A 72089-nucleotide genomic window follows, 5' to 3' on the forward strand; every position below is an offset into this window, starting at 1 on the left:
TCAAACCCTTTAGCTTGTCCAATCTACTTTAAATGTACATACCAAACCCTTTAAAGCTATTCCTTTTCTTCCTTCTTTCTCCTTTGCCTGTCTTTATCTTTTATATATCAAACTCCCAATATCCACTATTTAGGCTAGTTAGAAATCTTAAGAAAAGTTAACTCTTCCCTGCCAAGCTACAAGGCTTTTATCAGCTCAGAGCAGGAAGGAATAACAGGAAATCCTGTTAATGATGCACCAACCACCATGTTACTCTGGAGTACTTGCAAGTTCCCCAGGGGGAAAGGGGATATGTTTCCATAGATCAGCTTGATATCATCTCCATCTGGTCTAAATTGCAGCTTCAGTGTTAAGAAGAAGGCACTGAGCCTGACGTCAGATTGCACTCCGGTCATTGCTTTGATGAAAAGAAATTGACAAGGCTCATTCTGAAAAGACTGTAACCACTTGCTAGATGAGTATTTTATAATGCCCTATAGACTTGATTGAATGAAGAGAGATTGAATCAAACTAGCTTTAAAAAATGGAATTTTATTTTAAATTCTATAGAGGAAAAACAATTTACAGAAAATATGTACCTTGTTAAGCCAATTTCCAGCTAAGGTTATATTTGGCCTAATTCTCTTAGTATGTAGGGAATTTACATAACCTTAAAAATAGCTAAGTGCATTTATCTATTCATCTGTTTGAAAACTGAATGTTAGCCCTGCCTGTATATTTAAGCAGAGAGATATGTGCGGCTGCTTTAATGCCTCCTTAATATGATGGTATGCTGTCTAAGCAAATGGTAGAAGCCAGAGAGGCTGGGATTTTCCAAGCCACTGAATAGGATTGCATAACCAACTTCCTTAATTTTAATGAAACTGGGTATTCTGAATCCCCTGGGTGTCTTTGAAACATCTCATCCATAATAACTAGTACTTAGTGAATAAGCCAAAAAATAAATAAATTTGAGGGTTTTTTGGCAGGGTTACACCAAACCAGATGTTTTTGGACTAATGATAATACCCCTTATCCTATCTCCAATTTGTTTTCGTGATTACATTAAATGATCCTGGGATGATTATGCCTGACAAAAAAATTGCTGTCTAATACCCTATAAAGTATAAGAGAGCTTACACTCATTCAAATGAATCCCAAATCCCTAAGTTCCTAGACAGAACCTGAAAAAGGAATTACGATCATATTGAGAATAATGAGAATACTTGTGAATACTCCTCTTTCAGTATAAATTTGCTAGATATGTTCACGTCCCTGGTTTCTTTTTTCATTAACATCATAGAGAAGTCATTAAACAGGAGGTGTGTTTAAAATTTTAATGTTTCCCATGGTTATAAAATGTTATAATTTGATGTTGTGACTATTGTCATGTGGAATACGTGTTTAAGCTTTTGACTACATTTGTTGAATCTAAAGGCATTTCTACTGAGACTTGGAATCCAATTCATTTCTATTTCCCCTATTCACTGTGTATGACTCTGACATGCTATCCTGGATGGCCTAATGCCAATTCAAGCTTAACACAGCTAAATCCAAGCTTTATTATTTTTCTCTTTCTCTCTGATTATCTGCACTACTGTAAAGACCACCTCCCACAGTCACTCTGTAATTCATAATCTAGAAAGCACCTTCAATTCTTCTTTCTCCTTATACAGTCTTAAAATCCAATTCTTTGTCTTCACCTTAGTAATCATAACTTGTTAACAGTGACCTCCCAGTCTATGATGTTCACATCAATTACCTTCTTTCTTTCCACCGTGCTGCTGAAAAAAATTATCCTATGTATTACTCTATGGAGTCTGTGGACTGGCACATTGATCCTGTGTTTTCAAAGCCTGGCCCTATTTTTTCCCAGATTAATTAGGTTTCCAACTGTATCTCTTATTATGTCTTCTTTACTCTCCAGTGATATCAAACTGAACGCTATTACATCTCTGTTTTTCTCCTATCCACATCCTCATCTTGACTACCACACTATTAGTGCATACATTTAGGCATACACTTAAGTCATTGCAAAATTATTATTATTAGTCTTCTCATATTATTTTAGTAATCTGTTTTGCATGTAACATTTGAATTTAAAAGGCTTCCTCACCATGTAAGTCAAGCACATGTGTAGGTGTATACCAGCACTAAGACTAATGACTTCCAAGTAACCTTTTTTTTTTCCTTTTCCTTGGCAGGAAGAGGTAGATAAATAGATTGATGATCCCACCAACCCTCTTTTTCACATTGTTTCCTTAATTTTAGTTATTGACTCATTCACCACAACTCATCAACATTTCAACATAGTGCTGTCAATAAACCTAGTAATTTAGAACCAAATCTGGAAAGTCTTCTATATACATAGTCCCCACTGTTTTACAAAATCAGGCTTTCATCTATCCTGGGATATTCATTCCCTGTCCTGCACTCAAGCAGGCATCATGATACTAGATGATGCTTCATCATGGTCATCATACTTATATGTTGGTAGAAGTACCCTGTTTTCTCTGTCCAAGACATTCTTCTGAAAAGGATACTGTCAATCTTTATTTCACTGCAATACAGGCTAGTTTCTGCATGTGTGCAGCAATGTTTTAAGTTAAACTTTCAACTAACTTGGTGAACATGTTGTTACTCTCATTATTATATGTGTACAAATTAAACAAATAATGAATGCTATTAGAGCAGGTATTGAACTTTGATTAGGGTAGAAAGGGTATATTTAGTTGGGTAATTAATCAAATTAAAAAATTTACACAAGAATGAAAGAGTAATTGAAGCCTTATTGATGCATTACAATTTTATGAAATATAATGGGTATTTAACAAGATGGCTATGACAAGATAGAAGGAAATCAATTAACTTACTAATCAAAGGCCTGATCCTGTATCTGCTTAGTAGCCTGATCCTGTATATACTTAGTAACTGAGTCATTCAATTGAAGTCAAACCTCAGTTCAAGTGAATTTGATGCCATAAATCAAGTGATGTATCCCAAGTGATTTTTATTGCAACTTTCAAATGCACATATTAGAAACTGATCATTTATAAAAATTCTGAAATGTTAATCTACATTAAATAAATTATGTGCCTGAAATTAAATGTCTTATGCTACCAGAATGTAAATAATTATACATGCATGACAATTTAGTGGTGAACATGCTAAAAAAGTCTTGACGGCTGGGTAAACCAGAAGTCCTATATTCCATGGGTTCAGGAATGTATTTGGCAGCTGTGTTGGTCTGAGACAAAAGGAAATGCAAAATTTTAGAACTCTTGGTTTATAGATGATACCTTTTATTAGACCAACTAAGAAATTGCAAAATATATATATCTCTTTCTGCAAGCTTTCGGACACACACGCCCTTCCTCAGGTTCAGGGAAAATTAACGATGGTAAAAAGTCCATGGGAAAAGTTCATGAGAAAAGCCTTTTTTTTTTTTTTTTGGTTATTGCTTATTTTTGATTCATTATTGAAAACTATCATTTTTGCACAGGGTTTGCACTGGAAACCCAGAGTTTTTGGTGCTGCTACACCATTGTGGATCTTCCATGCATCAAATGAGAACCATGCCTTAGGCTACTACTTAGCCAGCAGGTGGTGCCAAAGCAATAAGTATTGTGGCTACATTATCAAAGTACTGGGACCTGGCGGGGGTTCATGGCATCGCTATCACAGTCCCCAGATTTTGGTCTGTGCTACATTTTTAGCATGCCTTATATGTGTTTTACTGTTTAATATTTATATAGAATTCCAACAACTGGAAACCCTTTTGTTTCAGCTGACATTTTGACAAATTCTGCTGCTGCAGTTCATTCAGAAATTGCTATAGCACTGTCAGGACACCTAAAGTGTCTACAGATATTACGTGCATTTCAGCATATTCCAGTATTATTGTTTCAACATATTCTGTGGTCTTATGAAAGTACTCACTTTAATAAATAGTATGAAAAAAGAAGGAATGGCTGCTATAGATTAGTGAATTATATAAAATTAAAGAGCAAGTGGATTCTTCTTAATGTATTTACAAGTTTTAGAATATCTCATTCACAATAGCCAGGAAGGATGATCCTGAAGGGAAAGGCTGATTCTGGAACTCAGAGAGTGTGGTTTCTGTTCCTATCTGAAGGGAGCATCTACATGTTGCCCTATAGTAATGTTGTTACTGCGCCATGCTTTAGTACTTCCTTTGGGAAGTACCCTAGAGCATGGCACAGTAATTTCCCATGCTGCACTGTACGTGTGTTGCATGACTATTTGTAGCAGCTACTTTCCCCAAGCGGGACACTGTGGGGAGTGCGCCACTACAGCAAAGTAGCTGCTGGTTACGTGTAGACACCTGTGGTTGCTACATCACCATAGCATAGCATTATGGTGACATAGCGTCATGTGTAGACATGCCCAAAATGTACTATCTGTGTTACTTTCAGTAAGTTATGTTACCTCTGTAAGTCTCAATTTCTCTAGCTATATCTTTCTCACCAGTATCTTTAACATCATCTTTGTTAGAGGGATGTTCTGAGGCTTGTTCATAAAGTGCTTTTATATTCTCAGGTCTTTTAGCACTCAGGAAAAGGGAATTTTAGTCCCAGGAGTCCTTATTTAGGTCCAGGTAGAGGTTCTGTCTTGGTTGTCAAAGAGATTGTAAGGTCTTATTTAATTCCTATTCACACTGCCCATCTCATAGGTGAGAGTGAATGGGAAGATGCCTCCTACTCCAAAATAAGAGAAAAGGGAGAAGCAGTGGCAGAGTGGGTATATAGATGGAGCTGATGATGTATGCCCTCTGCTTATGAAAGCTTATATTATACATCTCTGACTTAGTCAATAAAGGTGCAAATCTACCTTGACTTCAGTATAGATGGATCCTTGCTTCTGTTCCTCACAATGCATCAGGGGGCACAACAGGTATGATACTATGGGGAAAGTATGTTGTGCCAGGTGAAGGCTTGGCATATGGTGCTTTTCCTTCACAGAAAGGGGAACTAGGAATCAGAGTGTCTCTCTGAGGCATAACTTGCTTTCCAACTGCCACTTGGTCAGGATAAAGACACAAGCAAATTCTAAAGAGTGAAGTATTCCAAGTGTAAACCAGAGATACTATGAAAGGCAGTTCTTCAAAATAAAAGCATTTAAAAGAAAATGACCCAGGAATTTCAGAAAAATACTACTTCCAAAATAAAACCCTCTATTTTCTCTGGTTGCAGCAGAGATTTTCAAAACTTGAAAACAAGACTTGGAGCCCAAAGGTTCAAAGAAATTTTCAAAGTTGATTCTATGTGATAGATTTCTTTTGACAATTCTGTCTTTTCAAAACAACCGATTCAAAATGTTCTTATTAAAATTGCCTTTCTTGTCTATTCTAGCCAGTGTCATATCCTTGCTTGAGAACAAACTCACCTTCCCTCTACTCTGGTTCACCTGACCTTGTCACTTATTCTAAGTGCAGACTGCCAAAAAGCCTGAGGCTTAATTGATTCAGTGTTTGCAGGTTAGTCTAAGCTACAGAGATTGAACTGATAAGCAAATGAAGACACATTCACTTTTGATTCAGGAAATGCAGCCACATCCCTGCAGTGGCTCAAGCCAGAAGCTGGGGGGTGCTAGAGCACACCTTCCAGTCACTCCCAAAGTGGGCGGGGAAGACAGAAAGCCCTCCAAGACTTTTCCCCTCTCCCTGATGGAGTGGAGGGGGTATGGCCAGGCCCCAGCCCATGCTCTGCCTGGGCAGAGGGCAGGGTAGGGGGGAGAAGGTAGTGGCACTGAATTCATAAAAGCTTGAAGTTCTTTCTCTGAAAAACTACAAATTCAAGAACTATAAAGACAGCATGGGCTGTGTGTTCACTTACTTTTCCTGCTGCCCCTGAGGTCTCTGGAATTTGCAGTCCAGAATCAGAGCAGCAGGACTCTGTAGGGTTTCACATCAATTCCTCTTCCTGCTTCCAGGTGCCTCTGGGATTTGTAGTCCACAGTTGCAGCCAGCACTAAGTAAGCCTATAAGGGCAGCTCCATACTTGGGGTAAGGTGAGTTTAACCCCACCACTCCTTCCCTGGCCCCAGGTTTGCTTGGTGGGGCCAGTGAGCCAACCCTCACTGCTCTAGCTAGGGAGCAGAGGGGTGGGGCCAGCCCTGCTCTCTGGAGCAGATGGCACAGCACAGCCCAAGGGCTGAAAAGCATGCTGGGATGCTAGGGGACTCTGATTTAATTTGAACCAGGAAGGGGTCTTGGACAGAAGCGTCATAAACTGGTTTGACCTAAATCAGTTAAGTCAGGAACTACATTCTACCAGTTTTATCATAAACCAGATTCATCCATTTTGAAACTGGTTTATGTGCATTGAACTTCTGTTCTGTTACAGGTTTAAACCAGTTTTTGATCACTTAAATTGGTTTATGTGCAACTTCTGTCCCTATCCTTACACTGTTCCTCTCTCCACTTCCACTATTTCCATTTCCTCAGCAATACCAGGACATCCCTTGGCCTCCTCTCACCTATTTCTTTGCACCAATAATGTATTGCTTTTCTCTGTATAGAATGTCTTCTCAGTGTCTATTCACAAAGCCATTATCCTGTTCTCATCCAGATTCAATCGAAGTAATGCTGCTTTAATATAATCACACTTGAAATTGAATCAAAAGTATGTGCTGTTAAGCAAAGCCAAGGCTCAACTTCCAAAACATTTGCCATTACACTAGCTACAATTTTATCATTATAAGCAACCAAATAGAAATCAGGTGTCTGAACTGTATGTACCTAGAGCTTGTAATACTGGCATTTCTAGACAGCACATTTAAAACTATAGGCAATCTTACTGAAGAATTCTTACTGAATTCTGACAGAAGTTGTATAACTGGCTTCAGCGGGGAAAAGAATAGTCCCATGGAGTCTAATTTAAAAATAGAACAAAAACCCTTCTCATTTTATTTAAAACATAAAAGAAATATATTTCTACGCATAAGCTGGAAAAAGGCACTAAAACAGTATGAGTGTAAGACACCAAAGCTTGATACCCACCAGATTCATACTTCAATATCAGTAAATATTTTCTTGCTTTTTGACTTCATCTCTGGTATCAGAGTCAGCATCTTAAAACAATTAAGAGGCCCAGCTCAATCACATCTTGTAGCTTCTCAGCACTTATTTCTTGGACTTTTGATGCATTGCTGCTGTTTGTCTCTTAGTGCTTTATTGTTTAATAATCCTTCTTCACAGATGGTGACACACAAATTATATTTGTCCAATCTAAATAGCGCTTGGAATGCAAATTTAAAAGTGAATTAATCAGATTTATGGAAGGTGGCAATGAGAGCATATGTAAAGGACACATGGAAGTGCCAAAGAAGCTCCTAAACTCAACCCACCCCTTCTGGCTTTTTAATTCTAAAGCAGGTGGGGAATCATCCAAGCAGATTGCATCTCAATGTTAACTCAATCTCATCTACTGCCCTTATTCGATTAGGAATGGGTCCTGTCAGTCTACGTAATTATTCTAAAGAAAACCCAAGTGTGCATTTTGGTTATTTGGGAAGTAGAAACTTGCAGAAAGAGTAGAGATAAAGCAGGAAATGTTCTCCTTAATACACTTACATTCAATGCTTTGTCTTCTGGTCATTACCTTTCCCCGCATACTCATGATTAATTCAGAGCAAAGAAAGTATTCATACTCACACACACACATTTGAACATCAAAAAGAAAATTTGTTTACATTGTCTAAGTATGTCTAGCCTTAAGTTGTTATTTATAAATATGTATGAGATAGATATGTGCTTAAAACATGAAAGGTTCAGTTCACTAGTCTTCTATCCAATTATTTAGGTATTTACATGCTTGGTTTCTACTAATACAGTATCTGATAAAAAAAAAATGACACAGAGAATTTGTTACTATTTCCTTGTTTTCCTACCCAACTTGCAAGAGAATTGACTCGATTAGTTTTCAGTTTGCATGAATGGAGTGATAGATGATGAGGAAAAGGCTGAAGTACTCAATGCCTTTTTTACCTTGGTCTTCACAAGCAAGGCCAGCTCTCAGACTACTGCACTGGGCAGCACAGTTCGGGAAACAGGCCAGCAGCCCTCAGTGGTGAAAGAATATGTTAGGGACTATTTAGAAAAGTTGGATATGTACAAATCCATAGGGCCAGATGCAATGCATCCACAGATGCTAAAGGAGTTGGCTGGAGTGAGTGCAGGGCTGCTGGCCATTATCTTTGAAAATTCATGCCAATTGGGGGAAGTTCCAGACAATTGGAAAATGGCAAATATAGTTCCCATATTTAAGAAAGGGAAGAAGGAGGATCCAGAGAAATACAGACCAGGCAGCATCACCTCAACCCCTGGAAAAATCATGGAGAAAGTCTTCAAAGAATCCATTTGGAAGACAAGAAGGTGATTAAAAACATTTAGCAGGGATTCACCAAGGGTGGGTCGTGCCTGACCAACCTGATGGAATCAAAACTTGTGGAAAAGATGATATCTTTTATTAGGCCAACTAGATATTTGCAAGCAAATTATTGTGTTCATTTGCAAGCTTTCAGGCTTACTCACCCTTCATCAGGCATAGGAGAGAGTAGAGATTGTAAAAGTTCTCCTAGGTAGAAATGAAAATTCATATTTCAAAAAAGTGCTGAAGGTGTGGTAAAGTCTTCTGTTTGCAATAGTTAATTTTGTCCAGATTAGGCACAGAGAAAGGTTGAAAAGTCTCTTTACCTCCAAGTTGTCTAGTGGCAAGCTGGATGTAGAAGTATATTACCTTCAGGTTATGATGTTTCATATTTCACAGAAGAGTGGAAAGATGGAAAGCTCTTCTGGGCAGGAATTTCTTTTATAGTCAGGTATATGTGTGTATCTGTGCTCTGTGAAATGTAAATTTACTCCAATAATGGCAGAAGCCTGGTATTTGCCTCTAGACCAATATGGCTACCACCTGGATACCTGACTAACCTGATTGCTTTCTATGATGAGATAACTGGCTTTGTGGATGCAGGGAAAGAAGTGGACATACTATACCTTGACTTTAGCAAGGCTTCTGATACCATCTCCCACAGCATTCTTGCAAGTAAACTGAGGAATTATGGGTTGGATGAATGGACTGTGAGGTGGATAGAAAGCTCACTGTATTGTAGGGCAGTAATCAACTGGAAGTAATCAATGGCTCAATGTCTAGCTGGCAGCAAGTGGAGTGCCCCAGGGACTGGTTCTGGGGCTGGTTTTGTTCAGTATCTTCATTAGCAATCTGGAAGATGGGATGGATTGCACCCTTAGCAAGTTCATGGATAACACCAAGCTGGGGGGGTATAGTAGATGTACTGGAGGGTAGAGCTAGGATTCAGAGTGACCTAGAAAAACTGGAGGATTAGGCCAAAAGAAATCTTCTGAAGTTCAACAAGGTCCTGTGCAAAGTCTTGCACATAGGCCAGTACAATCCTCTGTACTGGTACAGGCTGGGGGCTGACTGGCTGGGCAGCAGCTCTGCAGAAAAGGACCTAGAGGTTACAGTGGACAATAAGCTGAATATGAGTCAGAAGTGAGCCCTTGTTGTCAAGAAGGCTAACAGCATACTGGGCTATATTAGTAGAACCGTTGTCAGCAGATTGAAGGAAGTAATTATTCCACTCTATTCTGCACTGGTGAGGCCACATCTGGACTACTGTGTCCAGTTTTGGGGGTCCCCCCCCACTATGGAAAGGATATGAACAAGTTGAAGAGAGTACAGTGGACAGCAACAAAGATGGTTCAGGGCCTGGGGCACATGATTTATGAGGAAAGGCTGAGGGAATTGGATTTATTTAGTTTAGAGAAGAGAAGACTGAGAGGGGATGTGATAGCAGCCTTCAACTACCTGAAGGGTGGTTCCAAAGAGGATGGAGCTAGACTGTTCTCAGTGGTGACAGATGACAGAACAAGGAACAATGGTCTCAAGTTGCAGCAAGGGAGGTTTAGGTTGGATATCAGGAAAAAAAACTTTCTCACTAGGAGGGTGGTGAAGCAGTGGAACAAGTTACCTACAGAGATGGTAATCTCTCCAGCCATGAAGGTTTTTAAGGCCTGACTTGACAAAGCTCTGGCTGGAATGATCTAGTTGTGGATGGTTCTGCTTTGAGCAGGGGGTTGGACTAGATGATGTCCTGAGGTCCCTTCCAACCCTAATTTTCCATGAATCTATGATTCTATGTACCCTTGTATATGCCAGACTTATAAAAACTAAGTAAAGATACAAGATTTACATCAAGTTGTAAATACAGTATGTTTTCTGGTCATTTTTACAGCTTAAAAGATTGATTCCTATATTCTTGTTCCAACTCTAATACAAGTCCTTAGCTTGTATTTTTTCCTTGATTGTTCAACAGTTTAATGGTTCCAATGCAACATCTGTTTCACCATCAATGGGAATTCTTGTGACACAAGACATATGGTTTAAGGCCTTTAGGATTTTAGTTGTGGCTGTTTGTAAGCACAGCATACAAGTCAGTTGAAGCTAAGCCACTCTGCCTTTGGAAAATACTCCCTTAAGAAACGATGCTCAGTGATGCACTGCCAATGTGGGACGTCCACAATATGTTGCTTCCATAGCCAAAATCCAGAGATCCTGCAGGTTGGTATAACTTTGCAAAGGAGACTGTGTGAAACTCAGTGAATCTATTCTTTTTATTTTTCCCCCTTTAACCTACATGCTTTCTTGGGCACATAAATCAAGGCACAACTGGACAAACAAATGCACATTGTACATATTTGATTAGAAACATTCCAATAGTATTCCTGAAAATGACTGCCCATTTTGCTGGGGTAGAAAAGGGTTTAATTTGCTGAAGCAGAGAAGGGTCAGGGGTAGAATGAAGAACTTGTATATGAGGAGGGGAGGTGGCATTAATATTTGGAAAGAGGGAAAATGAAAATTACATCATCCCCTGTGAAAACTTTAAAAAAACGCCTGACACCTAATGCAACTGGATCCATTTAAAAAAGAAAAGACTGCTTTTCAAAAGCATTTTTATGAGCCTGAGCCCCAGGGATAAGTCAGTGTTGGCACGTATGATTTAGCAGCATCTCAAGAGGGATCAAGCTGGTAGAATTTTAATAAGAAACACTAGAGAGCTCCCTCCAGCATGTTACTGGAGCTGCAGGAGGTTGCAAGTGGGAGAGAGCTGACAGGGTCTTTCTTGAACAGAAATACTGACACTGCTTCTAAAGGGGGGGGGGGGGCATTAAGGCACATTATGGATAAAAACCCATAAAAAACCTGATGATCTACTGTGATCTCTGATACAAAGCCAAATCTTTGAATTCTTCTCCCCCGACCCCACCTTATTTAATAGGCTGCAATGCATCAATATAACAACTTTCAAGATTATATCTCCATGGAAGTGAATCATGGAAGTTTTCAATCAAGTATAACCTCTGGTCACAGAAGAGTTAGAAACAGTATATGAGATTTAAAAATATGTATATATTACTAAAATTGTATAAATAGTATGACTATTTCACATCCCACAGATTTCCAGTGGGCCTGGTGCACCTAAATTCTTTTATGCAATTTTGAAAATCTCATCAAAAATCTGGTTCGGGGACTGTAAAAGCCAAGGGTATAATAATAAAAAAGGGAAGGTTCCTATCCACTGAACACCTTTGGCATACAGAATGCATGCCTAGACAATACGAAAGCTTTCAAATATAACAAAAAAAGTGTTTCATTGTCAGTCAAGGGGTTTTTCTTTAAACACTATAGAGAGTTTCTAGAATCACTGCCACAATTTGTAAATAACAGAGGAAAGGAAAATTGCTGCCTACCCACTGATCAGACAGAGCAGGATTTGTGCCATGTAATCATTACTGTGCGGCTTTAATCTGGGCAATATCAAGTGTAACAGTTTGCCTAGAAGAGTTGTCCTGGGGATATCAACTCTATGATATCATCTGATGCTAAGATTTCCCAGCTGCCTGCACAGTTGATCTTGGAGGCAAAGGGTAATGGGCTCCACTGGATGTCACCAGAAGCAAAGCAACAGCACACACTCCTGCCATTGTGTTTTTCCCAATAGCAGCCTGAGCATCAAATCTAGATGCTTCATCACACAACACCTGCTGCCGCCTCCATGAATGTCCAAATGGGTGGAACAAGAGGATGACAGGAGGGTATACCTATATACTCAATTCTTCCTGTTTGCTTCAAACAAGACAAGAGAAAGTGTGGCCATCACAATAACTTAGATTAGGATAGAAATGCTCCAACAATGGGGATCCTTTTACTGAAAGGAGTAATGAAATAACCTCTTCCCCAAGTTACAGTGCCAGTATCAATACTGTTTCTAGGAAGAAACATTCTCTAATAGACTCCAGTGCTGGGAGTCACTGTGGTCAATAGCATGCAAATGGTCAATAGCATGCAGAGTGAGCTATAGGCTTGAGGGAAGCACCCAATGCACAAGATCACATTGTGCTGTATAGATGATGTTGCCAGCAGGGAAGGCTTTGGCTTCTCCAGCCATGAGATGCTGTTTCAAAAAGAAAGACTATTGGGAAGAACTGCACCCACCTGAGGAAGACAGGGAAACGTATTTTTGCTTACAGCTTGCTAACCTACCAAGGAAAGCTTTAAACTAGGTTCACCAAGGGTTCACAAAAGTTCAGAGGTAAGTAAAGATCTAGGGGACCTAGATAAAATCTTTTATAAGGGGAAGCAATAGCAGGAGCTTTACCAATGTTCTCAGGGAGAGGACACTCAGTTACCTAAAATGTTTACACGCTAATGTGAGAAGCATGGAAAATAAAGAGGAGGAACTGGAGGTCTTAGTACAATCAAGGAATGATGACATAATTGGGATTACAGAGATGTGGTGCCATACTTTACATGACTGGAGTGCTGTTTTGGATGGGTATAGTTTATTCAGGAAGAATAGGCAGGGGAGGAAAGGAGGTATTTGCTATATACGAGGGTGATGTACATGCATTCTGAGGCACAGTATGAAGTGGAAGGTGAAGCCATTGAAAGCTTCTGGGTAAAGGTCAGAGGGGAGAGTAGCAAGGAGGATGTCATGGGCAACTTTAATTCTTAGGACATCTGCTGGGAGGGAAACACAGCAGCAAGAAATCAATGCACCAAAATCCTGAAGTGTTAGGGATAACTTTATTATACACCTGGTAAAGACTACCAAATAGCTCTTCTTCACCTCTTGCTCACAAACAGGTAAGAATTGGTTGAGAATACAAGGGTAGAAAGTAACTTTTGGGTAACAGTGACCATGAAATGATAGAGCTCCAGATCCAAAGGGGGGGAAGGAAGGAGATCATAAAGAATAAAGATTAGAATAAAGACACTGAACTTCAGAAAGGCAGGGAACAAGTGGACAGGATCCCTTAGAAGGCAGGTCTGAGGGGGAAAGGAGTCCAAGAGTGCTGGTTGTACTCAAAGAAGGCTGTATTAAAGGTATAGGAGCAAGCTTCCCTGATGTGACAGAAGAATGGGAAGTGAAACAGGACCAGCCTGTCTAGACAGTAATCTCTTCAGTGATTTGAAACGCAAAAAGAATCCTAAAAAAATGGAAACTTGGTCATAGTACTAGGGAAGAGTATGTGTATCACATTAGTGTGCAAGGAAAAAAATCAGGAGGGCCAAGTCATGATTTTAAATGCAACTGTCCAGGAACATAAGAGCCAATAAAAAGGGATCCTACAAGTATGTCAAGAGTAAGAGGGCCAAAAAAACCATAGGTCCCTTATGGAATTTAGAAGGCAAACTACTTATGGCTGATGCAGAAAAAGCTGAAGTATTTAATTTTTCTTTTTTACTTTAGTTGACAAATAGAGGCAGCTAGTGGATGACGAGCACAATTGGCAGCAAAGACAAGGTGAGTCAAACAGCCTAGGGTAATAACAGAACAGGTTAGAGATTACTAGACATTACTTAGAGAAGCTATATGCTTTTAAATTGGCAGGGTGGATGGGATGTAGCCTGGGGTACGGAGGTAGTTTCAAAGCCATTGCCTATCTTTCTTGAGAACTCATGGGGTGCATCCAGATGAGCATAATGTGCCTCTTACAGTGTTCCAAACCAGTTTGAGATGCTGCAAGAGACACACTACAAATGAAAAAATGTTCCCTGTGCTGCATATTTGCAGTGCGGGCTCAAAATTTGATACCTGGAAATCCATATGTGGAGGGATTGGTTGGGGGGCATAGCTCCCCTGCAGGGTTCACAGTACCCCCCCCACCACACACACAGCAGAAGTGGCTGTCGGTGCTTAGGGCCTGCTGCTGCTAGAGGCCCCCGCAGCACATCATGGCCTCAGCCACCTCTGAGCAGGTGCCACCTGTGCCGCTTGTCACCGGTGTAGCCCTGCTTAGCTTTGTGTGGCCCGGGGTCATGTGCCTTTCTGCAGCTCTAGGCTGCTCAGGTTGTCACCCAGGGGCCAACATCACTTACAGGGACTGTGTGTTGTGCTGGGAGGTCCTGCATCCACAGAGCCTGCCTGGTCCAAAGGAACACGGGGCCTGTGGAGGCAGATCCAGCAGCAGGAAAGAGAGGAGCCAGGCACACGTGTGTCCCGCATGTACGTGTGCCCCCTTAACCAACTGACTGACCAGAGGCGGCGGCGGCGGCAGCAGCAGCAGCAGCAGAGGAATCGGCAGCGGGGGCAGCAACAGCTGATCCCCCAAAGGTAAGTGGGGCGGAGGGACACGGCGCAGCTGAGCTGGATCCGGAGGGGAAGCCCCCCGGGTCCCATATAGCTGAGCCGGTAAGGAGCCGCACTCCCGAGCCGCGCAGCGTGAACAGAGCGTGCAAACAGGGAGGGCTAGGGAGGGGACTGTCCCCCCAGGCCAGGGAGCACCCCCGGGGCTAATCTTTGGGGAGCAGGCTCCAGCGGCAGCGGATCCCCCCAGCAGGGGAGCGTAGGAGGCGGAACTGCCGACAGGCACTTCCAGGTAGACCGGGGCGCCTGATTGGCCGTTGGAGCAGGGGCGGGTAATTCAAACCGCGGGCTTTAAAGCCATGGGGTGACGTAGTTCCCAGAACTCGGGAACCAGCAGAGGGAAAGAGAGGAGCCAGGCACATGTGTGTCCCGCACGCATGTGTTCCCCCTTAACCAACTGACTGACCAGAGGCGGTGGCGGCGGCAGCAGCAGCAGCAGCAGCAGAGGAATCGGCAGCGGGGGCAGCAACAGCTGATCCCCCGAAGGTAAGTGGGGCAGAGGGACCCGGCGCAGCTGAGCCGGATCCGGAGGGGAAGCCCCCCGGGTCCCATATAGCTGAGCTGGTAGGGAGCCGCGCTCCCAAGCCGTGCAGCGCGAACAGAGCACGTAAACAGGCACGCTCTGTGAGAGCGCGCCGGCATTTGCGCAGGCGTTCGTGCCGGCAGGTGGGCCGGGAGGGCCAGGAGTGAGACTCCTGTAGGGGTAGGGAGTAGACACCACACAGGTCTACAAACAGCAGGTCAGAATGGTGTCTACGAGGAGTGCTGCTAGGGCCTCTGCCCAGGGGGACATGGCTAACTGGGGCTGGTCTGAGGTCTCCACCCAGACTGAGCCCATGGGGGAGCTGATGTCCCCCTACCTCCTGGCCTGTGGGGGATCCCCAGCAGGGCCGGGGGGGACAGAGATTGGGGGCCCCCACACCTGTCCGGCAGGTGCCTGTCTTAGGGCTCTGGAGGCGCAGGTGAGGGAGCTCCGGGAGGAGGTTAGCAGGCTGAGGGGGATCAGGGAGGTGGAGGATGAAATTGACAGATATTTCCTTTCCCTGCAGGACCAGGCACCGAAGGAAGAAGCAGCCTGGGGAATGCCCTCCACAGCAGAGTGGCAGACGGTCACAGCCAGGACCAGAGCAGCTCGCAGAGAATTGGTACCAGCTTCTCCAGTTCGACTGGAGAACAGGTACGAGGCCCTGGTGACCCTGCAGGAGATGGAAGGAGAGGAGGAAACCCTTGGGCAGGAAGAAACACCACATTCTTCACACTCCAAACAGATCAAGAGACCCAAGAGGACCCAGAGGAGGAGGTGAAGAGTGCTCGTCATAGGCGACTCCATCCTGAGAGGTATGGAAGGGCCCATCTGTCGCCAGGACCCCTCAGCATGAGAGGTATGCTGCCTCCCTGGAGCAAAGATTCGGGATGTGACGGAGGTAAACCAGGCCAGGATCAAGCCCACCGATTACTACTCCATGGTCCTAGTCCATGTGGGTACTAATGATGCGGCCAGGAGAACCCCTGATCACCTGATGGCAGACTACAGTGCTCTGGGCGGCGTGCTGAGGGAGTTCGGTGCACAGGTGGTATTCTCTTCCATCCTACCAGTGAATGGACGCGGAAGACGGCATGAGAACTGCATCCAAGAGACCAACTGGCGGCTTCGGCAGTGGTGTCTCGAGGCAGGCTTCGGCTTCCCGGACAACGACCCGCACATCACGACGAGGGACATGCTCAGCTGGGATGGGCTTCACCTGTCCCCCAAAGGTAAGCGTGTGTTTTCTTCTAGGTTGGCGGATCTCCTCCGGCGGGCTTTAAACTAGGCTCATCGGGGGGAGGGGAAGATGAGGGCAGGGGAAGCTGTGGAACACCAAACCATGTGGCACCCACAAGGACAGCCCAGCCTGAAGAAAGAGAGCATTGGGAACCTGAAAGACATGGGGAGGCCAGCACTACGGCACAGGTAAGAAATGAGAAGGTAAGAATCAAAGGGCCCCTTGGGACTCGGAGCAGGGGGGCAGCAAAGGCACCAGTCGCAGGGCTCAAGTGCCTATATACTAATGCTAGGAGCACGGGAAACAAGCAGGATGAACTAGCGCTCCTGCTTGCACTAAACACCTATGACTTAGTGGGGCTAACGGAAACCTGGTGGGATTCATCCCATGACTGGGCGGTACATATTGAGGGCTATAGATTGTACAGAAAGGACAGGGTGGGGAAGAAAGGGGGAGGGGTTGCGCTCTATGTCAGTGAGCAGTATACATCAACCCTCATCAAGACGGAATCCAAGGATGAGGAAGTAGAAGGATTGTGGATTAGGCTACATGGGGGGCAAGGAGAAAGGGATTTGGTGGTAGGGGTCTGCTACAGACCCCCACATGAAGGGGAAGAAAGAGATTCGGGGCTCCTGAGGCAACTCTCGGAGACCATAAAAGCTAAAGAGGCGGTAGTCATGGGGGACCTAAACTACCCGAGCATCTGCTGGGAGTCACAGACAGCAAAGTCCCACCGCTCACGCAGGTTTCTAACCTGTGTACAGGACCTCCACCTGACACAGGAGGTACATGGTCCCACTAGGGGGAATGCCATACTGGATCTGGTATTGGCAACGGGATATGACATGGTAGTGGACCTTCAGATCGGTAGCCATCTGGGGGACAGTGATCACCTAATAATAGAATTCACCATAAGATGGCGAGTGGGTAAGGTAACTAGTAGGGTGAAAGTGCTAGACTTTAGGAAAGCTGATTTCAATTAACTCAGGGGATTAGTCAAGGACGCACAGCAGAGTAGGAGATTTGAAGAAATGGAAGCCCAAGAAGGGTGGCTGTGCCTTAAGGAAACGATCCTTCGGGCACAAAGCAAGACGATCCCAAAGCGAGGCAAAAGAGGGAAAGGGGCCAGGAGGCTTCCCTGGCTGACCAGAGAAATCCAGGGCAGCCTAAGGGCCAAAAGGGGAGCACATAAAAAGTGGAAACATGGAGAGATCACCAAAGACGAATATACCTCCTCTGCTCGTGCTTGTAGGGAGGCAGTTAGACGGGCCAAAGCTACCATGGAGCTGAGGATGGCAACCCAAGTAAAGGACAACAAGAAATTGTTTTTTAGATATATAGGGAGTAAAAGGAAGGCCCAGGGAGGAATAGGACCCCTGCTAAATGGGCAGAAACAATTGGTGACGGACAGGGGGGACAAGGCTGAACTCCTCAACGAGTTCTTTGCCTCAGTGTTCCTAAGTGAGGGGTACGACAAGTCTCTCACTGGGGTTGTAGAGAGGCAGCAGCAAGGCGCCAGACTTCCATGCGTAGACCCTGAGATGGTGCAGAGTCTCTTGGAAGAACTGGATGCCTTTAAGTTGGCAGGCCCGGATGAGCTCCATCCGAGGGTGCTGAAGGCACTGGCTGACATCATTGCAGAGCCACTGGCGGGAATATTTCAACGTTCGTGGCGCACGGGCCAAGTCCCAGAGGACTGGAAAAGGGCCAACGTGGTCCCCGTTTTCAAAATAGAGAGGAAGGAGGACCCGGGCAACTATAGGCCAGTCAGTCTCACCTCCATCCTTGGCAAAGTCTTTGAAAAAATTATCAAGGCTCACATTTGTGAGAGCCCGGCAGGACAAATTATGCTGAGGGGAAATCAGCACGGGTTCGTGGCAGGCAGATCGTGCCTGACCAATCTAGTTTCTTTTTATGACCAGGTTACGAAACGCCTGGACACAGGAGGAGGGGTGCATGTCGTATACTTAGACTTCAGGAAGGCCTTCGATACGGTATCCCACCCCATACCGGTGAACAAGTTAAGAGGCTGTGACTTGGATGACTACACAGTCCAGTGGGTGGCGAATTGGCTGGAGAGTTGCACCCAGAGAGTCGTGGTGGATGGGTCGGTTTCGACCTGGAAGGGTGTGGGCAGTGGGGTCCCGCAGGGTTCGGTCCTGGGACCGATAATCTTTAATGTCTTCATCAGTGACTTGGACGAGGGAGTGAAATGTACTCTGTCCAAGTTTGCAGATGACACAAAGCTATGGGGAGATGTGGACACGCCAGAGGGCAGGGAACAGCTGCAAGCAGGTCTGGACAGGTTGGACAAGTGGGCAGAAAACAACAGAATGCAGTTCAACAAGGAGAAATGCAAAGTGCTGCACCTAGGGAGGAAAAGTGTCCGGCACACCTACAGCCTAGGGAATGACCTGCTGGGTGGCACAGAGGTGGAAAGGGATCTTGGAGTCCTAGTGGACTCCAAGATGAACATGAGTCGGCAGTGTGACGAAGCCATCAAAAAAGCCAATGGCACTTTATCGTTCATCAGCAGATGCATGATGAATAGGTCCAAGGAGGTGATACTTCCCCTCTATCGGGCGCTGGTCAGACCACAGTTGGAGTACTGCGTGCAATTCTGGGCGCTGCACTTCAAGAGGGATGCGGATAACCTGGAGAGGGTCCAGAGAAGGGCCACTCGTATGGTTAAGGGCCTACAGACCAAGCCCTACGAGGAGAGACTAGAGAAACTGGATCTTTTCAGCCTCCGGAAGAGAAGGTTGAGAGTCGACCTTGTGGCCGCCTATAAGTTCATCATGGGGGCACAGAAGGGAATTGGTGAGTATTTATTCACCAAGGCGCCCCCAGGGGTTACAAGAAATAACGGCCACAAGCTAGCAGAGAGCAGATTTAGATTGGACATTAGGAAGAACTTCTTCACAGTTCGAGTGGCCAAGGTCTGGAACGGGCTCCCAGGGGAGGTGGTGCTCTCCCCTACCCTGGGGGTCTTCAAGAGGAGGTTAGATGAGCATCTAGCTGGGGTCATCTAGACCCAGCACTCTTTCCTGCTTATGCAGGGGGTCGGACTTGATGATCTATTGAGGTCCCTTCCGACCCTAACATCTATGAATCTATGAATCTATGAATCCTGGCCTGGCATGACATGTGGTCCCTAAGAGCGGGTCCTGGGTGACAGCAGAAGGGCTCATGGCCCATCGCCACACTGTGTTGAGCCGGGCCAAGCCAGTCCTGCTTGCAACAAGCAACATGGGCAGCACCGGCTCTGTGATGGTCAGAACTGTGTCATGCCACGAGGTGGCTCTGACAGCAGTGGGCCCTGAGAGCCAACAGCTGGTGCTGCTGCTGCAGAGGGGGCTGTGACCCTGAGGTGGGGAGGGCTGTGGGAGAGAGCTGTGGGCCCTGTGGGGGGGTTGGCCTTGTGGGGGAGGGGAGCAATGCATGTGCTATGTGGGTAAGCTGTGCCCTGTGGCGGGGCAGGTGGCATACCCCTCCTGAGCAGCCACCCCCCCTGCCCCCCCCCCCCGAGCAGGTGGGCTAGACTACATGCCCTTTTCAGCCCTACTTTTCTATGATCCTATGAACATAAGGCTCAGTGAGTTCTAACCCCCAAATAGCTTCCTCAAACAGTCCAAATCTAGTGAATCACTATAGCTACTAGTATAAAGTTCAATTCCTTTATGTGTCACTGCTTTATGTTACAGACCAAAGATGAACCCACAGTTTGCATCACAGTTGCTAGCTCAGCCATAAGCATAATGCAGTCCAGCTTCTCCATCTTCACACATGAAGACCCATTTCAAGCCACTCCTGTCCCAGAAAAATCACATGGTGGCCTGCAGGTTTCTTGGCCAGAGTTCGGTCATTTTATTTGGCATCCATATTCTCATTCAGGCTTATCCACATAGGGCCTTGCTTATTATACATACCAGCTATACGTACTACTAGTCCCTTGACACCAAGGTTCTAACATCTTAGCTTTTCCTCTGAAAACCACCTAAGAGAGTGCCCACTGACTCTGAAAAGACTTCCTTTTCCTGTGCTGGAGGATTTGTAGAGTGCTCACTTCACTGAATATTAAATAGGCTAGCAAAGTAACTGTAAGGAAGCAGTTTAATTAAAATTTGGTGAAAACAATCTAGCCACCTCTGGTGGCTGCAAGCCAGTGGGCCAACACTAATGTAAAATGAAATATAAACTTACAAAATAAAATTTAGATTTGCAATCATGTAGTCCCCTTTATTGGCAAAGAATCGAATGCACATAGAGATAAAACTACTCATCATTGCTGAAGTTTGTTATTCAAAACTGTGAACACATTTCTTTATATGTGTGTTTACTCATGTGAATAGTGTATAAGTACTGTTTGGCAAAAATTCTAAATATCTGCTGGTTTTTCTGACTACATGATGTTGCATGGTATTGTCAGTGTTTTTTAATATGACTTCTCTAACTACAAATTAAAGAATAGAGTACATCTGTGAGGGACCAGCAGGGGGGAGGATGCTTAAGGGCTACCAGCATGGGTTAATTAAGGACAGATCCTGTCAGACCAACCTGAAAGCCTTCTATGATCAGGTCACAAAATCATTGGACACAGGTGTCACGGTGAACGTAGTCTTTCTGGACTTCAGGAGGGCCTTTGACACTGTTTACCACCCCATTCTTGTTAAAATGCTAGGCAACTGTGGCATGATGCCTACACAGTCAGATGGGTCACAAATTGGCTAAGGGGCTGCACCCAAAGAGTGGTGGTGGATGGGTCATATTTGACCTGGAGGGATGTGGGCAGTGGGGTCCCCCAGGGCTCGGGCCTCAGGTCCGTACTGTTCAATTTCTTTATTAGTGACCTGGACGAGGGGGTGAAAAGCACCCTGTTCAAATATGCTGACAACACCAAGATTTGGGGTGAGGTTGGCATACTAGAAGGGAGGGATAGGATACAACTGGACCTGGACAGGTTTCAAGAGTGGGCAAATGTGAATATGATGGGATTCAATACTGACAAGTGTAGGGTACTGCACTTGGGCAGAAAGAACCGTCAGCATACCTGTAGGCTGGGGAACTCCTTTCTCGAAAGCACAGTGGCAGAAAGAGATCTTGGAATCATCACTGATTCTAAAATGAACATGGGCCACCAACGTGAGGACATGGTCAGCAAGGTTAACTGCACCTTGTCATGCATCCACAGATGCATCATGAGCAGGTCCAAGGAGGTGATCCTCCTCCTCTATGTGACATTGGTCAGGCTGTAGTTGGAGTACTGCATCCAGTTCTGGGCATCGTACTTCAGGAGGCATGTGGCCAGCATTGAGAGGGTCCAGAGGAGAGCCACTCGCATGATCTGGGGACAGCAGGGCAGGCCCTAAAGGAGAGGCTACGGGACCTGAACCTCTAGCAGAAAGCCCCCTTTTCCTCTTGCCTGCATTTGCTCTCCCCTCTTTGGATATGTTTCTCTTTTTCTACCTTTTCTTCCTTCCTCTTTCTTTCACTTTAAGATAAGGAATTGTGTTTTAAAATTTGTATGTGTGCATTTTGTATCTCCCCTTGTAGTTTGGTATTTTTATCTATTTGTATGCCGTGGCATTTGTAGCTTATATTTTATACTCCTCACCTTTCAACTTTCAACTGAATGTGTTTAGTTTCATAAGTAAGTTATACATTGTAACAATGTTAACAAGGGCAGGAATCAAACTGCTCTTCTCTGTATCAGGCTGGCCCCTGAAAGAGCGAGTGAATCAGTGATTGAATGTGTAACGTGATTGAATGTGTAACACAGTAGCAGCAGACAGCAATTATCACCTGAAAGCTGCAGATCAACCAACAGAAGAACTCAATAGAAGACAATGTAACAACCAGGAGTTCTCTAAAAGTTACTGTTCAAGGGCTAGAAGCCCTGGCCTGAGTTAATCAACACAGGGGACCAACTTTTGGGCTGAATATCTCCAGATTGACCGCTCCCAGAGCCCTATTCTAAATTCATCAACAGACTCCCAAACCTGCACGTACATGCGGACGACCCCTTGGGCTGACAGATGCCGTCCAGTAGCCACCGGGGGGGGGGGGGGGAGAAGTCCCACGAGGGTCAATGACCCCTGGATTGGGCAAACCTGAAAACTGGGGAGTCACCAAAGTCTGCCAGGGACAGAGAAAAGGCAGTGAAAAGTAACCCTCAGTGGCGCCCTCTTGATCTCCAACTCAATCAGACCTGTCCAGCCAGAAGGACTAGCTGGCGACCCCCTTCTGGAAGATAACACCACGCTGAAAGAAGCCTCAACGACAGACTCCAGCGCTTGTAGGATAGGTATACCTGACTCTGTAGCCTGCTACTGTGTATGTGTATGTGTGTGCATGTGTGTGTGTGTGTGGGGACCAGCCCCAAGGTTTATGATTTAACTCATTACAGTGTTTCAATCTGCCTAATAAACTATAATTTTAAGGATCCCAAGTTGGACATTTGTAGCCAACAAACCTGCTCAGCCTTCACAAGAGAAGGCTAGGAGGGGATCTAGTGGCCATCTATAAATGTACCGGGGGGACCAGAGAGGAATAGCAGGTAATAACGGCCACAAATTGATTGAGATTAGGTTCAGGCTAGACATCAGGAGGCACTACTTCACAGTCAGGGCAGCCTGGATCTGGAACCAACTTCCAAGAGAAGTGGTGCTGGCTCCTACCTTGGGGGTCTTTAAAAGGAGGCTTGAAAACTACCTAGTTGGGGTATATTATCTTAAACTTACCAGGGGTCATATGAACCCAGTATTCATTCCTGCCCAGGGCAGGGGGTTGGACTTGATGATCTGCTCAGGTCCCTTCCGACCCTACATCTATGAGCCTATGAGCACAAATTACAAATGTGTTCATTTCATTGGAAGTCTATTATAAAATTTTCTTTCTGTGAATGTCAAAGCTTATTGGAGAACAATATGATCACAGCTATGGTTGAATCAAAAATTGCTATTGACTTTGAATTAGTATTCCTGGAACATTTTTTCTAGCATTTTCTCAGGCCTACATGACACCCACTTGTGGATAAGTTCCCTGTTTTCTGGCATGTGTTCTCTGGATTACATATAAAAGTCCAGATCTAGAAAACTCATCCTTCATGGGGAACATGAAAGTCATTTAAAATTAAAATGTTATCAAATATAAAGAAAAAATACTTGCCAAGATCCATATCTGTTGTATATTGATGTAATTATATCAGTTGTTGGAGTTATGCAGATTTACTTCAGATACATATCTGATAAATATTTACTGACATTGATTGGGGAAGGGGTCATTGTTCAAATTCTGCTTCACTTAGTTCTCTACAAAAGGATTTGAATTTGCATGCTTGATTTGAGCCCAACTTCTGATGTAAATGCTACTTATTTCCTGTTTGCTTAGGGTTACCATATTTCCAGGTCCAAAAAAGAGGACACCTGTCATGGGCGGAAAGGCGAGGCGGGGTGGGTGGCAGGGGAAATATGATGGTGGGACAGAGGCAATGACATGCCCTGCCCCTGCCCATTCTGTTACCCCTCATGGACAAGCTGCAGCCCCCACCCCAGGCCTGTCAGTGCCCCTCACTCCCAAACAGCATTACCCTGCCCTCCTACTCCCTGCTGCTGTCCCTCACTCCCAACCTGCAGCCACCTGGCACTGCCATTGTGCTGCACACCCATATCCATCCATCCTGTGCCCCATATCCATCCTGTGCCCCATATCCCTCGCTCCACATCCACAGCCCCCTGCCCCCTAGCCCTGCTAGTGCCCCTCACTTCAGACCCGCAGTCCCCTGGCACTGCCATTGTGCTGCACACCCAACCCGCAGTTACCCATTGCATCCCCTATGCCCCTCACACCTGATCTGCAGCCCCCTGCTCCACCCCACAACACTGGCAGTGCCCCACACACCCTACCCGCAGACCCCTACCCCCCCCTGCCCTGCTGCCCAAGCAGCTCCCGCATGGTGCATGCAAAGGATCACTCTCTCTCTCTCTCTTACCTGGGAGCTTGCTGGAGCCCACACAGGGAGCACGTGACCCCTGACAGTCAATCACGTTGCCCACTGCTCCCAGCCCCAGGCAGCCAGCCCAGGAGAGCAGGAAAGCCGGACATTTGCTCTTATTTTAAAAGCCCACCCAGACACAGCACAGGGGGCCAAAAAAGAGGACATGTCAAGGAAAACCTGGACATATGGTAACCCTATGTTTGCCCAAAAGTCCTTTTTATTCCTATTGGAAATCAACTTACACATTTTTTCTTTGAAGTCAAGTCTATGTTCAGCAGTCATGTAAAACAAGGGCTCCTGTCATTTGTAATTCTATTAATTGTTTTCAGGGGAAAAAACAAATGTCTTTAGTTAATTATTCTTAAATCAAATGAGTTTCCCACAAGAAAAACATATGTGAAGCCAGTGAGCACTCACTAACTCTCTCTCTCCTTTCAAAGTCATAAAGATAGAGAGAAAGACTGCTTATAAATTTTTGTCTGCTACAAGAAACATAAGAAAAGAAATAGGATGAGCGAAATCCTTAGCCTAAATATAATTCCATATAAAGCAAAAAAACAATACAACTTTTAAAATCAGTTGACACAGTCTCTTGTGGGTTTTTTGCATCAGACTCAAAGAGATAAATAAATGCATCCATCTGAAGGCATAAGTTGTCCCAAAGTGATTGTAAAGTTCAGAGTAAAATATCAGACCTCAAACCAAAGCAGAACAGCACATTTGTGTAAAAACACTAATATTTAATTTGTACTGAAATGTGCAAGGAAGCATTTCTGTGCCCTCCACCTTACAATGAATATGTGTGCATCCACTATGTTAGTTGAAATATTCAGGCTTACAGATTCCCCAATGTGAACAAATTATGTCTCTGTAAGTTAAAGGAAGAGTATAAAACTGCCTTGCATAAACAAGATGATGTATAATTATGATTTATACACACCTACCAACATTACTAGAATAAAATGCCCGTCTTTTTGTACTGAAGGACCATAGATGTGAAGCTAAAATCTCGTTCTTAACAATCCTGGCCTTTGAAGAATTTGGGATTGGAATCTGGATCTACTCATTGCAGGTGGAACTTACTTGTATAATGAAATTATGTAAAACCCTAGCTGCCACCAAGCCACACTTTGAGAAGTTTTCCATGCAAATCTGAAAATTGCACAACAGGAACGACAGACATTGCAGAAGAAAAAAGCAGAACAGGCACAGGCACCCCATGTTTCATCCGGTGATACGGTTGTACAATAAACCAGTATGTGATGTGCACATAAATCTCCTCAATACATTTCACATAATGGGTCTTGGATCTAGAATGCAGGACAGCAAAAGTAAAGGACTGCCCTTTCCAGCTGAGCTAAGGAGAGAATTTCATTACCTGGAAGAAAGTGCAGCTATAATAAATGAGGTGATACTACAGTAAACTAGTCTTATGTTTTCACATGTTTCACAACATAATAAAATGAGTGGACTCTAGATGTCTAACACTAAATGAGATCCTTTAAAAAGAAAACTAGTCATGAGGTGCTGCCATTGCAGTTAACAGTCTAGCAACATACAAACTAACTTCCTAGTGGTTCCTCTGAGTTCCTCCTTTCTGAAACCTGTGCCTCCTCCCTATCCCACATAGTCTATTAAAAGAGCTACAGCACACATTTAAGCACTAGCCAATATATTGACCTTTTCTGAAGTACCCTGTCAGAGTGCTTTCTGGAGAAGGCAGTGTTATGAAAGACCTTTAATAAAGACACTTTTATGTAAGACATATGCACTTAAAGATAGGGAACCCTGCTTTTGCCTTCTCCAGGACTATTTCATATCCTCACCAAACTGTAGTTATATACAAGTTTATCCCTCCCCAAGGCAGAATTGGTGCAGTTCTCTTGTCCTATTACTGCCTGACAAGGAAAATGGGATTTTCTAACCCCCAAATTCAAAACATAACTGCTTTTTAAACAAAATGTCCCAGGTCAACAGATAGATGTAATGTGAAAGAAACAAGCCCTATGCAGTAGTTTTTCCTTGCTCACTAACTGATGCCAGCAGAGACCTCCCTCTCCAATGAAGCCTCAGGGCATAAGGCATTCTCATGCAATTCCAGACTGCTTTTTTCCCCTGTCACCCAGAAGTGTCAATAGCAAGCTCCAAGCCACAGGACTTGATTAGCAGTCATAAAAGTTACAGTATTACAGTATTGCATTACTTAGATTTAAAACATATACATGCTGGGTGATTACTAGGGGTGTGCGAAATGGGCCATATTCAATTCAGATTCAGCCCCAAGCGGGGACAGTGATTCAATTTGTTGATTCGGATCACTGTCCCCAATTCGATTCAGTGAAATCCAAATCTAAAGCTTTGATGCTGATTCAGAGAATCAGCAATTTGGCCGTAGACACAGCTTTAAATGTCTTTTCTACAGACCTCAAGGTACCAGGCAGGGCTCGTGAATACTGCGATGCTGTGACAGATAGAGCACCCCACAGGAGCGCAGGAGAGCCCCCTGCATGCTCGGCAGCAAACCCAGAAGTGGACTGAAAGTACTTCCAGTCCACTGGCTCAGCAATCACCCATGGGGGCACCCCGAGTGCCCCACCAGAACCAGGAGGCACCAGTCGCTGATCCAGGGAGGCGCGGGGGGGGAGGGCCCAGCATGCTCCCTGGAAGACCCTGAAGTGGACCAGAAGTGCTTCTGGTCTACTTCTGGGTCTGCTGCTGAGTGTGCTGGGGAGACCCCTGCACTCCTATGGGATGCTCCATCTGCCCCAGCATTGAAGCATTAATAAGCCACTTGGTATCTTGAGGTATGTAGAAGAAAAAACATTTAAAGCTGTGTCTAAGTCCGAATTGCCGAAACTTTCCGAATTGATTCAGAGGGTTCCAATTCAATTTGGAGAGATTAAAGGGTCTCCTGATTTGATTCAGTTTTGGAGATTTGCTCACCAAATTCGGCCAAATCTCTGCTCAATTGAATCAGGGACTGAAGCTTCGCACAGGCCTAGTGATTACATCAAAGGAATCCATTTTCTGAAACCTAAACTTCCTGTTTAGTAAAAGAACTATTTGCAGATGTGCTAGGTTACAGCTAGCATTCCAAACCCATACCTACAGATCAGCTTCCTGATGCCTCCTTCGAAGATTTTCCTCTTGCAGCTTATGCTATTTTTGCCTCCCAAGTTGCATACAGATAGCTACCTGACACTAGCCTGTATACTGATGCTGCCTTAAGTACCTGCTAATATTTACATGTCTTTAGGCAAGAAAGTAACAACATACAGCAAGTAAAGCAATCTCCTTAGCTGTCATGATGGAGAGAAAATATGATTGCCCTATGTGAATTAATGTATATAGAAGTCTAACTGGAGGTGTTATCTATAAAAATGAAAATTACAGGCAAGTTAGGAAGAGTGTCCTGGACTGAATCTAAGATTAAAATATTTTTACTACTAAATCTCCCACACATTCTTCTCTATACCCAGCATAGCTTTTGATAACCCTTGATTGTAGTGGGCAGTTTTCTAAAATACTTTATTTTCACTGATTTTCAATTTCCATTCAATATACTCATTTTATCTAAGGCAAATTGGAATTACTGATTATTTCTTTGAGCTGTCTTCAATAATCTCTCTGAGGAGATGCTGAAGTAGGTTTGAGTTTGAACTTAAACGTAGCTCAGGTTCTCAGTCAGAGGTACTGTATTGCAAGATATCGCTTACCCTTCTAATGCAGTGAGATTAAAGCAAAGGGAAGACTGAAAAGCTCAATTTGAGAAATGGGATCTGAGTGCTAATGGCGACAGACTACAATAGAGCTGCACTGGTGTAATGGGGAACAGAATTTGTCTGGGAAGATACTTAGAAAACCAATCACAAGGAAAGAAAAGGGAATAATAGTAAAAATAGCATTGTCTTCATTGCATCAAGCAGAAATAAACACATTTTAGACTTGAAACTACTGCTATAATAAACTACCAGCTTCAGGCTTCATCCTGTTTTCTTCAATGCTCACAAAATCTCACTGAAGTTAACATTGCCTCATGGATATCACTGTGGCCAAACCTTAAGCTGAAGGAAAAAGTTTGGAAAAACTGTATTGGTTACTTTGAAACTGCAAAACTATTATTTTACTTATAAAATAAAAACAAAACTTGAAGATAAATCTTAAAAATCATCAGAGTCATAACTTTCCAAACTATGAAAATTGAAGACAAAATCCTTAACAAGAAGAACAGGAGGAAAACAAATGGAAGTGTGGGCCGATTGCTCAACAACTCAGGAGAGCTGGTTACCAGTACCCAGGAGAAAGCTGAATTCCCAAATGACTACTTCACCTCAGTCTTTCACCAGACCCAGGGGAAAACCACACCAGGTGGAGCAGAGGATGAGCATGGTAGGAATAATCGCCTTCCTACTATTGCTGTAGAATTGGTATATGACCAATTAAAAAAATTAGACATATACAAGTCAGCGGGACCAGATGATCTTCACCTGCGAGTGCTGAAGGAGCTGGCCAAAGTCATTGCGGAACCCCTAGAGAAACTATTCCACAACTCATGGCACTCTGGAAAGGTCCCTGAGGACTGGAAGAGGGCCAATGTTGTGCCCATCCACAAGAAGGGCAGGAGGGAGGACCCAGGTAACTATAGGCCAATCAGCCTAACTTCCATCATAGGGAAAATCCTCGAAAAGTTTATCAAGGAGTCTACCTGCAAGAAGCTTGCAGAAGGTAAGATTCTGAATGACAGCCAGCATGTCTGTCATGGGCAGGTCTTGCCTTCCCAACCTCATCTTCTATGACCAGGTAACTCGCCACCTGAACACAAGAGAGCAGGCTGACATTAAATACCTTGACTTCCAAAAGGCCTCTGATCTAGTAGCCCATGTTGTCCTCACAAGAAAATTAGAGAATTGTGGAATTACTTCTGAGACAGTCAGATGGGTGAGAAACTGGCTGCAAGATAGGACTCAGAAAGTCATAGTGAATGGATCTGTGTCATCCTGGCAAGAAGTGGGCAGTGGTGTCCCGCAAGGGTCAGTGCTTGGTCCAGTACTTTTCAACATCTTTATTAACAATTTGGATGTGGGGGGTGAAGATTTCACTGGCCAAGTTCGTGGATGACACAAAGTTATGGAGAAGCATAGTCATGCTTGAAGATAGGCTACAGATACAGGCAGACCTAGAGAGGCTAGCAAGTTGGGCAGACTGGAAATTGATGAAGTTCAATGTTGAGAAATGTAAAGTGCTCCACCTCAGAAGGAACAACCCCCAGCACACCTACAGGCTTGGCTGCACCAAACTGACTAGCACCACAAATGAAAGAGATCTGGGGATAATAATAGACCACAGTATGAATATGAGCCAACAGTGCAATGCTGTAGCCATTAGGGCAAATAATATTCTGGTATGCATCAATCAATGCATCTCCAGCAAAACCAAGGAGGTGAATCTTCCACTCTACTCAGCACTGGTGAGACCAAAGCTGGAGTATAGCATCCAGGTCTGGGCACCACACTTTAACAAGAACATGGACAAGATTGAGAGAGTCCAAAGAAGAGCCACCCATAAGATCAGAATCTTACATGGCAAGCCGTATGAGGAAAGGCTAAGGGATCTGGGACTCTTCAGCATGAAGAAAAAGAAGTCTAAGAGGGGACCTGGTAACAGCTTACCGCTACACTAGGGGAGTACATCAAGGACTCAGTGAGCAACTGTTCACCAGGGTACCCAAGGGGAAAACCAGGAGTAATGGCCACATACTCCTGGAAGATCAATTCAGGCTCAACATTAGGATAAACTTCTTCATAGTCAGGGTGTCCAGACTGTGAAATAAGCTCCCACCAGAGGTGGTGCAATCACCTACCCTGGAAATCTTCAAGAGGAGACTGGACAGTCACCTTGCTGGGGTCACCTGAACCCCATTTGTCTTTCCTTCTTGGTACAAGGGGCTGGACCCAATGATCTTCCAAGGTCCCTTCCGGCCTTACAGTGTATGAATCTATGAATCCTATTTCATCTCTACATGAATAAATAGCAGTTAGCCACGTAACTGCACAATTTGGGTTCAACGTGTAAAACTATGTACACTCTGTACTTCCCTTCTGAGCATGTTCACAGGGATGTACCCTGCCCATGGGGGCTCCAGAGTGGAAAAGAGTTTCTGGGACAAATATGTAATTTCCAAGTAAGTCTCAAACTATTGGCAAAGACAAACCATGTCTAGGAATGTTTGGAGGAAGGAGAGGGAAGCCTCTCCTCTTTCTGGCCAATACACTAGGGTTAGGGTTTACCCAGAAAGCTGGGAAAATCCAAGTTACAGAAACCCCCGAAAGTAATTCTGAACTGGTGCCTACTACTTCATAGAAAAATGCTTTAACTTCCAGACCATAGACTAGGCATTGCCTGAAGCATTCACCAGCCCTTCTTTTGAAGCTAGCCAGCAGGGCAGCTTAGTTTGGAACATATGTTAGACCAGATGAAGGAAACTTAGGCTATAGACAGGCATTGCATTTGTGCAGGAGAAAAGCCTTTTTCCAGGCACAAAAGGCTATTTTACAGTTTCTGGTGGAAGATCTCTCTTCTCTTGCCCTGCTGTACAGTTCTTCAAAGATATGGGAAGTAAGGAGAGCACTAGCTTCCTGACAGCCAATATAGCAGCAAGCTGTCAGAGAGTCCTATGATGACTGTGCTTCCACTGCTTGGACACTCTGGGAGACACTCCCAGACTATTTAAGCAGCAATGCTAAAGCTCCCTGCCCCAAACACATGCAGGTCACCCCTGGTCTGTACAAGAGGTGAGGGGCATCCCCCCATTCCCTTGTAACTCAATTCTTTCCAGGTGTCCCCAGGAGGGGTCAAGCCAGGGGCAGTGTCCCCTGTCTTGCCAATCAGCTGCTGAGGTACAGAGCAAGGGGCATTGTCCCACAGCCATAATCAAATCCAGGATTTTAAAAATGGGACGCAGGAACAGTGCCCAGAACTGTGAAGGTGACTGCACCTTCTGCTCCTAAATTCTCCTCACTAGGGAAAGCAGACAATGCCATGGGAACAGCCTTGGGTCCTTTGTTTAAATCCCCAAATCAGGTAAGTATCTCCTCCTTTTCACCACACCCTCCCTTCCTCTCCATTGCCAGTGGAATACCCCTCTCCTCCCCACCCCCATTCCCTCACTTACCCTTTTTATATAACTCTCTGAGTGCAGAAAAGGGAGACCCACCCATTGCTGTCCCAGCTGTTCCTGCCTCACTCCTGACTATGGGGAATGACCTGACTATGGGGAGGCACTGTACAGGAAGCTGAGCTCAGCCACAGGCAGGAGCAGGAGCAGGAGCAAGCAGGTTCACCCTCCCTTCCCTGCTCCCAGGCTTGTGGGGAACACCCAAAGGAAGGGGGCAGGGAGGGGGAACCTGCATGCCACCACAACTAATCCTGCTCTTCCTGGCATTCTTCAGGGGATGCAACCACAGTGGAGATCAGTGGCGATGTGTAGAGGATGCATGAGCGTGCATGTGCATCCCCTGAGAGAGCCGGTGCACTCCCTGACCAGCCATGCTCACCACTTAGGCAATGGTCAGGGGGGCAGGTGGGAATGCCGGTGCCTACTTTGCGAGCCACTTCTGGAAGTGGCTGCAGTGATTGGCCATCTTGAGATCGGCCATGGGGGACCCCCCTGCCCCCCTGCCAGCGAGATCAGCCTCAGGGGGACCCCCATGGTTGTCAACTGGTTTCTGGGGGGGCACATGCTCCCCAGCTAAGACAACACCAGTCACCCATGGTGGAGATCTAGGATGGTTCCAGCAGTCGGGCACTGTTTTCCACCCTGTGAATAGCTCTGGGAGAATGCCTCCCCCCTACCCATCCCCTCAAGCTGTGCAAATTAGCTCTCATTCATTTACATCAATATAGGTGAAAAAAAACCTCAATCAACCCCCTGGAGTGCACCTATCTTTAGGGAAGACCTTCTTTTACAAGAGGAAGGGGCATATCCTCACAGCGTAACCTGCCCCAGGGACCAGGACATGTCAAGCTTCAAGATTCACTGGGTTTGCCTCCCACCCTTTACACAGACCAGGATTCACAGCTGGAGAATTTCTTAGGGCTGAAACTGAACATCTGGCCATAATCTAAAACAGAGGGATTATGGCTGTGCAGAATGGAAGCTGCCCTGCAAGAGCCCTGACCCATGCTCCTAGTGGTTGTCCTGCACCTTCCTATTAATATTAATTAGCTGAATATCAGTGCCATCCTCCATCATTTTACTTTCAGCAAGTACATGTGTACCTGGCAATCCCATACAGCCATAGGTGGAAAATAAAATCCAAACTATGAATTGGCACCAAACTAAAATTTGTGTTTAACATATTTTATGGTGTACAAGTTGATGTAGTGTATAAGTTGACCCCATATTTCCACTCAAAAAGTAGGATTTTCATTGATTTTCATTGAGTGTATAAGGTGAACCCACCACACCAGGGGGGCAGCAGGAGGGTGATTGGGTGAGCCGGTAGTGGAAGAAAGTGGCAGGGAGAGTTTGCGAGGTGCTGTAAGCCTAGGTGGGCTCATGGGAGAGTTGGATCGGGTATCTCTGAGCTGGGGCAGCACCTGGCCAGCTTGCAGCCTACCCAGCTGGGCCTAGGGGGCACTGTGCACATGGAAGGAAAGACCAGGGCACCCTGCAACTCAGTGGCTGCCCAGCCCAGTGGCAGTTCACCCCCTGGCCACAGGGGGGTGGGACAGACAGGCTCTCCCAAGAGCAGGATCAGGCCCTTCACCACTTTTGTCTTTAGCAGGGTCCTGCAGCCTGCAGGATGCCTGGCACTGTCTGGGGAGGGGCTGCCTTGCCCCATGGTCAGCGCAGAGGGATGTGGCAGGAGGGTGGTTGGATGTGCTGGTGGCAGGAGAAGGTGATGGAGATGGTGTCTGTGGCACTGGAAGCCCAGGTGTGTTTGTAGGAAAATTGGATTGGGTACCTCTGAGCTAGGGCAGCACTTGGCCCACAGGCAGCCCATCTGGCCAGGCCCAGAGGGCACTGCCACTGCAGAGGGAAGGACTGGGCCCCCCTGCAGCTCAGGGGCTGCCTGGCCTGCCAGCATCTAGACCCTCAGCCACAGGATGGGTGGACTAGACTCAGTGGGCACAGGATTTGGGCACCCAGCCTGGCTCCAGAGTGTCAGGCTGGGGTGGGGTGGAGACAGCACCAGGGAAGCCCCTAGATGCCAGCATGCCACGTCCCCATGTGGCAGGGTGCCAGCATGAGATCCAGCTGAATTATTGATATGGTGTCCAGGTGGAAATCTATGGGTATTTTTTTTTAGTTCAAACCTCAACTTATACACCAGGAAATATGGTACACCGCTTCCTAAATGACACTTAGATGCATAAAGATTAAATAAGATTTTGTCCTAAGTATCTTTAATTTGTATTTAAATTTAAAGATGAATGTTAATTCTCTGGCCAAACTATATCCATCCATCCATCCATCCAAACAAACATAGATTGAGGTTTTCCTTTCAGCTACACTGGTATACATTCATTTCAGGTCCATGGAATTACCTTGGTGTAAATAGAGAAGCATTGCAACCTTAACTGACAAGAATAATTGTAATACAATAAATTGTAGATAATTAATGTCATTTAAACTAACATCTACAATTAAAATTTGCATATGCATGGATGTTGTCTATTACCAAAGAGATATATATGTATGAGGATAATGGGTAGCCTTATCCTACATTATGAAAGCATGGCTCTACATATGTAAAGTTACTCATATTCTCCATATATGTCAATAACTTCTAGATTGCTGCTATAAACTTTCATATGTAAAATATTAGCAACATTCAACAGAAAGGCAATATCGTATTGTAAGCCTTTTACTTCTGGCCCTTTTAACCAAACCAGTAACTAGCTTGGCCATTTTATGTCTGGCATACATAGCTAAAAATAGTTGACATTTTAGGGTGTTTCTATAGTAACAAAGAAAGTGGTATCACAGAGTAGAACTGCTCCAGCAGAATTTAATGTTGCCTTTGAATTGCCTACACAAATCTCTGCCATCACACCAAAGGTGAAATTACCACTGTTTCCTTGTCTTCAAAGACGCCTTTTTGGCCAGCCTGGGATCTCTCCTTTCATGAAGGGCTATCTTTAGTTGGGGCATAACAGTGTATAACGCAGATAATAACTCCAGCCAGCAATGTAACCAGGTAGCAGTCTAACGCGCGCATGCGCGTATACACACACACACACACACACACACACACACACACACACATTCTACATCCTAGGAACAGCGGTTCTGTTGCAAATTGCTTGTGGAAGTAATAATCTTTTCTATTTCCTGTTCTTTCAGTGCCAACATGCATCCACAGTCTCATGAGACAGAGGCACAGAGTACAAATTCACTATATTTGCTTCCATATAGGATCTTGATCCAGTGCTCAGTGAAATCAACCAAAAGCCTCTTTTTTACTTCAGTGGGCTCTGGAGCTGTCACCACTCAAATATTACTGCTTATGTTGTCTGGAAACTGAACTAAGCATAAAGCAAATATGAGAATCACATTCCATTTCATTTTTTTATTTAGATGTTATCACTGTCAGAGTTACATTAACTAATATAAAACTGTTCTTTAACATTTACATGTCTAAACTCAATCCAAAATAAACAGCCCTGCTATTTTTTTTCTTCTGCTATTGACCTCCTATTGCTGAGGATGAGATACAACCATCTCTGAGCAGCAGGATAGTACAAGTAAATACAAGTACTATCCTGCTGTGGAGTCTTTTACTTCACAGCTGCACGCTTGTAGATGCTGACTAGGGCACAAAGGTATTACAGTTCAGGGCTGCCTACCGGTTAGCCCCAAACTGAAGCATGCTCATGCCCCAGCCAGTCCCTCTTCCCCCCCAGTTGCTCCAGGGGGAGCAGTCCCAGGCTTGCAGGCTGACTTCCCATGCCCCCTGCCAGCTGGGGCTGCTCTGACTCAGGTCAATATGCTGCGGTCCCGGGCCCACATGAAGATGCAGTGCCTGGGATCAGTAAACTCTGGAGCAATAAGAGCATTATCTATGTGCATTAACAGTGGTGACATGTAGGGGGTGCACCCCCAGAGAGCGCAGATGCACCCCCTGACAGGCCATGCTCCCCACTTAAGTGATGGGTGGGGGCAGGCAGGTGGGAGTGCTGGTGTCCCCCCATGAGCACTGGCTGGGCAGTGGGAGTGCCAGATATAGTGCTGCGGCCATTTCCCGGTCAGTGAGTTTTGCTGCGGGGAAACCCCCTCCCCTGCACGTGCTTCCCCACCCACGGCTAAAGTGGCCCCAGTCACCCATGAATATTAATATACATGTGTAGATATACCCAATGATTCCCTCCACCCACTCCCCTCCTCCCAAGTTCTCCTCTATTCCTCTTCTTCAGTATGGTTTACATGCTAAGGGCCTTGTTACATAATAATTTTGGACAACACCTCTCTTAACACCTGGATTGTCTGCACATTAACACCTGAAACTAGTTTTAAGCACTTGTTATGCAGCTCAAAGTTATGCCACTCCAGGGCAGGATATCTCTGATTATCTTCCTATGTTACACTGTTTGTGTTACACTAAGGTATACCCACACTAGGCTACACCTTAGTGTAAACGCCCAACCTGCCCCACTATTCTCCATGGCCACTGTCCCTCTGCTCCCCCTTACTTGTTATTGCCCCTGCTGTCTGTCCCAGGGGAGCAGGGAAGGAAGGGTTAACCTGCCTGCCCAGCTACCACCACCATTGCCACTGTTGCTCTCTGGGTTGGGCTCATCCTGGAGAAGAACTACAGTCCAGAAGTGGTGGTGTTGGGGGCCTGGCAGACAGGTTAACCCTTCCTTGCCCACTCCCCTGGGATAGATGGTGTGGACAGCCACAAACAAGTAAGCAAGGGAGGGGGTAATCCCAGGGGTAGGAGGAACCAGGGGATCCCCAGGAGTCAGGACAGAAGCTAGGAATAGGGGGGAGAGGATTCAGTCCTCTAGGGCCCTGCCGGCCTGAATATGTGACTGCTCCAAACTCAAGCTAGAAATAACCACTGATCAACACATGTGCAGCTCACAGTTTAAAGTGTAACAAGGGCCTAAGAGACACTAGGTTCTTTAAGAACAAATGATGTTCTTTTAGGTTGAACCCAAACAGTAGTTGTCTACATGTTAATCTCTAGGGCTCCATTTCTCCTCTGCTTTACAACTGTTTTCCAGTGGATTAACTCCACTGACTTCAAATGAGTTACTCCTCATTTACATCAATATAGGTGAAAAAAAAGAATCAAAGCCCTGGTGTGTGCTTATCTTTAGAGAAGACCTTCTTCCACAAGGTAATTAAGGCTCCTCATTAAATAATACACATTAACGTTGAAGAAGAAAAGTCTTAATCAAGATGCAAAGTAGTTTTGTGTGTCAGGAGAATGAGAAAAGGCTCATTCAACTTAACATTCTAACAGCTTTCAAAATAATCAGATACTATAGTGATCAAGAGAGTAGCCATATGCACAGCCATGCCCTGTGAAAGGCAGTTTATTGAAGATTATCTTGAGCCAATGTCCCTGAAATGTTTATGTTGCAGTGTAATGCACAGCCATTACAGGACTGCAACACAGCTCAAAAATGAGACATTTTGAAAGCTACCGAAAGTAGAAAATTTACACAGTTGATCAGAATGCAATTCAGCATGGGTGTTTCTGTAATTGTGCTACATTGGGCAAGAAATCCTTTGGTACAACACAGTCACAGGCATCCACTGTGTAAATGGTCAGCAATGATGCTGAATAGGAATAGGGTGAACAGTTGTTTTTCATAGTACACCATCAAACAGAATAGAAACAGACGTTTTGCTTCCAATATTAAAGATGACTTGGCCTGCCTTGAGAGGGTTCAGAGGAGGGCCACCTGTTTGGTTGGAGGGCAAAAGGGCAGGCCCTATGAGGAGAGGCTGAGGGACTTGAACCTGTTCAGCCTCAGCAAGTGGAGGCTGAGGGTAGATTTGGTGGCTGCCTACAAACTTGTTAGGGGAGATCAGCAGCAAATAGGAAGAGCCTGATTCTCCCTAGCAGCACCTGGGGTGATGAGGAACAATGGCCAGAAGCTGCTAGAGAATAGGTTCAGGTTAGAGATTAGGAGGCACTATTTCACTGTCAGGGTAGCTAGGATCTGGAACCAACTTCCTAGGGAAGTGGTCCTCGCTCCTACCTTGGGTAAATTAAAAAAGAGGTTGGATGAACACCTGTCTGGGGTCATGTGATCCCAGCGTGTGTTCCAACCAGTGGCAGGGGGTTAGACTAGATGATCTATTCAGGTCCCTTCTGACCCGTAAATACTGTGAAACTATGAGACTATGACTTCTTATGCTCTTAATGGCATACATGCATAACGTTTGTATTCTTACCTATGATCTCGAGTTGCTAAAATATGAATTAAATGACATGCAAGAATACATCCTAGATTTGCACAATGGTTAATAACAGTTATTTTCTACTGAATCCTGTAGGCAGCACTTCTTCAATGCTGATTTGTGTAATCTTTATTTCTTTCAGCAACTGAATAACAAATATGTGCTTATTTTTTTTAAGCTATGGCCATATTGAAATAATGTACAAGTAGGTACAGCTCCATTGTCCTCAACACATACTTCTGTTAATACTCTAAGTGAATTTGGGCTCACACTCTCATTTTAAAAACTGTGATAATAAGCTATTGTGTAGTGTTATTAGGCTATTGCGCAGTAAGCATCACCAAAAAAAATGCCTAAAGATAACCTGTCTGGACAGCAATGAAGAGGGAAAAAGAAACAGCCACATCCTAGGGTGACCATCCCTTCCCCCTTGGGTGTTCAAGTCCAAAGAGTCTAAATTGTCCTAGGTTTAACCCAACCCATATAGCCTCCAATCCAACAGTGCAAATGAATCCAATGAGAACTTTCACATAATTAAAGTAAAGCCTATGCTTAAGGGGTTTCCTAGAGTAGGACCTTAAAACTAAGACTCTTCTGGCCTAAATAACTCCAAGTTCTCACCTTCACCTGCATTGAGGCTCTAATTGAGGTCATAACCTCATGCATATCATTGCAAGGGGTACTGGCCAGCATTTTAATGAAAATCTAAGAGCAGGCTGGTTCCTAATTTGTGGCAGGAGATACATTGTCCCAATTCTTGATATTTTTGACCACTTGTTAGAAATAGTGGGATTAACCAGCAAGGTCTGCAAAACTGGCTGGCAAGCAGTGAGAGGCTACGTCGTGTTCAGGGGGCACGGTCTGTCCCTTAATGGACAGCTTGCTCTGGGAGCTGACCTCTCCTTAATATAGGATTTGCAGAAGATTAAGGAGAGATAAAGAAAATTACTACTATAAAACCAGATCATCTAGGAAATAAAACTGCTACAATTTATACTTTGGAACATAGCTTTTCTTGATCCTCAGAAAACCTGTTGAACCTTCCTAGAAAAATCTTCAAAAGGACTGAAGATTTTGAAAGACACTTAGATCTGAACCACAGTTCATACTAAATTATGTATAATTTTCTCTGGTGAACTTTCTTAGATATGTTACTGAAGAAAAGTGAAAGTAATTGGTAGTTCTAAAATCCCCCAAACTTTCCTTCATATTTTTGATATTGCAAAAGTTTCAAAATTACTTTATGTTTCAAGAATAATGGACAATTATTTTTTATATTTTTCTATCAAAATATTATTGCGCTTATAAGAAAACTCCATTGAACTTTCTGGGAGATGAGTTTTATCAGACAGCTAAATATGTACGTAAATAATAATGCTACGTAACAGTGTACTTTATGCTAAAATAATCATAAAAAGGATTATCTATGTTCTAACCAGACAGAATTGAAATTAATTTTCTTATTTGCACAACTTACCTGTCTATGTATTAATATTACTTTATATTTCAAATTATGTATAGTGTAGTGACCTTACTACTGCTTATGACAAACTCCACAAAAATCCCATCTCCTGTTTCAGGGGCCTGGATTTGGTACTTTTGAGATGCACTCACCTTCAGGAGTGCCCTTTAGCTGCAAGTTCTTCTCTGCCTGCTTAACCACTGAGAACAGACTGAGATGCTCCAAAGGTCACCTCCCTGACCTATGAAGGTGCCTCAACTTTATCTGCATCACCTATGTCTTGACAGTTTTTAGCAGAGGGGATTTTGCCATCCTTAAGAATCACACCCTAGCCTGGTCATGTGCTCAGAAATTTTAGATCCCCATTTCCATAGATAGTCAGAAATCACATTTATCCTTGATAATAAGTAAATTATATCAGAGCATACATGCCAAGTACACGGAGGTCCACCCTTGGGAAGAGGATAAGGTAACCACCCATCCCAAATTGGGCAGGACAGTCCTGAAATGAGGAAATTAAGTCCCAGTCCCAGGTTCCATGACTCGGGGACAGCATTTTTCCCAGATTCCCCAGTATCATGCAGAGATCCAGGCTTTCTGTTCACCACGGAAGAAGATAGGAAATAGCGGGTTTCACCTTGCAGGCTGGCAGAGTTCCATCCTGCAAGGGGCTGTGTGGAGTAGTACACAGAGGGCACCACGTGCATGTGTGCATGCATACACATACAGGCCAGGAATACAGACCCAAGCAGCAGCAGAAAGCAGTTCCCCCAGGTGCCTGTAGGTAAGTCTATTTAAGTGGGGGAGACAGATTGAGAAACCCACAGTGAGGGTGGGAGTGGGGCAGGTTCTGGGCCTTGGGGTGCTACCCAGCCAGGGCTGTGCATGGGACCCAGAGCCAGGGCAGGGAGTGGGAAGGAGCCACGGGTAGTTCATCCAGGGGCTGGGGGCAGGGGGCTGGGGGGTAGACCCAGGTCCCTGCCACTGTGTGCACTCCCAGGGAGGGAATGGGGGGTCACATGCCCCCTGATTTGTGTGGAGGGAGGAAGATGTGGGCTGCCTGCTGCAGGCTCAGGGCTCCCCACCCTGCTTCCCTCCCCTTGGAAGCCCCGTGCTGGCTACACCACCATGATGAGGCACCCCTGCATGCCTGGCAGTGGTGGGGGTGGCGGCATGGAGTTTGACCCCCAATGCTGCTGGGCAGGCACCTCACCATGGTGGCACAGCTGGCAAGGGGCCCCCAAGGGGAGGACAGTAGGGTGGGGAGCTCCAAGCCCACAGTAGGCAGCCCACATCTGTCCCCACCACCTCCATGGGCTCTGCTTGTTTCTGCTCCAAACCTGCCACTGGGAGGGCATCATTTTAGGCCCCTCCCACCAGCAAAAATAAAAGTCAGTGCCAATGTAGCAGATAATAAAAATATGTATTATAAGAAGAGCAATCATAAGGAATCAGTTATCATTTGTTGAGATAAAGACAGAGCTATAAGAATAAACAAAAGAAAGTATCAGCATAATTTAGCCTTATCCCTGGATCTTACCCATAATCTTTAAGAATGCTTTTCCTCAGCACAACAAGTTAGAAAGCAGCTGCTTTCTCTGACCTTCCTGTCAGAGCATCCTGCAATTTCTCCTGTCAACCACTGGCTGAGGGACCAAATCACCTTATGCCCCCCAAAATTTAGACAAACTTTTCATCCAGAGCAAAGCTTAAGTATGTTTACTTATCAAGCCATTTACCTACATTGTGTACTGGATTCTTGGGGAGCCCACTCTAAATATATAACTTCCTGCTTCCCAAGAGTGTTCATTGGATCAGAAGTCTTTCCTGTTCTAATTATGACCTGTGAGTATTTGCATATTTTCATATGTATCTTTGAGACATTCACTCCGAAGATGCCTTCTTTCACTGTATTTCCCCACTGTGAGAACTGTTGTGCCAACCCTGCAGCACCAGAAACTGGCACAAGAAGCAAGCAGGACTTCTTACTTTTATATAGAAAATCATAGTGGTTAGGGTCACAAGCCAACAGGCCAAAAGGAGGGAACTGCTAAAAGGTCAAGAAATATCAACACTGTGGTAACATACACTCAGCACCTTAATTCCCCCCTCCCCCCTCCACTGCACATCTCTGGAGGTGTCCCCAAACAAGTCTGTAGTGCTTCGAGAACTCAAACAGCAACCTTCAGCCACCCCCAAGTGTGAGTCCAACTCTTTCAGTCCATAGATCAAGCCAGTGAGATCTCCAGCTCCACTGTGCACTCCTCTGTATTGGGCTGACCAGGCTTCGTGTACATGCTGCTCTCTCTTCCCTTTACTCCAGCCTCCAGCTTCCTCTTCCTTTTTTCCCTTCCCCCCTTTCCCTAGGAGTTGCAGTCCAAATTAACAGTCAACACAGCTCTGCAGACTGCTCCCCAGTTCCACCTGCTGTTGTACACATTGCATTCACAATACTTTACCCCTACCCCCTTTTAACTGGATGCACCACTGCATCCAACTACAGTTAAACCATGCAGTCCCTAAGCCACCCAGGAGGTCTTCACATTCACTGTACTCTACCTAGAATGTGGACCTTTACTGGCTCTGGTAAGTTTGGGTATCCCTGTTGTACTCAGCCTTGATCCTACCCCAAGTACTTGTTCACCCTCACTATCTTAATTCTTACGAGGCCGTGGATCCTATCCTATGTTTCTTTATCTGGAAGCATCCTCTAGCAGCACCTTATTGGACCTTTTGGAGGCTGTATTAGTGAGGCTTCTGTTGTGACACCATACCCACACCAGCTCTCCCATAAACCTGTTCAGTGACCCTCAGATCTTTTTGCCTTTTCATGGCTACAGGTTGATGTCTCTTAACAGCTTGAATCTACCCCAAATCTTCTATAACAAGAGACTGAACCCAAGAAGCTGTGCAATTCTGTTACATTTCAAGGTACTGGCCAGGTCTTAACAGCCTCTGCCTTTTCTGGATCTAGGCCTATCCCCTCTGTGGAGATCACATGTCCTATAAAGTTCACTTACCTAAAGGAAAGCTGACATTTGACAGGTTTAATTTTTAAGTTGGCTTCCTTCAGCCTCTTAAACCCCATTTACTGTTTCTGACCATGGTCCTGAAAGGTTCAGCCTATTGCAACGTTACCATCCAGGTACACCAGGCAGGATGTCCATTGCATCTCTGCTAACATGATATCCATCAGTCTCTGAAATGTACTTGGAGCATTACATAAGCATTAAATGCAAAAAGTCCCTTCATGCAGAAAGCTGTTTTAGTTCTGTCCTCTGGGTGAACTTCCTACTGCCAGTACCCACTAGTCAAATCAAGGGTGGAGAACTATCTAGCTTTGGCCAGGAGGTCTAATATGTCATCAGTTCAAGGTAAAGTTTAAGCATCCTTAACAGTAACATCATCCAGTCTATGATAAACCACACCGACTCATATACCTCTCCCTTTCTTTTGCACCAACACCAAGGGGCAGCCCAACAGAGGGCCCGATGACACCCCTTTCCTCCATCTCTTGCAGATGCTGATCAAAGTAATGCTGGAAATGGATGGGTACTCTTCTAAGCCCCTGATTGACAGGTTTTGCATTGCCAGTATTAATCTGGTGCTTTATTAAGCCTATATGCCTGAAGTCATGGTCTCCAAGGCTGAGTACATCTACATATTCCAATAGGACTTCTTGCACTGCCCTCACTTGCTCAGGCTCCAGCCGATGATAACTTGAACTCATTTTCTAATTTGTCTCAATTCCACTAAAGGTTATTACCTGGGTTTCTAAGGGTTTGTCTCTTATCTGATCTCAGTACCCCTTCAGCACCAAAGCTTTCTGATCCAGGGTCCTCCTGCAGGACAGCCACACCTGTCTCAGATGTCCCAATCATGGTGCCCTGATATATGACATGTGGTTCTGTCAACATGCTAGCCACACACACAGGAATTTCACCCCTGTGGCTCTTATCCATTGCAGTTCCCACTAGAAATCCCAGTTCATCAGTGAACTTAGGTTCAAATAAGTCCCCCTCTTTATCATGGCATCATCCCTTCAGTTGGCCAGTGATCATCATCTAACTTCCAGGAGGTATTGTTTGATTCTTGTCTGCTGTCACTTCACCTACCCTCACTTTGGCTATCTGTTGTATCTAAGGGTAAATGCCTCCCCAGAAAGAAACATGAACAATTTCCAAAATTCACAGTGATTTGATCATTTTGCGGGCTTCTGACTTCTCCTCTCTGGCATGCATGTGCCCCTTTGACTTAGTGGCTTGGATATCTAGGGCCTTCAGTTTTCTTACCACTTCCATTTCATTGGCTAGCTTTATGGCATCACCTAGGCCATTGGGCTTCACCACTGAAAGCTGGACCTGTTTCTCCCCACTGAAAGCATTGCTGATGAACTGCTTACAGGCCTGCAGGTACTATATCTCAGGGCTGACTTATGGGAAGGTCTTTACAGCTAATCATCTTAGGGAAATGCCAGACTCTTGTATTAATTCTGCTGATGTCTTCTTATGATTAAAGAAAGCTGCATAGTCCCAGTCAGGACCCGCACCTAGTTCCAAAGCATTCCTGAGGGCCCCTGTCAGGTGCTTGTAATCCTGTCTGGTTCCACTGCTGAGCCCATAGTAGACCTCCCTACCCTTCCCTGTGAGCAACAGGCTCAGGAATTTTAGTTTAGTACCCTCAATCCATCTATTTAACTCAACTGTCATTTCATATTGTTCATTCCAGTCACTCCATTCTTGTTGCTCCCCAATATAGCATGCTGGATTGAATATTGGCCTTGAGACACAGGTGGCATGTGCATTTCCCTTTCCACTGGGGGTACTCCCTCTTCTGTGGTACTCATTTTCCCTAATAAAATGCCCACATGACAAACTAAATCTATACACTTATTGCAGCAGTTTGCCTTGTGCCTTATGCCCTAGGACCACTAAGCCCCATTTGCCTCACTTCTGGGATAGCCCCCCTGCAGAATCCCACCAATTTGTGCCAATCCTGCAGCCCTAGAACTGGCACAACAAGTCATTGCCAATTCTCACTTTTATATAGAAATGGGTGAGGGTCACAAGCCAATGAGCAAACAGGTAAAAGGTAAAGAAATATCAACACTCTGGTAACATACACTCAGCACCTTAATTTCACCCACACTCACCTTCAGAGTTATCTCCAAACAAGCCATTAGTCCTTAAGGCACTCAAACAGCACCCTGAAGCTGCCCCCATTTCTAAGCCCAGCTCTTTCATCCACAGTCCTAGCTGACCGAGACACTGAAACCTCCAGTTCTACTGTGCACTCCTCTGTATAGGGCTGGCTGACCAGGTTCATGTGCAAACTGCTCTCTCTTCTCCTTACTCCAGCCTCAGGCATCCTCTGCACACTGCCCCCAGTTCCTCCTGCGGTTACACACATTACATTCATATTACACTGTCCTTCCCTGAGGAGCATAAATAGCTAGGAGTCATTGTTGCTACAGGCCTCTCCTTTAAAAATGTTAATTAATCATTGTCTGGGAGGTCCTGGTTCATGTATCTCAGACCATATCTTCAAGGGCCCATTTGACTGGCCTTTAAAGATACCCCTGTTGGAAGCTTATTTCAGCCATTTAGGCATTGATCTTCTCCTAGGTGCAAAATTCACATTTTAAGAAATAACACCTAAAAATCAACATCATTTTATGCAATCCTGGCCCTAATATAACATGGAAGAAGTATATTTATATCAAATACCACAACACATATAAACATAAGGATGATAACACTAAATACAGGCTAACACTACCTATATATAGAGACCACACACCCGATATCAGTAAAACAAATGCAAAAAATATTCATAATCTTCCACAAGCACCATAAAATATATGGGTTCATGACTGTGCCTAAGTTTAAAAGGTCAGGAGGTAGTCCTTGTGGAGCAGGGCAGTGTAGTTTGCTTGAAAGTACTACTGCTTGGCATGGTGTCTTTGTGGTGGAGACATCATAGGGAGCCTAACTCTAAGGCCTACATCATATATGACCAAGGTGCCCAACTCAGGGCTATGGAATCAGCTACACGGATCAGATGCAAAACCTAGGTACTATAACACTGAATCCTGTCACGTGGATCTAAGTACACTGGGTTGTATATCAGGAATTCAATAAGAGTCTTTCTACTGAGTATAGCAGACTTTAGGTTGGTCTTAGATGAACATTTCTAAATGCTGGGCAGTAAAATATAATTGGTTAGTGAGCACAGATGATGCAATTCTATTCGTAAACAGTGGGAAACCCAGTACAAAGGAGAAACTTCTGTTTCCTGTAGATAAGCTGACAAACCAATGTCTAAACCAAAATTGGACTAATCTAAGACACAGGGAACATAAATGCGGGGTATGCAGGAAATGACCATGCTTGAATTTTGCAGACTCAATTTCCTAGTTTGATCTTTCTTAAAACTTAAAAATTAGTCTTAGCTTGTAAACACTAGCAATTCTGACCTCTTGAAAACCAGAAAGAACCATGCCCTCACTGCCGAAAAAATGTCAAGAGCTGGTTAAAATCTTTGTATTGCAATACTAAACCAAGCTAGCAAATTATGTTAGCTATAAATTAATTAGTATGATAAATGGGGAAAAAAACTTGTAAGAGGGAGGATTTGGAGTAAATGTCAGCATTTTAAGTATATTCAGTAAAGTCTTACAAAAAATTAAGTTTGAAAGCTCAGTATTAGGGGGGGAAATTACTGACATGCAAGGCAGTAGTTATAGAGGCAATAGACTGAGCCTAAAGATAAGTAGTTTTCTTTTTGGTTATGTATCTTCTTGGTATCCATAATAGCAATTCATAATCTGTAATGCTGTTATTTTCATTCTCACATTACCAAAGAATAATAAGACCTAATAAGACATCTCATTTGAATGTATCCCAAAACATTGCCTGCAAGGGAGTGTACGATCAGATTCAAAACAGGAGATTTATATACTTTGGGCTATCCCAGGCATCAGGAATGTTTTGGAGTGGTGGGCTGCTTTAATATCTGCTCTGATGAAAGTTCACTGCTTCCAACCCCACCATCTCCCTCCAGCAGTATTGACCTCTTGCAAAAATGGTGAGGGCTTCCCTTGTCACCAAATCCCTGCAGACATCTGGGCTTTGCAAACCAGAGTCAATCACTTGGGAGACTATATCCTTATGTTTGGTGAGTAAAATTTTACCATGCAAATAGTTCTGTTGAAGTCAGAGGGGCCTCTGAAGCTAAAACAAAAAACATAATCCAGCCCCCATACTCTCAAATAGGCTTAGGTTTGCTTCAAATAAAGTTCACAAATCTGTCCACAGCTTGAGGAAAACACAAAATCAGACAAGAGATGTGTGTTTTAAGGGCTCATAATGGATCATTATTGTATAGCTTCTTCTGAGATCTTTTGATAAAATGAGCTGCAAACTGTAAGATTGAAGCATTATGTTTTTTAAAAGTCCATATATCTGAAGTGATGCAATTTTGTTTCTTTCATTCTAGGCAACAGGGGGAGGAAAAAGGTTTGTAATATAACTGTCTACATTTAGACAGTTTAATGCATTTCTAACACTAAGTTTGAAGAACCCCTCACATGAAGTTCTTCCATTGTGATGAGTCTCTTAAGTGTACTGCTAAAGAAAATCACTGAATTAGCAGACGGCAGCTCTTCTACTTGAAATTTGCAATAAAATGATTTTCACTTTGGTATTGCTCCATGAAGCAAACCGAGTTTTTATCTGAAGATAAAACAAAACAACCATATGTTGGCTGTTCATCACTATCATATCATTACAAAATGGTTGGTCCAATTACAGTTTCCAAGAACGAGTAAATTCATCATAAATATTCATATGATTTTGATAAATTGTTGAAATACTTCTTATGAGCAGCAGAGTTATTTTTCACAAGCAAATTCATTCAAAACATGTAATTTTCATTTTCAACTCTTCAACTCCCATTGCAGTAAAATGAAAATAGAATATTTAAGATCATCCTTCACAGCAACTTAAATGAAGCTTCTTATCACAATGAACAGTGTCTCTGTGTTCTCAGTTATAAAACCCAGCATTTAATTTAGTGTATTTGGAACGAGGCCCCTTGTGGTATCTCAAATATTATGTTATATTTTGACTACTGAAGCCTTTAACATCTGTTTAGAAAATGGAGATTCAAATAGAGTTTCCGAAATGTGTACAAAAGAAAATCCTCATACAGCCTGGAAGGCTTACATTTTAAAACTGATTCAATGTATAGAGATTGTATTAGAAACATATTTTTTAGCTTTTAACTCAGGTTGGGATTCTCAAAGGATCCTAAGGTGGATACCCGAATCTCAGAGAATCTCAATTAACGTATCTCCTGTATGCTAAAATTCACCTGTATGCTTGAAATTCTGATCTCTCTCTTTCTCTCTCCTTCTTTTTTCTGCATCCCAGACTACATTTTTGTGGTTTTCTGAAAATTACCAATTAAAGTAAAAATGCCTTACAACTGATGCACTACCTCTGAAACCCCTTACCCTGAAATAAGTCCATGCAAGCAAACAATGAATCTATTAGAGATGCACTGACTGCAGTATGACTAGACATCATCCCAAAGGGTCATGTATGTTATTTTCAGAAGTAGGTCCTTTGAGTACCAAGTGCTCAGCCATGTCAAAATATAATATCTGCATATTTGATATGTCTGCATTGGAGTGATCCTACATAGAGGACAGACAGCTGCCTAGGTTAAAAAAGCGAATCCCTTAGATCAAACGACCTGAAACATCTAGTACCGGTGTTTCTAGGTTTAAATCCCACTTACAGCCAACAGTATGGTTTAATTGTAAAAGCAGAGAGGATTCGTTGCTATTCCAAGAATCTTACAGTATCAGTGAATCACAAACACAAATGAAATCTCATTATAAATAAGAAAAAAAAAATCCCCTCCTATTACCTCTTTGCTGAATCCAGGTTAGATAAAGTGGTAATTTCCTTGATTTAGTTCTGCAAAGAACCCCTTAAACCCTGATTTTAGCTCTCTCCATTTTGCTATTTCCCATGGCTAAAGTCATTTGGAAATACAAGTAGCTGTAAATACAGGGCAATTATGAGCTGAATCCTCAATTCTTGAATGTTTTCTAATGGGCATCAACAACAGCATCCTGTAGAACAGCCATATACATAATTTGTATTAATTTAAATAATCTTTATGCACTGATAGTGAACTTATGCACAGAAGGCTTTTTAGTGAGCTCCATGCAATAACTATAATAGGACTGAAAGCTTGTGAGCACTTTTAAATTAGCCTGTGGGAATCTTCAGAAAAGCATATTTAATGTAGTCAGCTTAAGTTCTGGTTTAAAAATAACTGCAATATGTGTTCAATAACTGCAAACAGAAAAGGTAGAGCAAAATGTTAGGAGGGCTGTGAATGTGGGTGGGATACAGAAAAAGAAGGAAAAAAAAGAATGTACACAGTTTCAAGGCAATTTCCTTACATTTTTTGTTATTGAGCAGACAAGGATCTGGTGGCACAGGAGCTTTCTATGTTTGGGCACAACAGGTGAATATTGCTTCCTCTCAGAAGGCAAAAAAAGCACTGAAGGCCTGGTACAAAATGATTGCATCCAAAGGGCTCCTCTGTGGATTGACCCATACCAGTGATGCAACGCAGGCACCAAGAAGTGGAGGCAAGATTCACATTTGGGTGGCAAAGAATAAAAATCAAATATAAGAAGGATCATATCAAAGTTCAAATAATTCAATGGGACAGATATAAAAACAGAGTTACTGGTTGTACTGAATGTCCCAGTGCCAAACTGAACTCATTTTTATAATCAGAACAGTGCACATATCTTGAATGAATTAAAATTCTTCTTCTTTCAAGCCTTCATCTTAAAAACAAACTGTAGGTTCAAATCAAAAACAAAAGCTACAGTTTTCATGACAAATAATACGAACCAATTATTCTCTTTACTTGTATTAAATTAAGTTTGCCTTGGTGGGAACGTATTGCCCACATTAGCTGTGGAACCTACGAGAACATGTGCCTGATCCATTACCCTCTAAAGTCATGCAAAATCTCCCAGTGCCCTCCATCAACTTTAGAGAAGGTTCTACAAGAAGAGAAGGGGAAAATACTCAGGTATTGATCTAAGATGTTGAAACTAGTTTCTTGAGTTTGTAGGTTATCCCTGTTGCCTTAAACTTTCTTAAAGCACCTTCAAGTATGTCAAGTATGCTAAGTCAAAAATGATAAAAAGTGTTTTGCATTCTTGTCAAACCGCTATCTTGTGTGCTAGCTTTAAAAGACACTTTCCCTTCATTTAACATCCAAATGTCAACAAGAGATCAATATTAAGTCTTATAATTGATGTTGTATATGTGAAAAGAGAGAATTTCAGTTTTAGTTATAGGTCATTTCTCAGTGATATCACTACTGGATTGAGAAAAATGGATGTGTGTGACATCTACCAGACCTGGAGCAGAGTTTTAAAATATCCTTCTCCCTCTTATTCAAACCATATATGGTTTGGAAACAAACTTGACAGTTTATCTGAATCTACTAAGTATTTTTAGTAGCACATATTCAGAAATAAATTTATTGCATTATGCTTCATATTAACTCAATAAGCTTTGGTAATACATGCATTAAATGGGTTGATGAGATTTTAATGTGCAATTGATATAAGAGGGTATATGAAAGGTGAAGTTTGACTCAGGGATTTCAGGACTACACCCTGTAAATAACTAAGGTGCTACAAGTTAGGTGCTGACATGTCTGAAGTTTAAAATACTAAGTATTTTCTCCTTTTCCCCCCTTCCACACATCCCTACCCCTCAGCCCTGCACCGCAAAGTTATGCCTACAGGGTAATTTACCTATTCAGTAAATGGGGAGAGTCACATGCCATGTCACCTAGAGCTAACCAAAAGGAAAAAGCAAGCATAGGTTGGATCTTGAGTTCCTGCCTCTCTATACAACTTGGATCAGACATCCACATCCTCTTGGGACTCAGAATTCCAAACCTATTTTTGAAGGTAGGTGCCTACAAATATTCTGTGAAAGAAATGAGCAGAGTTTAGTCTTTTTTTTTTAATGCAATCAAATAAAAAATAAGCTGTTACCCCCGACCCACTTAAATAATAACCTAGCCATTAAAACACTCACACAGAAAGTGGAAGCCCTACTTTCTAGATTTTTGCCAACATGAAAGGATTCAAATCTCATCTCACACCTACCAGAAGGGGACCCTAACCACCAAGCTATAGGCAGCTAAAGGAAAAGTCAAAGCAAAACACCTAATAAATTGCATGTAACGCTTAAACCACATAAACAAAAGTGAAAAGATACATGCCTATATAAGCATATCATTCTAAATTTTTTGTCTGCAAAAAACCAGGAGGACAAGGGGCAACCCATATGTTAGCCCAGTAACCAAGTAAAGAAAATAATTGGTTCAAAGTAAAGTAGAGTAAAGTAAAGTAAAGTAGCTTTGCCTCTTTTCCTCCTGGGCACCTCCATAAGAACTGGAGACGTGGGTTTTAGGTATCCCTCACTAGAGGAGATTTTGAACTTGCATCTATCTTCCCCGCATATTGCTCTCTCTGCCACACAACAGGTTACACGTTATCTACTCCCCTCTCTAGCCCTCCTCTTCAAGCTGAGCCACTGCCACTTATGTTTAGGAGTCATTGGATGAAATCAATGGAAAACAGTTGAGAAGGTTCTGCCCCATTGGGAGCAAGGGCTCAGGCTAGAACACAAGGCTTACTCCCTTGTGGGGTAGCATCCATTTTACTGAGCTACTGCCCAGCTTGTGCTTTTCTTCCTAGACCTACATCTGTCTCTCTCACTCTGTCTTGACTGACCAGCTTCAAAAGAAGGGCTAAAAAGGAAACTTGATAGGATGCTGACAGTGGTTTACCAGAAGAGGAGTTGTATCAGTTTGACCTGGCTCCCCAGCATCTTTATAGCTCACACAATTCAGTGGGGCTTTTTGGCCCTTTTATCTAATACCTGATTCAATCAGCTACTAAAGGGCCAAAAAGCCCTGCTGAAGTGTGTGATCTTTACAGATTCTGAGCAAACTGGCTTAAACTGACATAGTACCTCTTCATGTGCTGTGCTCGGTGCCAGGGCACACTGACCTGAAAGTAAAGCACTGGGTTTTTTGGCTTTTTTTTCCCACTTCTGTAAGCATCCTTTATGTCTAACCTTGGGCCTGATGGTTATAATACTTTGTTGGGGAATCAGAGAGATGTAGGTTCAAACTCTGGGTGATTTCCCTAACAATTTCAAACAATGTAAGTTCAAAAACAAGGGCTCTCCCACGTTTTATTGGAGTGGTGTTTCCTATGCAAATACATTTGGTCAAAGAGTGTTGAGGGTATACAAAATGCAGCAAACCCAGGAGTCTTTAGTTCTATGAATTATTAATAAAGTGGTTAACATGATTGGCATCAGAAAAAATTTGAGGCACATTTGGACTTAGAAAGAAGTCAGCCATACTGTTCTCCTCTTTCTGCTCTTCCTCATTGCTCATTTCAGCTTGATATATGCAAAAGCATTGAGGTTCATGTTTCCAAATGTGACAGTTGTGCTTGGGACAGTTAGGGACTCAAATAAACCTAATCAGAATTGAACAATGAAAGCTAGCTTTTGTGCTTCATTGCCCAAGAGGAAAAGAGGCAAAGCTACTTTACGTAAGATTAATGTACTTCAGATTCTTAACTGCTGTGGAGGTTGAAATTGCCTTTCAGACTTGGTAAAGCAGCCCCAAATCTTGGTAACACTCAAGTTTATGTGCATGCCTTCTCCTAGCATGGAGTTTGCAAGGAGAATTAGTATAAGAACACCCCATGCAGTTTGTGCTCCAGAATTCTACTGTAGACCTTTGCATTTTTGGTAAAACCTCTGTCACCAGAATAATGCATAATAGCTGAAACAGAGACCCTAAATTTTTTTCATAGTTTCATAGTTGGTAGGGTCAGAAGGGACCTGAGCAGATCATCAAGTCCGACCCCCTGCCATGGGCAGGAAAGAATGCTGGAGTCAAACGACCCCAGTTGGATGATTATCTAGCCTCCTTTTGAAGACCCTCAAGGTAGGAGCGAGCACCACTTCCCTTGGAAGTTAGTTCCAGATCCTAGCTGCCCTGACTGTGAAGTAGCACCTCCCGATATCTAGCCTGAATCTACTCTCTGTCAACTTATGGCCGTTATTCCTCGTTACTCCTGGTAGTGCTCGGGGGAACAGGGACTCTCCCATTGCCTGCTGGTCTCCCTTGGCCAGTTTATAGATGGCGACCAGATTCCTCCTCAACCTTCTCTTGTGGAGGCTGAACAGGTTTAGGTTCTGTAGTCTCCCCTCATAGGGCCTACCTTGCTGCCCCCTGATCATGCGAGTGGCCCTCCTCTGGACCCTCTCCATGTAATCCACATCCCTCCTGAAGTGCGGCGCCCAGAACTGGATGCAGTACTCCAACTGTGGCCTGACCAGTGCTGCATAGAGGGGGAGGATCACCTCCTTGGACCTGCTCATGATGCATCTGTGGATGCATGACAACGTGCGGTTAGCCTTCCTGACCGCGTCCCCACATTGATGGCCCATGTTCATTTTGGAATCAATAGTGACTCCAAGATCCTTTTCTGCCTCTGCTTATGAGAAAGGAGTTCCCCAGCCTGTAGGTATGCTGCTGGTTCTTCCTCCCTAGGTGCAATATTTTGCACTTGTCAGTGTTGAATCCCATCTTATTCTCATCCGCCCACCCCTGTAACCTGTCTAGATCTAGTTGCAGCCTGTCCCTCTCCTCCAGCGTGCCCACTTCTCCCCACATCTTAGTGTCATTTGCGAATTTGAACAAGGTGCTTTTCACCCCCTCATCCAAGTTGCTGATGAAGACATTGAACAGTGCAGGCCCGAGGACTGAACCCTGAGGGACCCCATTGCCCACATCCCTCCAGGTCAAAAAAGACCCATCCACCACCACTCTCTGGGTGCGGCCCTCCAGCCAATTTGCCACCCATCTGACTGAGTAGGCATCAACACCACAGTCACCTAATTTCTTAATGAGAATGGGGGGGAGAGACAGTGTTGAAGGCCTTCCTAATGTCCAGAAAGACTACATCCACCGCGACACCTGCATCCAAGAATTTTGTGACCTGGTCATAGAAGGCCACCAGATTGGTCTAACAGGACCTGCCTCTAATAAACCCATGTTGGTTGCCTCTAAGCATGATCCCCCCTGCTGGTCCCTCGCAGATGTGCTCCTGGATAATTTTCTCAAAGAGCTTCCCCAGGACCGAGATAAGTCTAACAGGCCTGTAGTTTCCTGGGTCCTCCTTTCTCCCTTTTATGAAAATGGGGACCACATTGGCCCTTTTCCTGTCCTCCGGCACCTCACCATAGCACCATGAGTGCTCGTAAAGCTGTACCGGGGTCCCACAATGACCTCTCCTAATTCCCTCGGCACTCGGTGGAGATCATCAGGACCTGCTGATTTGAACATGTCTAATCCCACCAGAAGTTCCCTGACTAGGTCCATTTCTTATTATTTTGGACAGAATGTGGGGACTAAGGAGAAGAAAAATGTGGCAAGACTCTATTTCCTTCATTGGTTGGACACAGTGGGCACATCTATATGTGCACAGTTACTGCGCAGTAACTTCATAAAAAATTACAGTAACGGAAAATTACTGTGCAGTACGGGTGCTTGTCTATACATGCGTGCCCATACAGTGCAGTAACTATGGTGACTTATGCTGAGTTGGGTGTAAATTTGCGATGTACATGATGCAGGTCGCAAATTTATACCTGAGCAGTTACTGCACAGTAGGGAATGTATAGATGCCTTACTGTGCAGTAACCCAGTGTGTGGGGACTGACTTGGGAATAACTTAATTCCCAAGTCAGTCCACACACAGCATTACTGCACTGTAATGCCTGCACATGTAGATGCTGGCATAAAAACCACTTACTGCACAGCAATTTACTGCGCTCTAAATTACTGAGTAGTAAATGCACGTGTAGACACGCCATTGTGAAGCACATGCTGCACTCTTTCATTAGTGATCAAGTGGCTATTGCAGTAGATAGTCCCTAGTATATCCAGACTGAACCAGAATTCTTCCTAGATCTCCAAACATAAATCAACCTTTCTACACTCACACAATAGTATGTGCCTTACAGAGGGCAATCTAGGTGTTCTGTTATTTTGAGTATTTCATGGGAGTGGATTTAACAGAAGTTCTCCATTAACAGTTAAAAAGTAAAAGTTTGGGATCATTCCATATTTTCTTTTGAAATAAATTCTCAGGAGCAGCATATTACAGTGCACTGTGCAGGGCTGATGCTATTGTCACAGTTTATTAAAGTGAAATTTCAAGGTTCCAAAATATAATCCCTCTTGCTCTGAGTCACTTAAAATTAGATTGGACAAGCCACTCAGGTATATGCTATGGACAGAAAGCAATATTGGCTGGGGGTTGGAACAGATGACCTAATAGGTCATTTCCATTTCAAACTTATATGATATAGTGGTAAGGCCACCAGAAGGTAATTCAGTTAAGGATAAGAGTTTGCTGCCACAGTCTTTCTTAAATCAGTTTGTATAAACTATTAAGGTTACAGTGATGACATTTTTCATGTATGTAAGTCACAAGGCGACAAAATTATGCCAGATCAACATGCATATAATATTACATGCTTATGAATAAGTAAAAAAGAGATTCAGATGACTAATTCTATTTCAGAGAATACCAAATAATGCCTTGGCTTTTTTTTGTAAAAGGCAGCTGTGTGGTTAGACCCAACTTACAACAAGCAGGATATGATGTACAGACTAACACTGAAACTGCAAATGCTGGCTAAAAATAGAGACCGTCTCTCTCAGGATTCTGAGGGCTTAGAATGTGGTTTAACACAGGAAATTTTCCAATCAACCTGATTTTGATATTTGTGACTCATTAAATGTTAAGTATTCCTATTATTATAATATTTAATATGATGCAGCATCACAAAAGCTACATTCTTTTGTTCTCCCCACCTCCCTTTGCAGAAACTATTTTTTTCTTTCCTCCTCTTCCTCTTTCCTTTGACTTCCCCACACCACTGCAAGCCACATAAAGCAGCCTTCACTGAACTTCCTTCAGAATTTTTTTGTATGTAGTTCCTTAACTGGTGTTACAAACTTGACTGCAAGGTAATAATACCCTGAATTTTCTCCAGGTGTTTGGCCATATATTACTAATTTACCTTACTTGGTAAGAAAGAGAGCAAGAGCATAGGGTTCACAGGAGAGCCTTGTTGTGCATGGCTGTGCAGAGGACCAGAAGCAACAGGGAAACTAAGATAATTATATTTTTAGAACCCTAATAGACTAACTCTTTGGAGACACCAGCAGGGATGGGTCAAGTGTCTCTTGCTAAATGTATGAGCCCTGTGTCATCTCCAAATCCTACCTCTTTGGAAGTGAGAAACAAAAAGAGAATATAGCTTAAAACTTCCCCCCTACATAGGAAGACATAAACGGGAATGATTATGTTTTAATTTAGTAGCTACATTGAACAGTTTGAAAAAGAAATTTTGATTTGATGTGAATTGAAGTTAAAAAAAATATTTTTTCTATAAAAACAAACAAAACCCCTTGTATGTTTCAGGTTGAATGAAACATTTAAATTCCATTATTGGCATCTCTAACAAACTCACAAAAAGTAAATGAAGGCCAGGTTTAGGAATCATTCATAGAACTAGCAAAGAGATGGACCTTCTGCTTTTACCCAACTGATTGGGCACTCCATGAGGAAAACCTTCTTTTTCTAAGGAGATTAAAACTCATACCTCCTACCTCTTCTGCACCCTAAGCACAAGGATAAGGTCATAACACTGTGGTATTCATTCACTTCCTCCTTTTGGAGATGTTCTACTCTGCATAAAATATTTTAAAAATAATTCAAGTAGGATCTGGAACATAGCTGCTCCTCCTCCCAAGTTAGTGCTCTCACCAAGCTTTAGAGTAATTCATGTATTTGTTTTGAGTCAAACATTAAGGTTGAACTTGATAAATGATTCTATATGGAAAATATTCTTGGGGTAGTGGGCTAGGTTCACAAAGTTAGTGAGGAACCAGTGTTGGTAGTGAGCACCCTTTAGTCAGTAGCACTGGTTAGTGGATTTGTCCACAGTGTGGGAGATTCAGCTTCAATTCTTTCATCTGCTTGAGAGGATTTAACTCAGTAGTGTAATGAGGGGGTGGGGAGGAAGTGGGTACTAGATGTTGACTATAAGGGGAGATGAATATGAGTCATCAATGTGACAAAGTAATTAGCAGAGTTAACCGCACTTGGTCATACATTAGTAGGTGCATCATGAACAGGTCTAGGGAGGTAATGCTCCCCCTCTATACAGCACTGTTCAGGCCACATCTAGAGTACTGCATCCAATTATGTGTGCCACAATTCAGGAAGGATGTGGACAACCTTGAGAGGGTCCAGAGGAGGGCCACTCGTATGGTTAGAGGACTTCAGGGAAGACCTTATAAGGAAAAGCTGAGGAACCTGGACCTTTTCAGCCTCCTCAAGAGAAGGCTAAGAGGGGATCTTGTGGCAGTATACAAATTCACCGGGGAGGGGGGAAGCAGCAGGGAATAGGAGATGTTCTGTTTAACAGAGCACCCCTTGGAATAACCAGAAACAACAGCCACAAGCTGATAGAGAGTAGATTTAGGTTGGACATCAGAAAGAACTTACGGTTAGGATTGCCAGAATCTGGAACGGGCTTCCAGGGGAGGTGGTGCTCTCCCCTACCTTGGGAGTCTTCAGGAGGAGACTGGACAAGCACCTGGCTGGGGTCACATGACCCCAGCACTTTTTCCTGCCACTGGCAGGGGGTTGGACTCGATGATCCTTTGAGGTCCCTTCTGACCTTAGCATCTATGAATTTATGAATACTGATCACTAGCGACTGATGTGGGGGAGGGGAGAAGGAGCAGAGTTTTACCTTTCTTGGTTTTCCACACTATGGAGGTAGCTGTTACTGCTGCAGCTACAGCTGTAGAACTGTGGACTCAGGCTGAGCAGTACTATAGCATGAGCTTCTCAGGATCTACCCCCAATGCCCTCTTTGCTACACCCCAGATATGCTATTGGGTGTAGGGATGCACCTGCCATGGACAAGACTCCCCAAGGAGTACCATTCTGCTCACCACACTCACCTCCCCGCCCTCTAGACACAATGCTCGCTGCAGAGCTTTGCCTGCCATGACATAAACTCAGGAGGTATATGTTGGCACCCCCTTTATAGTCAACACCCAGTGCTAGTGCCCACTTCTTCCCCCCCTGCCCCTGCCCCCTGCATTACACTACTAGGTTCAATCCCTGCAAACAGAGCATATAATCATAGAAAATTAGGGTTGTAAGGGACCTTAGGAGGTCATCGAGTCCATGCCCCTGCTCAAGACAGGAACATCCCCAACTACATCATCCCAGCAAAAGCTTTGTCTAGCTGGGTTTTAAAAACCTTCAAGGATTGAGATTCCACCACCTCTCTTAGTAACCTGTTCCAGAGTTTCACTACCCCCCCCAGTAAAAAAAATTCTTCCTAGTATATAAACTAAACTTCCCTTTCTGCAACTTACGACCATTGCTCCTTGTTCTGTCATCTGCCACCAATGAGAACAGCCTACCTCCATCCTCTTTTGAACCTCCCTTCAGGTAGTTGAGGGCTGCTATTAAATTCCCATTCAGTCTCCTCTTCTCTAGACTAAATAACCCCAGTTCCCTCAGTTGTTCCTCATAAGTAATGTCCCCCAGCCCCCTCTCCATTTTGGTTGCCCTCCACTGGACCCTCTCCAATTTGTCCACATCCTTTCTGTAGTGGAGGGCCCAAAACTGAACACAGTACTCCAGATGTGGCCTCACCAGTGCTGAATAGAGCAGAATAATCACTTCACTTGACCTGCTGGCAACACTCCCACCAATGCAGCCCAATATGCCATTAGCCTTCTTTTCAACAAGGGCACACGGGCCTTTCCTGCAGAGTGGCTGCCCAGCCAGTCAGCCCCCAGCCTGTACTGATACATGGGATTGTTCCATCTTAAGTGCAGGACTTGGCACTTATCCTTTTTGAACCTCATGAGATTTCCTTTGGCCCAATCCTCCAATTTGTCTAGGTCACTCTGATTTTTAGTCCTACAGTCCAGTGTATCTATTACTCCCCCCAGCTGAAGGAGTTGAAGCTGAATTTCCTACACTGTGGACAAATCCTCTAACCAGTGATAATGACCAAAGGTGCCCCCCACCAACACTTGTTTCTCACTACATTTGTGGACCTAGTCCCCTACCCCAAAATATTTTCCACATAGAATCATTTATCAAGTTCAACCTGAATGTTTGACCCAAACCAGTTCAATAAACATGATTTTTAAAATGATCATTTATCAAGTTCAACCTGAATGGAGGAAGTTTGCCAAAGTTCACCAAACTTTGGGGTAAAGTGTCCACACCTGAGGATAGGCTGGTGATCCAGACCAACCTTGACAGACTCAGAAAATGGGTGGACAAAAACCTGATGGCTTTCAATACCGAAAAATGCAAGATACTCCACCTTGGGAAAAAAACCCGCAGCACGCTTATAGGCTCAGCAGTGCTACGCTTGCTAGCGCCACAGCTGAAAGGGACTTGAGGATCATGATTGACCACAAGATGAATATGAGCCACCAGTGCAATGTTGCAGCTAGTAAAGCAAGCAAAACTCTGGCTTGTATCCATAGATGCTTCTCAAGTAAATCCCAGGATGTCATCCTCCCTCTGTACTCAGCCTTGATGAGGCTGCAGCTGGAGTACTGCATCCAATTCTGAGCCCCACAATTTAAAAAGGATGTGGAAAAACTTGAGAGAGTCCAGAGGAGAGCCACACATATGATCAGAGGGCAGGGGAACAGGCCCTATGATGAGAGGCTGAGAGCCATGGGACTCTTCTCCTGGAAAAGCGCAAGCTCAGGGGGAACGTGTTGGTTGTGTTTAAGTATATAAGGGGTGTACATCAGGATCTGGAGAAACGCCTGTTTACCAGAGCACCCCAAGGGACGACAAGGCCAAACGGTCACAAACTCCTCCAAGACCGTTTCAGGCTGGACATAAGGAAAAACTTCTTTACTGTCTGAGTCCCCAAGGCCTAGAGTAGACTGCCTCCAGAGGTGGTGCAAGCACCTGATCTGGATTCCTTTAAGAAACATTTTGACTTTTATCTTGCTGGGATCCTTTGGCCCCAGCTGATTTCCTGCCCCTGGGGTAGGGGGCTGGACTTGATGATCTTCCGAGGTCCCTTCCAGCTCTGATGTCTATGAAATCTATGAAATCTATGAAGCAGTGTTGATTCAGTAGATGATGCTCATCTAACCCAGCTCTTCCTGAAATAATATCCTTTCATAAAATCTATCGGCACTGAATTCTTGATTTGATATCTAATGGATGAGGCATAGAAGTAAGGTTTCCATGACACACAGGCCTGTGGCCAAAACTGGTGGTTTTGTTCAAATTCTAATGCAGACAGTGACATTCAGTTGACCGAAATCTCTGACCAAAAGAGTAGCATTTTAATGGTGGGTGAGATGACCTACATAGGACTTCGTATAAAAAAATGTTTGCAATCATATTAGGATCATACAGAAAACTTTAACATATTATCATCATTTTTATTTTAAACTAACATGTCAGAAGCTTTGTGATATTAGTATGACACATACGTTAGAACAAAGAAAAGTAAATACTGAAGCACTTATTAAAAAATCAGTAGTAGCTGATAATTTGGATTATGGTAGGACAATTTGGCATATGTCTAAATCACAAAATTAATAATCATATGGTCTCTCTGTGTTTGTTCTTATAAACCAAAATAAACCAAAATGAATTGTGTTCAATCTCGGCCTGTCATTTCAGCAATTTAAATTCCTACTAATACCTACATTTAAATAGATGGAGTAGATAGATACCTATACTCCCCAATTATCTCCTTCTGCATTAGGATTTAGCCATTTATCTTTAATCTTTTCCCACAACTTTGTTTTCTAGGTCACAGGTCAGGGTCAGTTTGTTTATTAGGGAAGAGAGTGATTGGCAAGTTCAAAGTAAATACCCTTCCTCTAAATGTTGCTGATGACTGAATTAGTAACTATCCAAACAGTAAGTGTTTTATTATCTGTAATTAATGTAGAAAAAAAAATACTGTTTAAAAAAAATCTAAAATGTTGTAAATAGTTCATGGAACTACAAAGATCCTTCCAAACACTTGCAAGAATATTTCTAGTAAAACACAACTTTATTTAAATGGGTCACCTATTTAAAGGGGAATATTGTCATGTAAGCTAATTTTACCCTACAGAGAATTCACGTTTGACATCATCTGGCATTTGGACTGGCTGTCCAATCTGGGCTGAAAGCAGAACACAAATATCCTGATCAATTTTTAGAACAAATAGCATTATTTTAATTAGAATTGTGACCAGTGTGTTCATTTCCAAAGAAAATGCTGAAAGTCTTACGCATTTAATACCATGCTGAATAAAAATGATAGGACACTGGAGCACTCACCCTAGGTGCTCACTTTTGGTGCAGGAAAAAACTGCCACCACAGGCACACAATCATGATGGCATGGTGGCAGCTGAAGTCACCGCTACCCCCATGTGTCACAACTACCCCGGGGCACCCAGTTGTGTCTCTGGAATATGTATAGTAGGGAACCTTAGGAGGAGAATGGATTTAAAGGATCTTACAGTTCTTTCTATTTCCTATGCCTGAGATATTGGAAGTCCAATTTCAAGGTGCCTAAGCCAAAAGCACACTTCAATCAAAGATGTTTTCTTTTCTTCCATTGTTCACACAGGGTAAGCATGGAAATCCACTTAATTGCAGCCATTTAAAAAACTGTTCATGCAATTAGGTGAGATTTTCTATTATCCATTAAGCAATTAACCAGAACTCTTAATATAAACAGATATATGAAGAAGGGTTAGGATTTTCAAAATTGATGCAATTAGGCAATTGATGTGCTTATCAGGAATACAATTAACTGTGCTCAGTTGTATAAAATTCCAATTCTTGTCAGACCATAAGACTCTAGCAGATTTTTTTTGTAGAGCTGAAAATTATTAACAATTATTTTCACAGTACATATGTACTCCAAAGTAAAACAAATCTAATTTATTATTGTGTCAGTATAAAACATTGAACTAAGGGGACTGAATAGCTCAAGTTATCAAGAACTGAATACAGAATCTTTACCCATAATTTAAATGTACCTCTAGACCAGGATGGTTAGTGACCAAAAACAGTTAGTAAGTGGTGACCTTAGGTGGCCATGTGAATACTGGCCATCTCTCTCTAGCTCTGTGAAGATACAAACAACAAATCACAATACAAAATAGTGCTATTCAATACTAATTCTCCAGCATCATTAGAAATAATTTGTCTGGGTGGAATTCATCAAAAGCTAATATATGAACACTGTACTACTAATGTACAGAATTTATACAGTAGCTAATTTATGCTTTATATCAGAAAATGATTACATTATCCACGGCTGCCAGTACAGCCCAAGAAAAAAAAATCAAATGTGGGTGCCTATATCTAAACCTGTTTTTAGGAATCTAAGTCACTTTTGATAATGAAACTTTGGTGTTCCATAACAGAGTAGAGTACCCTAAGTAACTCCAGTCCACTCTGCCCCATTCCAGTGAGTTACCGAAGCAACTGTAAAGATCTGTGCCTTTAAAGGTCCTAAATCTCAACAAAACATATCTGTAGCTTTCATTAACTACAGTGGTATTTGACTGTCTTGCATGCCTGAAAAATAGTTCAAAATCAAAACAAGTGTTTTCAGAGACTACTAGACTATAGGCATCTATCTGAGGATTGAGATGAAAACACCCCCTTCTCCACCCACTTCCAAGACTTGCTTCAAAACAAGCATCTCTTAGGTCCCTGTCACCTAAAGAAAAGAGAATACTGCCACAACCTAGCAGCATGAGGCAGCATCTCACCCTTAAGCAGGAGGAAAATTCAGGCAAGCACAAGAAGCCCTGGTTTGGTTATTCCATAGCCATGGACCAAGGTTTTCATTTAAGTCCTTCTTCCTCCCCTGCTGCCCCAGCTTCAGTGCTTAGCTGCTAGAGCAGCCCAGATCAAACTTTGGGACTGGCTCAGCCAAGTCAGGCCACACCAGCTGGCTAGAGAGGCCCTTTCCATGTCAGGAACTTGCATTTTCTGTTGAGAGTAGTTCAATGCAAGCTGCTTGGTGACCTCTGGCCATGGTCCAGTACTGTCCTGGGCATCCTTTATGAGATCTGTGAGCTGGGACAGCCAGAAAAGTTGGGGCTAGGACTCCCTCGTAGGGACAAGGCAGAAAGGAATCTTGCACAAGTACTCCAATCATTTGGTAGGCCTCCCCCAGGAAAGAAAAAAAGATGACCTCACAAGCACCTGGCACTACCAGTGGCCTTCTGCTCTAGGCAGGAAGAGTTGCAGAGATAGGACTGCCCTAATAGGCTTCTCTTGACCTAACTGGGAGCCGCAGGTTCTCAATAACTATTGAAACTCAGGGCTCATTTCTTTTGTAGCTAAAATAGATTGTGTTCCTAGTCTTATTATGTATCCAAAACTGAAGATGGTAGTCCAGGTTCACTTAAATATATATACACATATGTGTGTGTGTATATATATGTGTGTGTGTGTGTGTGTGTGTGTGTGTGTGTGTGTATTGCAAGAACTAAAGGTAATGGCATGTGTTACTTAGTGCAACACATCACATTACTGCACTTTTGCAAATTTTCTGTTTAAATAGAAATTCCATCTGACTTCCATGAAAATGTTTAAGGGAAAAATTATGCTGTCACCCTCAACCTAGCAGAATATGATGTTCCATAAGCACAAACTACACTCTGGCAATAGCTGTGTTTATCTTGTTGATCAACACCCATTTTGTAAATTTGTAATCTCACTTCCCTAAATGACAGCTGTAAAACAGAACTCTACTTAAAGTCTTAAGTATGTGCAGCTTCAGTTTCAGTGGAAGTGGAGAACCTCCTTCTTTCCACTACCTGTTTATGGCATTTTTCAACAACCAATTGCGAAGCAACAGAGGAGTCAGCTGTGATATGTGTTACCCTTCTGAACTCAAACATATAGGAGATAGTAGAAGGAACTAACTTCTGCAATTAGGCTAAAGAAGCATTTTTAGAAAACTGGAACCCTTGTAAGAAAGATGGAGAATCCATTAGTTTTAGTTCCCCAACTAAATAATTCTGCTTCAAAGGAAAAGACCTATTACAATGTCATAAAATCAACAAATAAAGAAGAGACGAACAAAGAAACCAAGACCAGGTAAGTTTTTAACACTGCACTTTCAATGTTCTATTATCATATATGTGAATTTAGGGCATGGCTATTTTTATGTATGTCTGATTTCCATAAAAAAAATCATGAATCGCAAGACTGGGACTTGTACACACAAAATATTTATTTACCAAAGGAATGTTTTTTTTAAGACCAGGAATAAGAAACAAATAAGATAATAAACCGAACAAGAAAAAAGCAGCTTTGAGAAATGGTTTTTAAAATGCTATCTAACTTAAAAACCTAAGAAAGTTTTTTAATAGTTTCAGCTGATAAGAGGGCAAGTATTTTCTTCTTCATTAAAAGTGAACAGCAAAACAATCTGATCTGCCTATACTGGCTCACTAGCATTCAAACTTTTTTTCTTGTCTTCAAAATAACTGAAAGACTGGAAATGAAAATACTTTCGTTACCCTTCGCATGCAAAGGTGTAAAGGGGAAATTAATTTATTTGTATGATATATGTGGGAGAAATAGCATCAACATTCATGTAAGTAGATGCAGGAGGAAATTAGTAATGCAGAGAGAGAGATTAGTCAGAGGATGTTTGAAAAAAAAAAAAGAAAAAAAAAACCCTCTCTCAAAGCTTGTTTTAATTGCTGCTTAAACTCTCTTGTAGGGTTAAGGAAAAGAGAAATAGGCTGAGCCTTCTCCTGCAGAAGACTGAATTCCATGAAAATGACCATCTTGACAAACCTGAGACTTTGACACAAGTTTCAAGGTGAGCTTTGTAAAATGTAGAATACTTTCTTTCAGAGCTGTTTCTGATTCAGAAGAGTCCATAGATTTTTCTGTGTGCATTCAGGCTTTACATAGAATAATACCTTGATGATCTATTTCATTTTTAAATTTAGCATAATGCACTGCAAGATTTCTAACAGGGACCTGCATACCAGTATATTTAATGATGCTTTTACACCAGGTGGGCCAAAATGTCATTTCTCTGTTCACAGTAGTATCTTCTTTTCAGATAGTTCCATAGACTTCAAAAAGGACTATTTGTGGTATTAGATAATATTCAATATGACTATCAGTAGCACAATCTGACCCTACACATTTATTTCATTTCTATAATAAACAAAGTTCTCCTGTAGTGAAGGAAGGGTGAAAGCAAAGTGGGATGAAAAAATGTATACAGGATGCAAGGATGCATTGTATATAACCATTTATAATCTAGTGCAAAAAGAAGATGTTTCTACATATACATTATGAATTTACCAACTGATTGTCACTGTAATTATTATCTTTTTTAATATATTTAGTGACATCTTACTTTGTAAGTTGACTCATAGATTGTACAAAGGAATTGTCAGGCTTTTATGTAGTTAGCAGATGTTTCTATTTACTTGGAAATCATATGGTTCCTTAGGTTGTTCTTCTTTCAAGGAATCAGGTCACCCTGGATGACATGATATCATAATGGCATTAAATATATAGTACCAGTTTTTCCACTGAATCAGAAGCTGAGCTGATACTAGTTTACCTCTGAATGAAAAAATTGCATTTAAAAACTATGTAACTTTTCCTATGATGTATGATTTCCCACTGTAAACCCTGCACTGAAGCCATGCACTGCACTAAACCCATAGGAGTTTGCTGAGAATTGATTCTGAGAATTGTCTCCCACTGTAGGCAATATTTCATTAACAAAAATACTTTGGTGATAAGGGTTTTCAGTTTCTTTCTTCCCACCAGAGAGAGAGAGAGGCTCAGCTCAGGACATTTAACTATTTTACATGTTATTCCTCTTCCTTTTTGTTTTATTTTATTATTAAACTTTGATCACTTTAGACAAAAAAAATCAGGCTTTTAGTAATGAATACCATGGCAGGGTATAAGGTCCATCAAGGACCAGAACGCTGCCTTATTAAGAACATAAGGGATTCTGTAAGGCTTCCTAAAAACTGACTGTCTCCATGCACAAATTTTTACAGTGTGCACCCAAGCACCTCACAAAATCAAATGATAAACTCAAGTTCATGATAAAATATTATCCTTTTTACCCTGAAAACTATTTTTCTCTTTTCTTTTTCTTCTCTCCTTTGTTGGTGTTAGAAGAAGGTTAAACTGGGAAGAGAGTTTGGCCATTTCTTCAGAAGTACTGAGTCATTCTGATTGAATTCAAATAGAATTCACTTCCTGGAAGTCTTTTTTTTGTTTTTTGTTTTTGTATTTTATCTTGGCATATAAAACCATGACAAATCTATATCTAATAGGATGAGACACAGTGGACATGTCTATACGTGCCATTAAAGTGCAGCAATAAACTCCAGAGCTTATTGCCTCGGAGTTTACTGCTCCCAGGAAGCTCCCATGTGTGCCATTTACATGTGCACCTGGATGGCAGCACATTGAGCTGGGTTTCAACAGCCTAGGCTGGCAGGGGACCTGGGGGAGTGAATGTGGGGCTGCTCTATCTGGGCTTAGTGTACTGTGGAGAGGCTGGCTAGGACAGAAGGGTATTCATTCTGGGGCTAGCAGGAAGACAGCCCCCTCACTGAAGCACTCTTGTGCCCCAGCCAGCTGGGTTAGCATATACACGTGCACTGCTACTCACAAAAAAAAACTTTGCTGCAGGGTAGGTAGGTTAGGAGGGCTGCCTGGTGCAGAGTTTATTAGTTTCCTGCACCCTAATAGGGGCACATGTGTAGACACTGAGACATTTATTGTGGAGCTAATTAGTCAGCTTCACAGTAAATTTCTCATGTAGACATGCCCGGTTTCATACCAGCTTAGACAGATGTTGTATTTTTAATAGCCATAGTTATTCTGATCACTAATTACACTTCAGCTGTTTAAGTGAAAGACACTGAGACTTCATGCGGATGTTACACTGAGAAATTTGAGGTGTTAGATCAGGTCAAAAAAAGCCCCCTGATCTAATTCAGTGATTAGGTGCTGGAAACCTTATCTAAAGTAAGTCAGGGGAGGGGGAGGGGCAGGTGGGATCGGGAAGACAATCGGGGTCTGTGGGGTGGGTAAGGAGGGACTGGGGAGCTAGTGGGGTCCACAGGGGGCGTTAAGGGGGTAGGAGTTGGCAAGAATAAAGAGCCTCTCTAATCCTGCCTGACCCCACCTGGACACCCCTCCAACTCTCTCCCAATGCTGCCAAACCACCCCCAAACCTGAAAGTCATTCCTGGTGCCAGTTTTGCCAGTGATCACATGTGCCTGGAACTTAATTGAAGTAAATTGTAAAGGGGGGAAGGGGTGGGAAGATTGGGGAGGCTAGCAGCTTTGTGCAAGGGACTAGCAACTGTGTTGGGGGTTGCAGGGTTTGGTTGTGTCAGGAGGTGATGTGACTCCACCAGATTGTTGTTTAAGACATTAAGTGACATGGCTACCCGTGACTGGTATTCGGTGATGCAGTGGTGGAGGAATGAGACCTTAACCTGCACGATCATGCGGCCAGTGCGTGATCGCTAGTAGCCTAACCAATCAGGAGTTACCCCTAGAGCGTGACTGGCTGGACCAGCATGCTGAGGCCTCCAGAATGTTCCATCAAGGGGGAACCCTGATTGGCTAGGGAGTCTATAAAGGGGACTGCGCGCCTCAGCGTAGGGTCCCCAGACACTCCCGAACTCAGGAAGACAGCCTCATCACCTGTCTTGTCTGGACAGACCCCTATGCCTCTAGCTAGATTCCTAGCATAGGCTACCACAGCTTATAGCTAGACCACGCGCTATCCGGAACACCCTGTGTGTTGCCCAACTAGGCACCATACTTGTACTGATAGTAATTTCAGCTGCAGTCAACCTTCACGATTACACCTTGCTTGTTACTCGCCGCTACCCATCATCTGTTCATTATCTGTACCACGTCGTCTGTGTCTACCTGCCACTGTAAATAGTACTCAACTCGTTAATCATCTTGTTGGTTTGTAAGTAAATTTATGAATTTTCTTCACCTACTAGTTGTCGCGCTTTTTTCCTCTCTCACACTTGGCATCCCCGAGCGTGTCTGGGTTGGGGTCACTACTCAGTGCCCCACTCGACACGCAACTGAGGCCATTTTCCAAACACCAGCCTTGAATTATGGCCCACAGGTTGGATCAGGAGAGCTCTCTGCCACCCCAACCAGGGACTATTTTTAGACCCCTGACCTCTTCCAGCCCCAGAAAAACAACCCCCCTAATCTGCCTGCCACTCCCCTGACCCAACCTACTTTGATTGCCTCCTAGTACCAGCAAATCTCAGTAAAAACAGCACCAGGAGCAAATTGCAAGATCAGGACATTTGGCAGGATCAGGAGATGGGGGTTGCTGGTCTGTGGGGGAGGGTTGTCCTTTTGGAGGTGGGCGGACGGGCTAAGGGACTAAAAATAGCCCGGTGGCATGGGTGGTGGGAGTAGGAAGAGCATACCTGATCTGACTTAGTGCACCTGCAAGATATAGTTAAATTACATTGGATTGGCCATTTTTTAACCAATCTAATCTTCTTGAAACTTCTGTACAGTTCACATTTCAATCGACTTAACTAGGGATCTAAATGTAAGGTCTGCACATGGGTGAACTAAGTGAGATTGGGTGGCCATTTTTAATGTGATCTAACCTCCCCTTCTATGCATTCTTCAGCATCAAACCACCTGCTCAGTTAGGAGACACCTTCAAAGGAAGCTGATAGGTGGCAGGTCTATGGAGTATTTCCTTTTTCCTACAGACATCATCACTTCTGGTTCTGACTCAGATAGCTGTTTTTCACTTACATTTTGCTCTCAGTCAGGTATTGAAATGACAAATATCCTGTTTCATGTCTACTGATGTAAAGTTATTCAATGCAGTGTTGTTTTGGTTTTTGTTTGTTTGGTTAGCTGGTTTGTTTTGACCAGGTAGGTGCTTTTTCCATGCAGAAGCCTTTTTGAGTAGTTTTGATGTCAAGCAGGATATACCATTTTATGGTAGTAGTGAAAAATGCCCGTCGTTAAAGGGAAGTTAGAAATTCCACTAATCTTTGCCGTACAATAGGGTCAAACTGAGCAGATCTTGGGTTTTGGCCCCTCATATGAAAGTACTCACTGCTACTTCTAGGATTTGGATTTATTAATGATTTGATCCAGATCTAAGGTGGCAAACCCATACCTCACAACCTTGCCATATTATGTATACTCTGGACTACATCTTTGGTTTGAAGTTGTCAGGTTTATCTTTCACAACTACAAACTCCACTCAAGAGCAATACCATCTTGTCGTCTTCAGTCATATGTGTATGTATAGTTCAAGGATCTACAGCTTTTGTGTTTCCTACAGAGGAAGGATTCTTTAAGAAGATGATGTATCCTTTTTTTCAACTGTATAACTCCTCACTTTGTTGGTCTTATGCTACAATTAGAAACTAATCTCCTCAGCATTGACACCTCTTGAAAATGATGCTCCGACTTAAAACTGCATTCTTCTTTGTCATGAGTTCACTGAGGAGGTGAATAATAATTTGCTCCAAGAACAATATTGCCATTACCCTAACATTTCCTTCCAAAACTGGCTAGAATTTCAGCTAATTTTTTCTGAATTCATTCAATTTGCCAGAAGAAGTGACACTACCTAAGTTGTAGGATAAAGGAGCTTTAAGCCACTGTTAGAAAAGGATTGAACCATCCCACTTCTTAAAAATATTGCAAGGGCCAGGGTCTAAGGATCAGTGTTTATTTCTCATCGGGAGAAACTTGAGTTAAGGTCCTGATCAAGTGGTCAGGAGACCTGGGTTTTATTCACAGCTTGTTAGGAACTTCCTTTAAGAACAATGCATTATATTTCTAAAAGCCTCCAGATTTGCAATCTGGTGACACCATTTACTTTCACCTCTCCAGTGTTTTGCAATGTCTGATGAGAACTACCATATAATAGCAAAATATTATTAATTAGAAATTGTCTAAATAAATTAGACTACTTAGTGTAGAGCTATGTCAGATTCCAAGTACATTCTGTTTATCTTAGATTTTATTCCATTTCTATTTTACAGATATAAAAATACAGTCCACATTCTTGTTCAAGATTAAAGTGTAACTAAAACAATTTCCCAAACTTTACATCAATACAAGTGAAATATTTGCTCTCTGTTGTCTGTCAAATACAGTGGAAAGCTTGAGATCAATGAGGAGGAATACATGCACCTTGATGCATGTGCATGTTTGTGCATGTGTGTGTGTGAGAGAGACAGATACTGTGTGTGTGTGTGTGTGTGTGTGTGTGTGTGTGTGTATGTGTGTGTGTGCGTGGTTTAAAAGCCATCATCTCAAAACAGCATGACATTTGAAAAAATGTTTGCGGTAAACAATACATATGCTATTACTCTTATGAAGCTATTGCCTTCATCATAGTGCTTTAACTTTGTTTTCACACTATAGAATATCCTGTCTTCCATTTAAAAATAGACTGTGGTAACAAAGCCTCAGATCGACTGCAATCAAAACTACATTTCTGCAAAGAGTTTAGTACCTAAGCCTTAATATTTTCAATGTTTAAGAATGTACTCAACCCGGTTCTATTATGATTTGCATTTTCCTTAAAGATCTGGAGCACTGTGACAAACTGAAGAGAAAACACTCCTTTTAAAAAGGGTGTAATACAATAGGCAAAACTGTCAGAAAAATAATTACCCATATGCCTTTAAAGTCTCTAGGTTCATGAGCTTCTTCTATAAGTAATCTAAACAGACATCTTGTGAAATATGACAAAGCAGAAGTACTAGCAGATAACATATGTTACGGTAGCTTCATAAATACACAAAGCACACACTTCATCAAAAACACTTTTTTGTGTCTTGTACAGTGTGTCCCCTGAAGACGTAGTGAAATGGGGTGAATCTTTTGACAAACTGCTTTCCCAGAAAGGTTAGTAGAGTTTTCCTCTCCCTGAAGATTATCATTACCTGATGGAAAATGACACAATGTAGGGGTGCAATTAAATAGACCTGGCAGTTACCTAAATTAAGTATGATGGGTCATTTATAGTGGTATGAGTTTCTTCTCAGCTTGTACGCTTAGGCAGTAGCATTCTGTCAACTACTGAAAATGAAGAATTGATTGGTAACTTTTAAGTTTGGTTTTTCATCAGACAAAAGTAATACAACAATAAGACACACAATAAAGGCTTTCTTCAATAAAGAGTGAAAAGGTGACAGTAAGTAATTAAATCATTGTTTTGTACTGAGTAATGAGCTATTCTGCTGCACAAAGTCTCATAGAATACTTGGATAAAATCCATTAAAGACTGGAATTACTAAGCAATTGTTTAGAAAAATATTCACTGATATTAGGAGAGGTCTTCATCTACTTAGCTCTAGATATTTAAGATTAACTCAGAAAAACTGCTGTGTTAATATAAAGCATGAAAGCTGATTAATAGAAAAAAATCTGAAATCTATTGACTCCCTCACTATTTTGCCTCTCCCCAATATAAAGGAAAAATATGTCTGTGCCCTAGTGATCTGGTATTTTACAGGTTACTTAAAGTTTATTTCTCTTCTCACTAAAATATCTATTTGTGACTATTTGTTTTTTCAAGGGATAAGTAGCCATGGAGTGGCTAATATGGAGTTTACTATGGAGGTTATTCAACTAAACAATGGGAAATGCATAGTGATGGAAAATGTCTTGAATTGTATCAGAAAAGAAACAAAACATAAGGAAAAGTGTTTCAGAATGCATAGATGCTTAAAACGATTGAATTTTACTCTTTTTTGTTATTTCTGCAGTTCTTTCTCAGTTAAAGAGGCTACTGACATCAGTGGGATTTTGCCTTAGGACTAGAATAGGGTGGAAATTTATTAAGGAAAGTTTTTCCTAATGGAATATATTGGCACGTCCCAATGAGAATCATGTGCGGTTTTAGACGTCTCAAACTGCACACGGTGCACGTGAACCCATTCTCCACACAGTTGATTTGCAGTGTGGAGGGATTTTTTTTTTTTGACACTGGGAAATCCCAGTGTCAAAAAAAAATGCCACAGAAAAAAGGAAGATGGCACGTGGCAGCAGCATGTGCTGCCAGAAAAGGAGTCTGGCCAGCTAGGGCCGTGCTCTGGGTGCAGGCCAGGCTCCAAGTTGCCAGCTTGGCACTGCTTCTACTCCAGGAGGCACCCAGAACCCCAAGTAAGGCTGCAGGGGCCAGCCCCAGCCTCTTCTACCCTATCCAGAGCAATTTGCTGCATACCAGAGTACACATGCAGGAGCATGCCACAGGAAAATAGCAATGGCACTAATATGTGCTGCTGCTATTTGTGCAGTGGGAAATACACGCCTCTGCAAATGCATGTTCATTGGGATGCACCCTATTTGTTTTCAAGTTAACATCAGAAAAGTAGCTGGTTCTGAAGGTGGCACCTTCAGTGCATCCGTTCAGGTAGATGCGTCCTACTGCAACCATTGTGAGTTGTCTTTGAATATTTTCAAGTTGGTTGTAGACAGATTTAAAA

General features: G+C 43.2%; 1 protein-coding gene and 1 long non-coding RNA gene across 2 annotated transcripts in view; both read left to right on the forward strand.

The window, feature by feature from the left end:
- The first annotated feature begins 13776 nt into the window (after positions 1-13776).
- On the forward strand, positions 13777-16150 carry LOC132250817 (uncharacterized). Its single transcript, XR_009462451.1, has 3 exons — positions 13777-13830; positions 14430-15850; positions 15942-16150. It is a non-coding gene; the product is annotated as an uncharacterized LOC132250817 (long non-coding RNA).
- A 47206-nt stretch (positions 16151-63356) lies between these two features.
- The window catches only part of RGS18 (regulator of G protein signaling 18), a 15798-nt gene continuing 7065 nt past the window's right edge, over positions 63357-72089 (forward strand). Inside the window, exons 1-3 of the mRNA XM_006278148.3 lie at positions 63357-63670; positions 64302-64403; positions 70445-70506. Coding sequence (XP_006278210.1) covers positions 63552-63670; positions 64302-64403; positions 70445-70506 — 283 coding nt within the window. The 5' untranslated portion in view covers positions 63357-63551. The remainder of the gene's footprint in view (positions 63671-64301; positions 64404-70444; positions 70507-72089) is intronic.

This window comes from Alligator mississippiensis, chromosome 5 (assembly GCF_030867095.1).
Source record: "Alligator mississippiensis isolate rAllMis1 chromosome 5, rAllMis1, whole genome shotgun sequence".
NCBI lineage: Eukaryota > Metazoa > Chordata > Crocodylia > Alligatoridae > Alligator > Alligator mississippiensis.